The sequence below is a fragment of the Euphorbia lathyris genome, chromosome 6 (genome assembly GCF_963576675.1).
Source record: "Euphorbia lathyris chromosome 6, ddEupLath1.1, whole genome shotgun sequence".
Classification (NCBI taxonomy): domain Eukaryota; kingdom Viridiplantae; phylum Streptophyta; class Magnoliopsida; order Malpighiales; family Euphorbiaceae; genus Euphorbia; species Euphorbia lathyris.
In genome coordinates this window covers 27,887,281-27,959,369 of record NC_088915.1, presented here as the reverse complement: position 1 = coordinate 27,959,369, position 72,089 = coordinate 27,887,281, and the positions used below count along the sequence as shown (strand labels likewise).

At 35.1% G+C, this 72,089-nt stretch overlaps 5 protein-coding genes across 8 annotated transcripts; 2 read left to right on the top strand and 3 right to left on the bottom strand.

Moving 5' to 3' along the window:
- Positions 1-3,140: 3,140 nt before the first annotated feature.
- On the top strand, positions 3,141-8,008 carry LOC136231880 (ferredoxin C 2, chloroplastic). The gene is made up of 7 exons (XM_066020856.1): positions 3,141-3,474; positions 3,879-3,942; positions 5,812-5,900; positions 7,156-7,224; positions 7,435-7,479; positions 7,599-7,673; positions 7,831-8,008. Exons 1-6 carry the CDS (start codon positions 3,232-3,234, stop codon positions 7,641-7,643), a joined length of 555 nt encoding a protein of 184 aa, XP_065876928.1. The 5' UTR covers positions 3,141-3,231; the 3' UTR covers positions 7,644-7,673; positions 7,831-8,008.
- A 5,010-nt stretch (positions 8,009-13,018) lies between these two features.
- Positions 13,019-14,668, bottom strand: LOC136232961 (protein LOL1). 3 transcript variants are annotated; one of them, XM_066022451.1, is made up of 6 exons: positions 14,534-14,668; positions 14,166-14,328; positions 13,977-14,090; positions 13,782-13,895; positions 13,602-13,711; positions 13,019-13,338 (listed from the first exon to the last, which is right to left on the bottom strand). In XM_066022451.1, exons 2-6 carry the CDS (start codon positions 14,215-14,217, stop codon positions 13,300-13,302), a joined length of 429 nt encoding a protein of 142 aa, XP_065878523.1. In that variant the 5' UTR covers positions 14,218-14,328; positions 14,534-14,668; the 3' UTR covers positions 13,019-13,299. The 3 variants fall into 3 exon arrangements, with proteins under 3 accessions (XP_065878523.1, XP_065878525.1, XP_065878524.1); XM_066022453.1 differs by lacking the exon at positions 14,534-14,668 and adding an exon at positions 14,477-14,527; XM_066022452.1 differs by lacking the exon at positions 14,534-14,668 and adding an exon at positions 14,415-14,492.
- Positions 14,669-29,181: 14,513 nt separating this feature from the next.
- On the top strand, positions 29,182-29,788 carry LOC136233130 (uncharacterized). Its single transcript, XM_066022710.1, has one exon. The coding sequence runs from the start codon at positions 29,438-29,440 to the stop codon at positions 29,660-29,662; it is 225 nt and encodes a 74-aa protein (XP_065878782.1). The 5' UTR covers positions 29,182-29,437; the 3' UTR covers positions 29,663-29,788.
- Positions 29,789-32,296: 2,508 nt separating this feature from the next.
- On the bottom strand, positions 32,297-40,176 carry LOC136232611 (eyes absent homolog). Of its 2 annotated transcripts, XM_066021843.1 has the most exons (7): positions 40,040-40,176; positions 39,852-39,936; positions 39,334-39,603; positions 39,032-39,199; positions 38,087-38,180; positions 34,438-34,632; positions 32,297-32,880 (listed from the first exon to the last, which is right to left on the bottom strand). In XM_066021843.1, the coding sequence occupies exons 3-7, from the start codon at positions 39,577-39,579 to the stop codon at positions 32,603-32,605; spliced, it is 981 nt and encodes a 326-aa protein (XP_065877915.1). In that variant the 5' UTR covers positions 39,580-39,603; positions 39,852-39,936; positions 40,040-40,176; the 3' UTR covers positions 32,297-32,602. The 2 variants fall into 2 exon arrangements, with proteins under 2 accessions (XP_065877915.1, XP_065877916.1); XM_066021844.1 differs by lacking the exon at positions 39,852-39,936.
- Positions 40,177-44,198: 4,022 nt separating this feature from the next.
- LOC136233573 (plant intracellular Ras-group-related LRR protein 5-like) lies at positions 44,199-46,579 on the bottom strand. Its single transcript, XM_066023280.1, has 3 exons — positions 45,975-46,579; positions 44,661-45,577; positions 44,199-44,573 (listed from the first exon to the last, which is right to left on the bottom strand). The coding sequence occupies exons 1-3, from the start codon at positions 46,510-46,512 to the stop codon at positions 44,445-44,447; spliced, it is 1,584 nt and encodes a 527-aa protein (XP_065879352.1). The 5' UTR covers positions 46,513-46,579; the 3' UTR covers positions 44,199-44,444.
- Between the last annotated feature and the right edge of the window lie 25,510 nt (positions 46,580-72,089).

The window sequence follows — 72,089 nt, the reverse complement described above, 5'->3', positions numbered from 1 at the left end:
GCCTCTGTGTTTTAGCTCAAACATGAGCTAAACCTCTTTAGGCTAGGATGACAGTGAACTATGTTTGATAAGTATGGATCGTTAAAAATGTTTACATTGTGTTGTAGGAAGAATATTGAGAGAGTTAACTAAACATATTTGCTTACCTCTATTTAAGAAACCTAACCAAGTAATTAGTTAGAGAGGTCGAATTGTGAAACCTAATCAAGTAAACGATTCAACCGAGCAATTTAGCTATTGTTATACCATAACCGGATAGTGCGGCTTCGTGGTCTAGGTTACGGCTTAACCTTAACTTTCATAATAATTAATGCTTCCAAACATACTTACAGATTTTGCCTAATCAAGCATCGACCTAAAGGTGTTTGGAATAGAGTCAATAGTTCTAGGCCAATGTTATTATCTTCCTAAGGAGAGCTACCATCTCGAGTTATCTTGTTACACACAATGTACACATATTAGTCCATAGGAGTTGATAAGTGCAATTTATTCCTGAATATTTAAAGGTACACTCATTTAAGAACCCAGAAAAGCCATATTTTATCCATAATTCTTATAAGTTGCCTTATATGTGCAACTTGTTCCCAGTTGCGTCTGCTTGTTCTCATTTGGAGTCAAGAGCAGTCAAACCATGAGAAAGAGAAGTCACGACATGAACCAGCATGGAGAGCAAAAATCATCTTTTCTAATGATTAATGTAATAAGTTAAAACTGTAGTTATTCACATGTTGCCCTCTTGTGACACATGAAAAGTTGAACAATTATTTATTTGTGAGCAGTCTGTTGTCTGTTTGTGCTTTTTTTGTCTTCATATGGACAGACTATTTTGTTTTATCACTATAGAACAGTTGATTTTTAGATAGTTTTGTTTTACTTATTTTAATATTTTCAGTAATATAGCTCATTTTGAGGATGCTATCTAGATCACTTTTATGATCTATTGTTATCTTTTTATCTATCAAGTTATCTATTATTTCACTGTTTTTTTTTAAGAAATTTACCTTCTATGAAATACATTTGTTAATAGCTATAAACAAATCATCTTGTGGGTTTGGGCCAATTAATTTATATTATACTAATTTTATTTGGAAAGATTTTTGAATCTGTTTATACTCCTTTGATATTTTTAATTTCAACGTAGTTAAACAATTTAATATTCTTTTATCAATTTTATTGTCTATTTATTTTTATAATATAAAATAATAATAAAAATATTTATATATACTTTAAATATAAAATATATTAGAATAAGAATTATAAGAATGTCTCCCTATTGATGAGTTTTTCTCTATAAGATAGTTTCTTCTGTTCTTCTCTTTCTCGTTCGATCATGGATTCCATACATGATCTCTATTAAAAAATAACCCTGGAAGCAGAAGGTGATGCTAATGATGATGTCGAGGTGCAACCAAAACCTCCTAATTGGGGGCTCGTCGACCGATTCCTTACAGATCGGGGAATAAAAATTCCTATGACGAAGAATACTATGGCAGATTTATGGGGCCCATCAAAAAGAATACTATGGAAGATTTATGATGCCTCTACTGATAGTTGGTATTAGCTTGGTGACAGGAGAGGATGATATACGGTGAAGGAATGATACAAAATCCTCTCTGCCCAAACTCATAATAAACAAGCTAATAATTCAGGTTTTTGAAGAAAAATGTGAAAATTAGTTGTTCCTCTAAAGTTAAAGATTTAATTTGGCACTATATGTCTTATTGCCTTCCAACTAGAATAACTCTTAATGCCCGACACGTTCCAGTCTCGGAGGTTTGCCCTCTATGCGGTCTCTTTGATGAAAATGCTTACCATGTTCTTGTCGAGTGTACAATTGCAAAACATGTTTGGAGTTTCTCTAATATTGGATATATCAGCTCACTTTTTACCAATTTCGCTGATATTTGGGCGTATATAATAAATCTATCTCGGACTCTGTTGTTGCGGTGATTATCCATTGGGGTCTAGGACGTAATCAGAATCAACTTGTTTGGAGTAACTCTTCTTCGCGGACTTGGATAATTTAGCGCTGCCACTTTTTTTATTTATCTCGGTGGAACTAATGTCATACTCATCAGCCTATTTCTTCTACTGCCCCTAGCTCAACAGCTCATTAGTTACCCCTTATCCCTGGTTTGATTATTTGGAATGTCGATGTTGTTGTGTTTCTCTTGTCCCACCGTATTGGATATGGTTTCATCTTGAGGAACTCTGCTGGTCTTGTGTTTGCTGGAAATGGTAGGCTTCCTTACACTTATGATGTGTTGATTGCCGAAGGTTTTAGTGTAAGGGAAGCTTTAAACTGGTTGAAGACAGGTGAGTTTCAAGATGTCACGCTTCAATCATATTCTCCACTTTTAGTTCACGTTATCAATGATCATGAGGATTCGATCTATATGTTTGGTTTACTTGTTAATGACGGTAAAGCTCTTGTAAAACTTATCCATAATTGTTATATATGTTCAATTTGTTAGTCAATCTGCGAATCGTGTAGCTTATACTTTAGCTTTGACAACTGATTCTGAATCAGACTGTGGAGCTTGAGGTGTTGTCGCTCCTCATTTTTTTTGTTTCTGTCTTGAGAACTGGTTAATAATATTCTTTTCTCTCTTCTAAAAAAATATAAAATACTGGGTAAATACACTTCAACTTTACATTTACTTTTTATTATAGTTTCTCAACTTTAATATCCAATATTATGCTCATTAACTTTGCAATTTAGAAATGTGATGATCTCTTTTATCATTGAAGAAGTCAAAATTATCAATGAATCAATGATGATCCTAAAATTAAACAAATTTAAGAATTAAAGTTGTTTAGAATTATCTTATTATTGGAATCACCGTTTTAGATTTTCCAAATCAAAATTTGTTGATATTTTTCTCTTGAATCAAATTTTCTCTTCTAACCAAACAACATCTAAATAACTTCAAAATCAAAAAATTCAAAAATTAAAGTTGCTCATAACATCAATTCCATCCGTTGTATAATGGAGAGTTAGCCGTCATACATGACCATATATTCATTTTTGAAGTTCAGGGCCATACTGAAAGTAAGAGCAAAATTGAAGGACTACAGGTATAATGTACCAATGTATAAATAGTTTTTTTCTCTATTTGGCAAGCACCCTCGAGAGGACGGTCAATTTCCAAATGGCACCCTTTATCCATACAACTGAACCAACAAACAGATAGATAGGCCTTCTTCTACTTCTTCTTCTTCTTCATTCAGATGGGCCTTATTATTTGTCCTACCTTCTCCACCTCATCCTACCGGACACCGGCAACTTTTCTTCATATTTTATCTCCTTATCGGACTACTTCCCCAAAATGCCGCTTTAGAATCACTTCCGAACTCCATACGCCTGTGGGAGTCACTAACGGAGCCACTAATTATTCTCAATCCATTCCCATCCATAAAGTTACTGTTCGTGACAGGCAACGGGGAGTTGTTCACGAGTTTTCTGTTCCTGAGGTACTCACCTTTTCTCTTTTTGCTCTTTTTGTTTCCCGCGAAAAACTTTAAGTGTTTATACTTTCGTAGTTCATATTTTGGAACGAAATGTGGTAAATTAATGGATGTAAATTCCATGTTTTTCCGTTGATGTACATCACATTCATCTCTAATCATTTATTTTGAGAAACTTGCTGCCTTTTTTATGCTATGAAAGAACGACGAATTGTTCTAGGTTTTTTTGTTTTCCTGTAAATTTTTGAAACTTTAATGGGATCAATTCTTTATATGCTCGTTTTATTGGTTATAGTGTGCATAAATTTGCTTCACGGAGCGTCAAGTTAGTTGTAGAGTGGATTCAATTTATTCTTTTTCACAACAACTAATTGATTTTCATTTATTTTTTGTTCTTTATGCAAATGCAGGACCAGTATATTCTGCACACTGCTGAAGAACAGAACATTTCACTTCCATTCGCTTGTAGGCATGGTATTATATTCTAAGTCCTCAATTTCCTGAGCTTGATATTGTTGTTTGTTTCACACCATTTTTCATGCCTGATCATATATCTTTATTCATATCTATGGATCCATACCACTGTCTAATGTAGGAGTTTCAGTTTGATATTAGTGTAAATTGAATAAATTTTAGATTCTATAGTTTTGAGATCAATTGATCTGTTATATAAGAAATTTTATATATGGTTTGCAGTGTTAGCTTCAAACATATTGGATAGTGATCATTGAAGTTTAATATTCACCCCAATGATCAAATTGAGTAGTCCAAAAACTTGGTTAGGAAGATTAAGTTTTCTCTTTAGAGAAAGACTAGATTGTCGTGCAACATTTGAGGTGGATTTTCACCTCTTATAGCGACATGTTCAAGTAAGAGGAATGCTCAAGGATGTGGAATTAGGAACAAGATACAAAATTCAGCTTTGCTCTCTCTTTTAGTTATTAAGATGCAAGTGATGTCCATGAACTGCTTCTTCTGCTATCCATCATTTTAGTCGCTCAGTCAACAGGTGTATGGAGTTTCTAAATTCTAATTTGCCAACTATAAACTGTGTCATGAACTATGTCAGTCTAGCATAAGGCTTCACCTTTGGGAAGCAAACTACCGAGGTCAATAGTTTCTGAAGTGCGTGTCTTGCATCTTCTGCTTCGCAACTAAGTGTTTCTTATTGAGCACTGAAATGGCAACCAAGTGCTTTAGGACTTCCCCATATTGTTAGATGTGTTTTCTGGATTGATCCAAGTAACTGCTGAGCTTTTTGTGTCATGATGACATGCTACAGAATAATTGAAAAATGAATGGTTGATCAAGAATTGGCAAGTGGGATGTCACCTACCCTTGCCAAAGACTCCAATTTTGGCCCATTCGGATAAGTAAGCTTGGAGGAAGGACAAAGTGCACTCACACCCTATGTTCTTTCGAGGGTTCATATTAAGCTTTTTGTTTCTTATTGACTTGGAACACTCTGAGCGGAATGAGCAAAAAGTCCATACTGGTGGTCTGTAAGTTATAAATTGGCTTAATTTATGATTCGGTTAAAGTTATGGACATGTAAGGTATCTATAAGATTATATGAAGCCACTTCTCATGGTGCCCCAGGTTGATTGGTTAAAATAGGATTGTGGTCAAATTCCACTGTTTCAATCTGTTTTGCTGTTGTTTTAATTTTTGAGTCATGATCTAAGAGACGGGCTGTTTTATCCAGTTATCTGCTAATTTAGGTTTGGGCTGATTAGAAGTTTCTTGATTTCAATATCATTTTTTATGCATGAGAACTGCAATGATTTTCTCTCATGTGCTTCACCATTTAATGTTTTGTTATCTTTTCTCTATCATTTTACAATAATTATGGTTGCTAGCCCCGGTTCTAGAAGTATGTACTATTCTCTAGTTTTCCATCATCAAATAGTATCATAGGATTCCGAAGATTGTGATTTTAAATTGTGTGCTGATTTTTATTCTATTTTCAGGTTTATTCGGGTGCTAGCCTTACTTTTATGCTAATTAGTGACATCAATTATATTTGTACTTTTTCTTATCCTGCATATTGCATTAATTTTGGATGCACTGAGCCAAATAGAGTACCTTTGGTGCCAGCATGAAATGAACCAGGAACTCTGTGTGCATCTAATTTTTGTTCTGCCTTTAAAAAGTGGCACATTGACATCAGAGAATCATCATTAGAAGGTTACTTTTCATTTAATGTTGCTGATAGGACTTTTGACAAACTATTTTTCCTACTTTATTCTTAATAGACATGCCACCTGATGTGGAACTTGGTTTCTAGTAGGTTTAGCATTTTATGGTTGAAGTTTTTCTTGATGAAAAGTTCTGTACTTGTAGGTTGTTGCACTAGCTGTGCTGTACGTGTAAAATCTGGAGAACTTAGACAGCCAGAAGCACTCGGGATATCTGCTGAATTAAAATCAAAGGCATGAATTCTTACCTTAAATTTACATGCATAAGAGGTAGTTTTCTAAAAACTCTCCTGATATTCATTCTGAACTTGTGAATCAATTGTGTATATGAATTATGAAAAAATGGAAGATTGGTGCATGATTTTCACTGCTGTCAATGGATGAGAAATCTTCTGCAAAGATGGAGAATGTGATATTTTAATAATTCTAGTAGCATTACTCTCGTTGTACGCAGTATGTAGTTTATAGTATAGAGAATTCTTAAGCTTTTAGTTGTCTTTCATCATTGTTCTTGTTTTTGGGCATGGAGTAAGTGAAATGGAATATATGTTGGAATTTTTCTAGTTCTTGATCTTGGACACAGGGTATACACAGTGTCTTTTTTGGAAAAGAAAAGAGATTGCACTGCAGATATCTTGCAAGCTTCAACTCTACCCTTGTGCCAAAGAGAGAACCAGAAAACACAAGGAAAATATAAACAAAAAAGAAAAGAGACTGCAACTGCAGATACCTAGCAAATTTCAATGCCACTCTTGTGCCAAAAAACATGAAAGAAAACAGCCTTTATGAGGAAAAAAAGAGCATTAACATTGGAAGATCAATCGAAGAAGAATTTTTACTTGATAATTATAATTCACAAGATTCTATGTTCATTTTATGAATCTTAAATGATGATTTTGGATGTGTTTTTATATTTTTCTTTTTTACAAGCAGTGCCTCAGTTAGCTCAGGCAAGTCCCTGGCCTGACACCAGGTGACTCAGGCCATATGAGATCTTATGGCCTTAAGGACACCTAGAACCTCAATTACTCTGCCTTTAGTCTTCCATTGTCCCTGACCTATCTTGATCAAGACCGAAAACCTATCTAAAATGGAGCCTAGTTTAATAATATTAACAACCCACTAGTAGGGAAGAGATGTGGATGGAGTGTAGTCGTGTGCAGTAAAGAGAGTTGTAGATTGATAGAGAAGGATACGATTGTTGATCAAGTTAAAAATTTGATGATTATACTGATTTGTCTACTTTTTTTTTTTTTTCTGCTTCATTAATGGGATGTTAAAAGTTGTCAGATATAAGTCATACTACAATGCCATATAATTTGTTTAGATAAAACTGCAAGTTGATGTTATTTTTATTTAAAGAAAAAAAAAGCAAAAAGAATTCTTTTGAAGCTTTTTTCGTTTCTTTCCTTCTTTTTTTGGCTTTGGTGATACCTTCAATCTGGACTTTAGATCATGTGGGAATTATACATGTGATTTTTAAATTCAGGGGTATGCACTTCTTTGTGTGGGTTTCCCATCTTCTGATCTAGAGGTAGAAACACAAGATGAGGATGAGGTAAGTTTTCAAACTCTTAGCCTTTTTCTTTAAGATGGACGAGAGCTATTCAATATTTTTATATGATTTTAAAATAAATGAATCTACATATGTTGTATCAAAAACCCTTGACAACTGAGAGAGGTAGTTATAAAAGAAAAACATGGTGTATCAGACTTTGTGCAATCTTTTTTCTTGCATAAGCAACGATGAAATTTGTGGTGTACACAGGTGTACTGGCTTCAGTTTGGAAGATATTTTGCTCGAGGACCTATCGTAAGTTCTGAATTTCTTAACCATGCAATGTGTACTCTGATATAACTAAGAGAGAAAGAGCAAATGATAACATATTTTCTTTCTGCTTGATCTCACTTCTGAATGGTTCAATATGACAGGAAAGGGATGACTATGCATTGGAGTTGGCTATGGGTGATGAATAGTTAATTTTGCACATCAAGTTAGAACCAAAAGTGAGGATCTTTCTAGTTTAGCATCTTTTTTTCTTTTTACTTCTTTTGTCTCTTCCTTTGGTGGTTCATTCAAGTGTTGATGCAATATCATTCTGGCATATGTAGTTCATCATTGTATGAGTTATGTTCATTACTTATGGGCGTTTCTCTCTGCCAGGTTTGTACACGAATGGGTAATATCATAATGGGTAGATAGTTCTTCAGGTATTTTACAATTAATTGTATTTTATTTTAATTACTTTAGCAAGTAAAAACCTGAGTGCTATTTTGTTTGTAACTTTGTATTGCTTTTCTCAATTAATAAAAGATAGGGCTCATATATCCCTTTTCCACTATTGACAAATTGCAAGGGAACAAACTGTCACATCCGTCCAGATCCCATTTTTATTGCATAACTCGAATTATTGCTGCTCAACACCAAAATTTTCATTAATGTCTGGTCCAGTGTTATTGCTTTTGCATCTCATACGTACACTCACCCAATATATCATAATAGAAGAGGTATATATATATATATATAGTCTTTGCATTAGGACTAATCTTAACAATTTCAATTTAGAAGAAAACTTTAACAATTGTGTGAATATAAAATAGAAATGTTGAAACTATAAGAGATGATTTGGTACATTTTCTTCCATGTTTATGTTTTGGTAACATTTGTTCCATGCCCTAGCCTATCCAAAATGCTTATTTTCGCCACATATCCTATTATTTGGTTACATTTGCTTCCGAGCTATTCAAAGTTAGTGAAATCTCAACCATCCACTTGTTTGAGATTTCACTAACTTTGGATAGCTCGGGGACAAATGTAACCAAATAATAAATAAGGAGGTGAAAATAAGCATTTTAGATAAGTCAGGAGGCAAATGTTACCAAATAATAAGTCACGGGCCAAAAACCAACATTTTGAATATGTCAAAGGGTTTTGATTTACGGTTAAATGCACTGGCTTTTGATAAATAAAATAGGAAGCATAGAAAAAATTATGTGGAAACAAATACAATGTGTCCTATTCAGATTATAATGACTTTATTCATAAATATCAGAAGTGATCATGTGAACAACAGAAACTTAGCTTTGCAATCCCATCCCTATCATGCTTTGATAAAGTTTGAGCATTATTAACCATCTAAACATATTTGTTTTTTCTGATTCTGTTTCTTTCTTCTGCGGTTCTGAATAGCTTTGTTTCATAAATTTATGGGCGGAAAGTGTTATTTAGCTTATAATCTATTCAAAAGTTTGTCATTTGACCATTGATTTATTAATTAGCGACATTTGACTGCTGAACTATTTCAATTGGTGAAATTTTATTCAATTTGGATGGTGACTTGACAAAACCGTTGTCTCTTTGATATGAGGTGATATTTTGACACATGGACTTCACACGTTGCACGTCTTAAAATTTTATTTGTCACGTAGATTTTCTTATTAGAAAATAATTAATTGGATTAAAAAAAACAATAAAAAAAACTGTAAACTAAAATTTATCATGTTTAAGTGTCAAAATATCATAATGTGTCAATAGAATAAGCATAACAGTTTTTTTTTTTTAAGTTTTCATCTAAATTAGTTGAAATTTCACCAATTATAATAGATTAGTGATCAAATATGACTAAATAATATGAGTGGTCAAATGATAAAATTTTGAATAAATCGAGAATCAAACAGTGGTTAACCTAAATTTATTCTAGTGCTTGGCAATTAGTTCATCAAGTTAGTGTTTAAATCTTTCTACACCAACTTTAATGTGTGTTTTCTTAGACTAAATCTTTAATATATGTTTGCTTATTACAAAATTTTTTGGTTCTAACTGTCATCGCGAAACATTTAATTATACGGATGTGGAACTAGCACTGATATTAAAAAGGGAAAAATAAATAAATATGAAAAGTGTCGACATTTTGTTTCTTCAGACTTAATTAAATGGAAATTCAGTGTAGGGCCTGGCCAATGAAGTTGTACAATTCTTTTTCCTCGCCTCATTTTGATTTCTATTTCTAATTAAGAAAAAGATTAATTGTTATTATATATTTTTATAAGTATAGATGCTAAATTGAAAAGGATATTCATGATTCCATCAATTTATCTCTATCGATTTTTATAAAGTACATATATATATTTTTAGAGGGTGTTTATTTTAGCTTTTCGGAAGAGCCTTTGACGTTTTACTCCAAGTCGCAAAAAATATAGCGTTTGGTTATGTTTATATAACTGCAGCGTTTAATATTTTCTCTGAAAACTGAAGTGTTCTGAAGTGTTTCACGAAAAGCTCATATTTGGAGCTTTTCGTAAACAGCTATTTGTAGTTATAGGTTATTGATAAAATTATCTTTCTTATTTCCATAAAATATGTTTATTTTTTAATATTATTTATATTTCTACAACATAATTACCGGAAAAACAAGGTTTTGTTGCGTTCAATAAATTTTTTTATTTTTTATATAGATTATTTTTATTAATTTGTGTAACTCATTTTTTATTTTATAATAGGATAAGATGCAAAGAATACCTCTAATATGGTGCAATTACACTTTTAATATTGGCAGTCAAAAGCAATTTTACCCCTAACATTGACAAGTTGGGTCAATTTGAGAAATAATATATCAAAATTGGCTTTTTAGTTATGAATATTGTCATCTACACTTTACATGTGCACCATTTTATCATCGTTAGTAACAGGTCACTAACATATGATTAGACATGATTTTTTTTAAGAAAATAAAAAAATATATTGCATTTTGTATGAGTTGGACAAAAAAAAATCAAATATTTTGTCAAAATTGTAAATATTAATTTTCAGTTTTATTATTAAATCATAAAAAAATATGAAATCTCTTTTTTTTAGAACTACTGATATGTGTAATTGGTGTAGAATAAGAAATAAAATATATATGTTTTCTAATAATATCTGAAATCGACCTAACTTGCCAATGTTAGGGGTAAAATTGCTTTTAGCTGCCAGTATTATGTCTAAAATTACACAATTTTAGACGTTAAAAGTAAAATTATTCCTAGTTGTAAACGTTATGAGCATTTTTTCACATTTTCCCTTTTATAATTTTATCGTTGATTAATTTAAAATATGTCAATTTTAGACATTTTAAATCCGAACAGCAATAATTCAATATAATTTTATCAAACACTAGTAATTAAACATCTAACAACAACAGCTTATTGCAATCGTAAATAGCTAACAACAACTGCAAGATTTATTAGTTAACAACTTAATCAAACCTACCCTTAATGAAGTACAAAGAAAATAAATGCAGTATATGGGGTGAGTTATTTTTATTTTTTATTTTGTCTTGGGTTGGGGAAAAAACAAAAGAAACAGCCCTTGATGATGAAAGGGCGGACAGAGGTGGAACTATTGTTGATTCTGATGGTTCCACTCCAAAATGAATTTTGCTTCATTATCTCATCCAAAATTATTGTAGGTTGTAGATATGCACGTTTTGGTACGGATCGAAATCGTCTGAAAGTTTTAATCGTAAACTAACAGAGATATTTCTTCTCTAGCTAAACTAGAATGAGTGAATCTCGGATTTTATGGACTAAATCCATAGGAATAAGAAATCCTCATTATTGAAGGTGAAAAACCTTAACAAACCTTCTTAAAGAAGATTATAATTTGATTGATAAAAAGTTAGGGTTTACAAAGGAAAAAGATGAATTTATATCATCTCAAAATCTAACTAACAAATTATAATAAAGGAGAAATCACTTAACTAATTAATTGGATAAAGATAAGGGTAATTTAGGGTAAAGGTAAAGGGGTGGTATGGTTGTAAATAGGGAGTGACATAAATTGTAAATAGGGAGTGACATGATTGTAATTAAGGAGGAAGCTGGAGTAATGAGCGTGACTAATTCCACGCGAAGCGTGCCCAATACAAGCACCGCGTACGTGACCTTCTAGACTTCTCTCCGGAGCATTCCTCATCCACGCGGAGCGTGGATTGGCTGCTGAACTCTTCTCCGGATCAAACCTTCCTTCACGCGGAGCGTGCTTTAATCCACACGGAGCGTGCCTGAGCTGCTGGTGTGTTGTGTGGCACTGTTTTGGCCTCTTTACTCGCTTGTTGCTCGTGCTTGGTTTTTCTTCCGACTTCCTTCGCACGGACCCGATCCCAGAAGGAGATGCCCCGCATCACTTTTTAAAAAATGTTATGTCCCAAATTCGGAGCTCATTCCAGAAATTATTTATAGAAAAACTTTATATTAGAAGAGATTAGTTTGTTAGAGGGTAGTTTCCTTTCCTGGTGAAATCTGGCAAATGTAAATCCATCCAATCCAATCCAAGTGAAATGATATATCGTAAAATTGGGGGAAGTAGGACAAGACATATTAACAAAATTGAGTTGAGAGTCTCAAATTCCAGCTGGCTTGGTTGAGGCCCATTCACGTTCACTTGTTGCTCCCTTTATTTCATGGAACATTACAATACAGACTATCCACTTTTTCAATTTACCAGCAACCAGAATATGCTTCTTTTTTATGTCATATTCCCCTAAATAAATTACTTCCGAAAACGACTTCACTTTATATATACATATATAAATATTTTCTAATTTTGTCTCAATAAATTGGTCATGCCTATTTTTGCTACAGGAAATCTTTCTAGCAGCTTCCACCAAATATTCAATTTTTTTTTTTTTTGGATCAAAGGATATTTTGGATTTTAAATTTGGTTGGAAGTCAATTTGACGCAATACTAACGTCACCTTTCAATTATTATTTTTTTATTATTATTTACACTGTTAATTTAGTAAAAAATTATGGCAAGACAAATTAATTCTACTAAAAGTCAAATTGATCTATCCATTTATTTTGATATACAGTCATAGCTCATTTTCTTTTTTCTATTTTTTTTAATTCAAAATTTGAAATAATATGAACCTAATGTTCCAAATTAAAATGACATTATTTATTTTGTGTCATTTTAGTCCAAAATATAACAATGTCACAGTTGAATTTGTTATGAAAAAAAAAGGAAAAAAACAAATATAAGAAAATTGATGTTAGGCCAAAATTAATTGTTAATAAGATAAAAGCATTAAATGAAGGCGTGACCATTAAAAAAACAGATATAGAATATCTTGCTCAAGATAAGATTTAGATTCTGTAGATTAGTCTTTCAATCAAGTACTATATATATATATATATATATTTATTGAAGCAATTATCAATCAACTAATATCCACAACATTTATTACCAAAAAAAAAAATTCCACAACATTGGTACTTAACCAAGCGCTTGCTGTCAAACAAAATATCTGTTTGGTCCCTTCAATTATGACTTACAAAATTATTTCATTTGTGTTCAGACCATACACAGGATAAAGCAGCAAAATCTGCATTTATTTATTTATACATGTCAAACTAAAATAAAGAAAAAATGAACAAAAATTTCTAAAACATAGAAATCTGATACATTTTTATTTAGCCAAAAACTGCTTTGCTTGTTGATGATTAAATTTAAAAGAACTGGAGCAAACTCTATACATATACTTAATTTCGTCTGGTTTATGCAGAAATACTATAATTATAATAGTATTATGCAAAACTGAAGCTTAGGAATTTGTAATAACCTCACTATTTTTTGTTTACTATATCTTCAGGTTCAGCTGTTGAACTTCTGCTCCGTACTGCTTGCTGACGCCTGCATTGCATTGCATACATCCAAAAATGCATTAAAATACATACATTTTGTATTTACAAATAGTAATAAAAAAAAATTATCACTTTTTTTTGGGGTATTATGTTATCCATTTTTAGAAATTCAACTTTCCACATAGAGATAAAAAATTGTTCCAACAACTATTATTTTTCACCAGACACTGTAGTTTTTTTTACCCGTTGAACCTAACTGAATTATTGGTACTAATGAAAAAAGAGAAGAAAAAAGAAAAGAAGAGAAGAGACCCCAACAGAAGTGACAAAATTGCAAACAGCACATTTGACAGATCTCGCTCCATACTGATACATCAGTAGCATTCTGCAGTTTCCACAATTTACGTGTGCCACTTGATTTGCTGTAATTAATTAATTTGTTTATTAGTACCAATACAATATTAACAATATAATTAATTAAATTGATTATACCTTCCAAAGCAAGATTAACAGTGTGACAACAAGAACATTGGACGCTTGTTGCTCCACGAATGTACATGAGCAAAGTGTGGCAGCCTCCGCATACCAATTGCGCCATTTCTGTACCTGCACTTTCCATATCATATCAAATTTCTGATAATACTTCCTTCCCGGGAGTAATACACCCGACCAATAAATAAAATATACCAGGAGGCGGGACAGCAGTGACAGCATTGCATACAGCACAACATACAGAAGTTGCTCCAACCGGGTAAACTAACAAGTTTCTACATCCAGAACATACAAGCTGCCTCTGGGAACCTACACTTTCAAACACAATTATTAACCAAATCTCATCAATTTTGGATTTAAAAGAAGAATAGAATAGAATAATACCATTAGCAGGAGCAGGAGGAGGTGTTGGATAAGGAGCTAGAGGAACTGGCATTTTTATCTTTCTCTTTTAACTTATATTTTTCTTTTGTTTCTGTATTTCCTAGAAACAAATCTCTGTAGCTATTTCACCCTTTTCTGATCCTGTTCTTGAATCTTGCCATGCCTGTAACAGAACAATTCATATACATCAAATCTGAATTCCAAAAACACACAAGTTCAGAAAATAATGAACATTACAGAATTGGAAACCTTAGTTTATTATTATAATACTTCTTTTTTGTGTTTACAGACAAAAAGGTATGGAAACTCACTGATAAAGGAGCAAACAAATCCAGTTTAACATAAAGTGAAGTGGGGCAAACACATACCTTTAACACCTTGCCAGAGAGTGAGAAGAGAGAGAGGTAATTTAATTTAATAAAACTTCAAAAATAAAAAGACAAACTCTATTATTTGCTATCTATTTTAAATTCAAGATATTAACATTTCATTTTGCATTTGCATTTAATTTCAGTCTATTACTAGTATTTATAGCCCAAATGCATTTTAGAGACATTAATATTTTATAATGTTTTTGGAGTCAATTTTCTTTTTCTTTTGAATTCAGTCCTCAGATTTTTTGGGCTTAATACACCACCAACTCTTTGAACTTGTACAAAATAATAGATTGATTTCCTGAACTTTGCAAGTATCTCACAAACTCCCTAAACTTGCTTATTTCGTATCACCAGCTCCCTAAACTTGTCCATAAAAATATATTAGGTCCCTGAACTTTGCAAATGTCTTACAAACTCCCCAAACTTGTTTATTCTGATACGAAATAAACAAGTTTAACGAGCTGGTGAGACACTTGCAAAGTTCAGGGAGCTAATTTACTATTTTAAACAAGTTCAGGAAGCTGATGTATTAGGCCCAGATTTTTTTTGAATGAGTCTTATAAGTTGTACAAATTTACTTTCCGAGTATGAAAATAACTCGGTTAAATCAAATTTTAAAGGCTTAATACATCCGCTTCTCCCTTAACTTATCTCATTTTATCACTTATCCCACTCTATTTAGTAGTCAGCTTAAAATTGTCATAGATTTAACTCATTTGTGCCTACATGGTATTGAGTACTCCTCCCAAAACATGGTCTGTATCCATTCTAATACACTTTCTGCATTCATCCACTAATTGTTTTTAAAAATACATAAAAATATAAAGAGCACGAAGTGTTACATTTGGTGAACTGGATGGCTAATATGATGCACAATATGAGTTGAGAAGGTTAATCAATGCCATATAGACACATAAAGTAACACGGAAGTGTGATATTTGTTGAGTTGAAGGTCCTAATAGATTAACCACTACATAAATGAGACTAAAGATAAAATAGGACAAATTTAGAGGATGACAAAGGTATTAAGCCAATTTTAAAATTTTATGAGTTGACTTCAAAATATTAAGCGCTCAATAAAAAAAAAAAAAATTAGGGACTCATTTTAAAAAACAACAACAGAAAGACCTATTACAATAATATCATAAAATTCATGGACTTTGTAATGATTCAACTTTGTATATTACTGTTTTATCCTTGTTTTAATTTGGATTAATTTCATAATTAATTACTTAAATTAGGTAATTTCATCAAATATTCTTATTTAAATTTGTAATTATTTGACTAACAGTCAAATTTTTTTATAACATATGAAGTTTCAAGCTAATTTGGTAATTTACTAAATGTTCTGATTGAAATCTGTAATTAGCCAATAAGCTAAATTGAGGTAGTAAAGCTTCACAAGATATAGTGGAGTTTGACCAGAGATAGAAGAGGAGAGCAGTTGGGAAGTAGCTTTACTTTATGGATAGTGGACGAAAACAGTTGGGGAGCATTGTTATTTATACGTGGAAGCATTTTTACTGGGAAGTTATCTACAGAATATTTACAACATAAATACAAAATTTTATAGCAGAACAGATGATAAAAACCAACCAAATCAACTCAAACAAAATCAGACTCAACTCAAGTCTCTGCCAATTTCTTTCGGTTCCTCATTTTTTCAATTCTAGTTCTATAGAATCTTTAGTTTTTTTCTTTCAAGAATTCAATATTTTACAAGCTTCATTTCAATTCCAAGTTCTACAATTTCAATTCCTAAGTTTGTAATTCTTAAATTTCATATTCAATTTCAAGCTTTTATTCTCGATTCGGCATCGTTTATTCTAATTAAATTATCTTTTTTACGGTTTTAATTTTGAACATTTAATCTTTTCATTCTTTTAGCTTTACACAATATTTTGATTAGAAGTTAGATTTCATACTTCTGCAAGTTTGAAACAATTTTAGCACGGTCGGCGGGTCATAAACGATGCCATCACAATAACATAGATGCAATGATGAATCCAAATTTTGTTGTGTCGCAAGATGCAGAAAAAGTGTTTGTTAACACATGACAAGTTTCTCCAGTTAAGGCAATGCCGCACAATGTCATGAATATGACACAAAGGAAATGTGGGGAGGAGGAGTTTATAAACAAGATGTCAGATTTCTTTAAACATAATTTGGATAATATTGATGGAATTAGCTTACGTTTAAAACAGTTTAGATTTGCGTTAGAAGAAAACTAACATCTACTAGTGCTTAACCGATTACAACAAATAAAAAGTATTGGTGAAATTCATAGTAGTTCCTCATTGGAATGCTATCCCACCCCTTTGTCAAAGAATGAACTGGAAAATCTCTTATATGCTCGAAACATTTTAGTGAGGTGTTTTCACACTAAACACACTCCATCTTCATCCTCACTAAACACACCTCATTGGGTGAATGTGTATATTTTGTCCTTAAAGTTAGTCTCTGTATGTTTTGTTTTGATTTGGTAAAGAAAAAACAATCAAATGTAGTAGTAGTAGTAGGTGGAATACAGAAGGGAGTTTTATAATCAAACACACATAAAATAAAATAAAATAAAATGGGAATGAATTATGAATGGTCCAAAAGAGTCCATTTAAGAAGTATGGGGCAGCATAAGGTTTGTAAGTTGAGAACCAAGATCATCTAAAGATATATATGTTATGTTTTTCATTCACAAAAGAAAAACAAACATATGTAAGAAACAGGACAAGGACCACTTTTGTTTCTTTTCCACATACGTACTCCACCTTTTATCCAACTCTATATTCTTTCCCCTTTCTACCATTCCTAATTCCCCTTTATTTCATATAATATATGCTCCAACCTTCTAGTTAACTTTGAAATATATACACCTAATTATTTAATTTCGCATACATTCCGGACAAAATTTATGTCAAGCTATGCAAAATATGTATTAAAATCTTATCTTATATGCTTTAATTATTTTTGTTTTTAAGTGCCAATTGGATTCTCTTTTTGTACATTCTTCTTGAAATATTAAATATAAAGTGCTGGATTAGAACTAAAAAATAATTATTACTAATAACTATTAGGGCTCGTTTGGTTCGCGGAATAGAGGGGGAATAGAATAGCCTATTCCTAAAGAATAGCTATTCCCACATTTGGTTGATTTTTTTTATGGAATGGTTATTCCATGGAATCCCTATTCCTTGATTTCATGGAATAGCTATTCTTCAATTTAGATTAGAAATAGTCTATTCCTGATATTATATTTTTGTAATTTACAAAATTATCCTCCATTAAATCCTCAATCTTCTCTCTAATCACTTTCCCAAATCTTATAAATTTTGGTCAATCCATAATTTATATCATATAAAACGTGAAAAATGGAAAAATGACGAAAACGTTAAAAAATGTAAAAATACGAAAAATATGAAACACGAAAAATGTGAAAATGTTACAAACACGAGAATGTGCAAAAAATAAAATATGCGAAAAACATGAAAACGTGAACAAATGCGAAAAACACGAAGACGCAAAAAAAAAAAGCAAACACACGAAAAACACAAAATAGGAATAGCGCGAAAAAGTGACAAAATACGAAATATTAAAAAACGTGAAAAATAAAAACACGAAAATGCAAAAAAATACGAAAAATGCTAAAATACAAAAACGTGACAATATGTGAAAAACATGAAAATGCGAAAAACGCAAACAAAACATGAAAACGTTAAAAACAAAAAAATATGAAAAAATACGAAAAACATGGAAAAACGTGAATAACACGAAAAAAGTAACAAAATACGAAAAATACAAAAACGCGAAAAAAAAACAAAAAGGGGAAAAACCGAAAAACTAAAACGTGAAAAATCGAAAAAATGCAAAATAAAACACAATAACATGACAAAACGTGAAAAATACGAAAACGTGAACAAACGGAAAAACAAGAAAACTTGGGAAACACGGAAAAACATAAAAAAACGTTACAAACGCATTTTTCGTGTTTTTAACACTTTTTCATGTTTTCGTGTTTTTCGATTTTTTCACGTTTTTCATTTTTTTTCACATTTTCGTGTTTTCCACTTTTTTCATGTTTTTGTGTTTTTTACGGTTTGCACATTTGAACAATATATATTAAATATTTGAACAATTTATAGTAAAAAAATTAAAATTTTAAAATAAATAAGAAATTACATTTGAGGATAATATTGTCTTTTTAATAAAAAAATTATCTATTCCATTCTACCTTATTCCACCAACCAAACATAGGAATAGTAATTCCTAAGAATTTCTATTCCATTCTTTGCTATTCTATTCCTTTGGAATAACTATTCTATTCCATTCCATTCTATTCCGCGAACCAAACGGCACCTTATGATTTAAAAAAAATCAATTAATAATAATATTGTCCAACATTCAGTAAATAACAAAAATTGAACTATTCATGTGCTATATGAATAAATTTAACATAACCAAATAGGTTTGAGTTTTATTTGTGAGAATAACTTAAAAATAATTGGTTTTATTTTGAAAATAAGCTGAGCCTTCCATTTAGATTTTTCAGTTGGATATTATTTAATAATAATAACAAAAAGTTGGGCCTCTAAAGGCCCATGCAATGAAGCATTTTACATCTCTAAGTATCTATGGACTTGTTTTTGATATACTATGTAATGTTGTATAACATGAGATAAAAAAAATTTAAACTTGTTTTTTTTCCATGTGATATTATGGTGATCACACAACACATAAATAAAATGCAGATACCTAGATTTATAAATGGATAGAATGTTTTGTTAATAATAATTGAAATTTAGTCCAATTTACAAATGTTAAAAATTTGCAAACATTAAACATAAAATTACATTATTTTTTTATAATAAAATTACATTATTTTTATTATATATGTGGGGAGTTTTTTTTTTTTTATGCAATCTCTGAATTTGTAATGGAAGCACATGAGATGTGCCCCCAAATATGAGAAATGTAAGAGACCGTGAGATTGATTGAAACGACTTTCTCCTTATCTATTTGATTTTGTTTTCTTATATAATAATAAAAAAAAAAGTAAAGAAAGATTATGAGAAGAGAAGAAAGTATGTTTTTGTTGGGATACATACATACAGATACATACAGGTGACAAAATGTGGTAATTGATTAACCAATCATCTTTGATTACAAGAAAGACAGAAAGCTTAGGTTTGGCATATTCCTCTAACCAATATTTATATTAAAACTTAAGATTAGATTTAAGAGATTAGATAAGGTAGCATACCCAACTTGCATTGCCTGCCATCAACTCTTAATTTTGACAATCCAATTAATTGTTTTCTATCCTATTCTTAACGGCATTGCATCTCTTTCTTTCTTTCTACACAAGAGAAGAGAAGATATTCACATTAATTTGAATTTTCCAAAATACTATAAAGTAAATCTAGATTTTGAACATATACACTCATTAATTTGAATTTTCCAAAATATAAAGTAAATCTAGATTTTGAACATATACACTCACATTGTCTACGTATTGTTGGAAAAAAGTCCAAGTGTGAGAGGGCAACAAAATTCGAGTGGAGACTGTAACTAGTAAAAAGTAGTGGCAAGCCACTAAAATCAAAGGAAAGTATCTACTAATATATTTATGGCTCCAAATTGTATATTCAATGCCATATAACATCAGATATTTACACATCAATCTATTGGCTCCCCAATACAAAAGCTGTGTATTTCTGCACTTTCTTTTTCTTGCCTAATTAAACAAAAACAATTATGAATGGACTTAAATTAGAGAAATTCTACTATGGTCTTGGTCTATTGGACCTTTCCAATAAAAACATGACAATTGTGTACTTTCTTTCCTTGCACCAATCATCTCCCAATGCGGTAACGTGTTTCTCTATTTTCATTGGTTGAGTCCATTGCATTCAGTCCATCGTAGAACTTCTTCTTAAATTAAGAAAGAAGTCAAGAGTGATGCACGGACAGGTTCAAAATAGATATTCTAAAGCTTTTAACTAATAATAATAATAATAATAATAATAAATCTCAAGTTATATTCTAAGGAGAACAACTGGAGTATAAAAACCTATAAAGGATGAACCCTAACTCCTAGTAATTTTAATTTGATGGATGAAAGATTAGTTTACTTATATCAAAGATATAAATTTATACTCAATTAACCTAAGGTTCGCTTGGATGGGGTTTAAGAAAGATTAAATATAGAATGTCAGGGAGGTTTGAACACTTATCCTCCAAATCTAACTAATTTGGTGGGACTTAAAATGAAGGTTTGTACACGGTTTTTAAATATTTGAAATCTCTCTTCTAGGGATGTAAATGGAACGGAAATTCCCGTCCTCATCAGTGAACTGTCGCGCTTGGGACAGATAATCCCCGATAAGGATCCCCATAGGACGGGGATGAGGATTCCCGTCCCCGTTCCGTTAATCCCCGATGAGATTCCCCAATTATTCTCCGTGATAATTGATTTTTTTTGGATGATTTAAGTACATTTTAATTAAGTGATTGGTTGTTTTCAATTTTTATTTTTTTATTTGAAAAATTTGAAAATGGTTGTTAATACTTCATATTATTAGTCACTATTTCTTAAACATTTTTTTCCTTTATTGAGTTTTTGAACATAAACTGTGATCCCCCGTGGTGAATGGGGAATGTAGAATGTGGATAACGTTTTTAGAACATTTGTAAACGGGGAATGAGGATCCCCGTAGGGATAGGGATTCCCTGCGGGACGGGAATGGGGATCAATTTGTCCTCGTTTAGCTCATGGGGATAGTGAATCTCCGACTAGTTGGAAACAGGAATGAAAAATGCATTCCCCATTCCACCCCGTCCCATTTACATCCCTACTCTCTCCCTCCATTTAACATTCATTTCCCAAGCAAATTTAACTAATTAACATCATTTAACCTCAATAGAATCAAACTTTAATGGCAAAAATACATCAATACCAAAATACATAAAAAGCCTAAAATAAGAGAAATAAAAATAAAAGTGCCCATCACATAATAAACTAAAATCTAAGCACATAATTATAATTAACTATAACCTCAATAAACTAATTAAATAAATATGGGTGATAAGAGTAAATTACATATATAGTGTACAATATTTATATCGTATCACACATTGGTTTATAATCTTCAATTTACATACTATAGTGTACATCCTAAAAAATTCCCTCTCAATTCAAAAAAAAAAAAAAATCACATTGAAACTCTCTCTACTTTTTCTCACATTTTCTTTCTCCTAATTTTTATTTCTTTAATTTATTTTTTCTCCTAAAATTTATTCTCTTGCAACTTTTCTCATTCTAAATTTCCCTCTAAAACCTCTCTTTAATTAATGAACGAGATATTATTAATTGGGATTCCTTTACATATTAGGATTAAAAAAATTAATTAATCTCTAGTTAGGATTTATTTATTCTTAAGTTCTTAAATCTTATTAAAGTCTTGGAGATTTTCATTCATCAGTTCTGGATAAATATGTATGAAAAGAATGTCCTATTATTTACAATCCAACCAATGCCAAAACCAAATAAAATAGACGACAATATCTTTTTCTGATTATCTCCGCAACTTTACTTCTGCGTCACTTATGCAACTTTCCATCGAGATTTCAACGTTTCGGGTGACAACAGACATACAATCTTTATTAGTCACGAGCATGTCGAACCAGTCACAAATTCTTCTTGGACAAACATTGGTTTATTCAACAATGACCACCATGTGTTCGATAAATTTACTTACAAACTTGCTCGTTTAGGAATTGATTCAGATTTCAATAAGGATTGGCTTCAGGTGTGATTCAACTAGCCAAAAGTTGTACAAGCGGCGTCACATCGGAAGAACAAAAGGTAATGCGTTCCAGTTTGAATATAGTTTTGGAGAAGAATCATTATTTGATGAAATGGATGTGTTAGCTAGTGTTGAGATGGAATCAATGGTTGAACATAAGGATAAAGTTAATTTATGTGATTTCATTGGACCTTACTTTGGTAATTTAAATAAATTGTTGTTTCGTTCGATATATTTATCTGGTTGCTCTTTAAAAAGATAATGACAGAACAAAACTTATGCTTAAAATCTGATTATGGTTTTTGTTCCTAACATCTGAATTAATTGATTTCACTAGATCCTTGGCATAACACATGATTTTAATCTTCTCTTCGGGACTTATTCACTTATGCTCTTTTAACTACTGAAAAAGTAATTTTTCTGTTTTTTTGTACCATTACGGTGGGTCTACTGCCGTAATGAGACTATTTTTAACTATAAAATTAAAAACATCTCCAAAGGAATTATTTTCCAACCATTACTATGTTGGGAATAATTTCTTTAAATAACCCATTTTTGGGGTTTAACCTTATAGAGTAGTATATTTTAATCTGTAAAATTGAAGTTTGTACGCCAAAATATGAAATAGAGTAAAGATTGTACATCACGTATGTAATTTATCTAGGATGATAAAGAAATTAGTAATTAAATGGGACAATCTTAAACTTTGGCTTAAATACCAAATTAAGTGGACTTTTCTCAAAGGAAGGAAACTCATTTCTATGAGAAAGGAGACGGGTTAATGTTGAGTGTTAATACGCCCAACTAAAAGAAACAAGAGGTCGCCGACGATTAAGTGACGGCAGCGATCTGTCTAGATCGGCGATCGGGACTCCTGAAATATCTTTCGATGCACGTTTTGTTCCCCAACACTTTCAATCGTTCGGCACATCGAGAAAATTTAAATTATATCGTTTAGCACTGTTTTTTTCAGGTTAAATAAAAACATAATGATCTTCAATTCTCCTCTATTACTTCGAGTTGAACCTCTTTAATTTGATTTTTCCCGACTATCCGTTTTAATATTTTTAGTCATCAACTTGATGCTCATTATAGTCCCATCATATTTATATTAGGAGGCTCTTAGAGGGAGAAGGTCTGCCTTCTCTCTAGGATTTACATATCCTTCCCTCAACTCCCACCACCGCCTCCCACCTCTTTCTTCTTTCTTTTTTTCTTTTTTCTTCTTTGCCCCATCCCAACCCACCGATCTTCCATTAGCTCTCTTCCTCTTTGCTGCAGTCTAGTTGAGGAGGATCCTCCCACCGCTTTTATTTTTTTTTGCTTTGTTTTTCGTCTTTATAGTTATTTTTCTTTTTGTTTGTGTTGGTCTTGTTAGTTGGATCCTATATCTTATCAGATCTCTAGATCCGTTGGAATTGCATTTGGTGGCTAAAATCTTTATTTTTGTAACTTTTTCTGTTTTAGCAAGGGCATAAACGGTAGATCTTATCCGTAGATCACTGGATCTACGTGGTTGCAAAAGAAAGGACTTAGATCCGAAGGTTCAGAATGGTTCAAATGTTGAAGATTGGTTGCTTTACGGTGAATTTGGAGCTATGATAAATATATGTTTCAACTGTTGTTTATGTTCGATGTGCTTTTGATGGCCCTTTTTGTTTGTAATAGTCATTTTCTTGCCCCTTATGGACTATGTATTAGGCTTAGCCTACATATATGTGAGTTTTATGCCTTACTGGTCTCATCTTGTACTTGCAATTTTACTACTTAATGAAATATTAGTATTACTAAAAAAAAAAAAACTTGATGCTCTCGTTAAAGAGAATACATTGACATCTTTAATAATTTTATAATGGAAAAGAACTTCCATTTCTAGCTGATGCACCCATTAGAAAAGTCATCTACTTATCCAAATTCAAAAGTGGACATTTCATTCAAGCTTTTCTTTTCCTTTCTTTTCTTGACTTTGCATTCATTTCTACATTAGAATTTTTGGTATTTGTTGACGAAATGAACCAAAGATGTTCCTGTTGGTACATATCCTTAAAAAAAAAATTACATCTATCTTTTTTTTAAGGAAAATTTAGGATTTTTTACGCTATTAACTTCATTTGCATTTGAAATTATTAAAAAATATATTTATTATAGTATTAATTAAGATTTTTACAGTTTTTCTATAATCACATCACACATCCAAAACTATTTTCAAACAGTGAAAAAATATAAATTTCAAATGCAGATACAATGAATAACAGTCTGTTAACCGAATTAGACATTCACAATTTACTAATTTGGTCATCAATAGTTTAATGAGACAAAAATAAATAAATAACCAGGAACTTAATATATCCAAATAAAAGATCAAAGACCTAATAAACCAAAAATTAAAAGATCAAAAACCTAATAATGCTTTTTGCTATAATTATATTATATAAAAAAATAACATAATATATGATTGTATATCGATTTATGTTTAATATACAATTATTAATTAATTTATTTATATAATTAAAATGATTTAAAAACTTTATTAATTAAAACTAAAATAAATGTAAAATTACTATCTTATATTTAAATTATAAAATTTATACAATTATTTATTATTTGATAATGGGTTAGGCTATGCTTACTTTGTTTTTGATAAAGTAAGTCTTACTTTCCACCATTGGATGGTGATAAACTTTGACAAAGTAAGCTCATCCAGGGATGCAAATGAGCCTTCGTAGTTCGTAAACTATTCGAGCTCGGCTCGGTGAAAGCTCGATCAAAGCTCGGCTCGATAGGACTCGACTCGAGTTCGGGATCGGCTCGAGCACTAACAAGCTGAGTCTGAGCTTCCTCAGATTCGGCTCGAAAGCTCGCGAGCAGACTCGATTATTTTTTAATTACTATATATATATATATATATATATATATGTCATTGGTTATTATTAGTTTTCATCACAATTCACAACTCAAATAAGATTTAACCCATACAAAAAAAATGACACAGAAAAAAGCTTAGACATTTGAGTCTTTAGCGAGACAATTAGGTTTTGATAAGGAATAACATACATTACAAAGTTTAATAGGGTTAATACACATATTTGCCCTTATATTTATCCGTTTTAGCATATATACCCTTATATCAAATAAACACATAAATATATCCTTATATTTTTCAAATTACTGCAAAAATACCCTAATCTAAACAGAATGCTTAGTAACACATGTATATTACACATCATTAAAACTAATTTTAAATCCTAATAAAAATTATAACACATGGACATGAAAAAACCCTAAAACTTTCCAGCCGACTCTTACATTTCTCTCTACACCTTTGAGCGATGAAGCAGTCGGAATTGGAAAGATCTTAAGCTCTGTTTGATCGACGATCGACGGGGAACGATTGAGCGAGAGTGGGGAACAACAAAGAGTGCTGGTGATTTCTTCTCTGAGAACGGCATAGAACGACTGTTTCAGTAAGTCACTCTTTCTCTATTTCTCGATCTTTCTCAAAGGGTTTTTTGGTGGATTTGGTTTATTTGAGAATGAAGAAAAAAAACTCTAAAATGGAACAAATCCTTGTTACAAATCCATAGAAATGCTTAAATCTCATTTAATTTTGTTACAAATCCACATCTGTTGAAATCTGGTCTTTTGTTTTATATTATTGTGAGGAGCTCCCTTGTTGGTTTGTCTGCAAAGTGCAGTTCTTTTGAGTATGCCATACAGGTGTTCGATGAAATGGCTGACAGAGATGTCTCGAGTTGGAATGAGAGAGTATCGGTTTGAGAAAGCCATGGGATCATATTGGATAGCTTTATCAGCGGAATGCCTTTTGAGCCCACAAAACCTATGTGGGGATCATTGCTTACTGGCTGTAGGGCTCATAACAACTTGGAGTTTAGTGAATTTGTGGCTAGGAAACTTATTGAATTGGAACCACAGAATAGTGCATATTATGTAATTCTGTCTAACTTGTATTCGGAGATGGGAAAATGGGAAGATGCTGCACAAGTAAGGGAACTAATGATCAGCAAAGGACTAAAGAAGGACTTGGGCTCTAGTTCTGTAGAATCTGAATCAAGAAATAGGATTTTAAATGTATATAATATATATCCATACCCTTTTGTTGGGCATGGATATATGCAAATTTGTGCCTAGAGAGCCTAATCAAGTAAGATCAATTGACAATTAAGGCTTCTATTGACAATTAAGGCTTCTGAAATTGCAAATTAGATGCAATATCTTCAATGTCGATTTTACTGATGAAGATTGCATCTTATCACCTAAAGATAACCCCCCTACTACATATCCTGTTTCAGGTCTCTGATATTCTACGTCATATCATCATCCCAAGTTCGTCCGAGGTAAATTATCTCTAACAGTTCTTAACTTATTTGATGAATATCAATTTAGGTTTGTTGAATGAATATATATAAACTTTTAATGCTATACATATATATACATTATATCTCGAAGTGAAAACTTAAAGGCATGAATTTTATAGTTCTGGCCATAATATCTAGGTTGCTTATCTGGAGACTTTTCAAATTGTAGAAATTGAACCATGATCATGGATAAACTATCTCAAAGCTGAAGGAAGTTGTAAAATTAATGAAAAGGAAAAGGCAATTTTACCAGATATGTTTGGTAAAACCCTTGATTTTCCTTGCCAAAAACTTAACTCATCAATATCCACTAGTGACATTGAGTGATTTGTGCACTGAATTGGCAGGTATATAAGAATATCTATAGCTTTATCAATTTTGCACTTGTAGACTCGCAATTACTGAAGAGTATCAGTTTAGAGTACTTGATCAAAGTTTGATTTTTTTTTCTATTTTTCCTGCTTCAAACAGTATGTTATCCTAATGACTTGACAGAACTTGCTAGGCATGGAAAACTAGATCCTGTTATAGGTAGAGATGATGAAATTCGATGGTGTGTCCAAATTTTATCAAGGGGAACAAAAGAACAATCCAGATTTATTATTGGTGAGCCTGGTGTAGGAAAAACTGCAGTTGCGTGTAATTACTTATAAAGCATCTGCTCTCTCCTTAATTATTTAAGTCTACATTTAATCAATTAGCCAATATGCAAGTTTTGTTTGTTTTGTAGGTTGGCCCAAAGGATTGTGTTTGTACTCATTTTCTGGTCTGCTGATGTGCAGCTAGAGTTAACATTGAAAGGTCAAATTTTTTTTATGGACTCGCCTATAATTTAGATAAATTTGGTTCATGACATTTGTGATTTACTGTCAATGTGCAGCTAATTTCCCTAGACATGTGTTCATTGGTTGCTGGAGCCAAATATCATGGAGATTTTGAGGAAAGGTTAAAAGTTGTACTGAAGGAAGTTACAACTTCAACTAGAGCATCTCATTTTGTTAATATACTATATAGCATATGGACAAGAGAATTTATCATTTGCTGAAACAAATCAACATAATGGTCAGGAGCTACAAGTGGAGCAATATCTTCTTCATGGTGTTAAAATATCAACTACATTGAAGACACAATATCCATTCTTCGTGGTCTTCGTGAGCGGTATGAGCTACATCATGGTGTTAAAATATCAGACAGTGCTCTTGTTTCAGCTGCAGTTCCTGTAATTTTAGAAATAACACTTGTAATATATCCTTTTGGATCCATTTATAACATTTAATAAATTTAGAAATTTATCAAATTTTGATATTATATGCTCTTTATCAAATGATTTGAAAGTTTTTTGATTTAATTGAAGTAATTGGTCAATTATTATTATTAGGTATAAAATTTATCTATAAAATATAATATAAAAATAAATAAATTACTAATAGAGACACTTAAAATTGTCAATACAACTAAAGCGGTAAATTTAGAATGACTATAGAGGACGAATTTCGTCGCTAATTTGTAGGTATGGTCTCATTTAGCGACAAATTTAGAGAGATTGATGTGTAAAATTTCATCGCGTAAAATAATTGTCGCGCAAACTTTTGCCGCAAAATTTTTTTGTCGTTAAAAATATAATGTGACATTTTTTAGTTGACGTGGCAGGTGATGTGGAGGCTGACGTGTTGCACCGTTAGTGCCACATCATTAGTCTGTTAGGTTAGGGTATTTTTGCAGTAATTTGAAAAATATAAGGATATATTTATGTGTTTATTTGATATAGGGGTATATATGCTAAAACGGACAAATATAGGGGCAAATATGTATATTAACCCAAGTTTAATATATGTCATTGTTTGAAATTTTTCTCCGAACTTGTGTTTTCCGATCACAAATACCATATACTGTTCTGGAATCTCGACAATAACATGATTGTTTTTCTTTATAAATATTTTAAACTCATATGGAGTATGTTATAAGGATTTTCTAGTTTTTATGCTACTTATTTTATGCATGTATGATGAATTTGATTAAAGCTCGATAAAAGCTTGGCTCTGGCAAAATTCGACCAGATTTGGTCAAAACTCGGCTTGGTCAAAGCTCGATTCGAGAAGCTCAGCTTGAGAAGGTAAATAAAATAAAATAAAATTTACTTTATAAAAAACAAAGTACTATTTTTGATAATATAGTTTTATAATTGGTACATGCAAACTTTTGACAAAAGATAAAATAAACTATTAGTTTCCGACAATATTATAAAAATAAATAAATTATTGTTAAAAGATAAAAAAAAATAAAAAAAAAAACTTCGTTTAACTATAAAATTAAGTTGATATATGTAATTTCCTCTGAAAAAAACAGAAAAGGTTATTTTTTTTTTTTTTTTTATAGGACAGAAAAGGTTATTAAAGCACGTAAAGAAATCTATAAATAAAAGAAGATGGGAAATGGATAAGAGTGATAACACGAAAAGAAGAGCAGAAGAGGCAACATGTGTCAATTATCCTTTAAGAATGAGGCACGTGTATAGGTAACTAACCCAGGTAGATGACACGTGCCCTGGAAGTGCTACAATGGAGTTTCTGAAGGTCTGCTATAAGAAGGAGAGATATTCGGAGTCCAAAGATGGGAGATAAGAGATGTGGTATCTGCTATACTTGTTATACTTAACCGTTGAAGCAGTTTTTGTGGGCGTTTTCCTATTGCGATCAGTTGTTCATTTTCATAAATAGAAGATGGCCGGAATTCCGATATGCGTAGAATGTGGGAACACAAGCAACCCATGCCGGTGCAAGGTGGTGGGTCCAACAGTTGGGTTCCTGGCGTTTGCGGTGGCTGCGGTGGTGGAATGGCCGATCGGGGCGTTTGTTTACCTCTTTAAACATAGAAAAGGGCGGAGGATAATGGGGCATCCGGCTACTGTTGTTTACCCTTCTGTTACCAATGCTATCCCTATTTAGATTACTATCATCTTTTCTGTATTTCTTTCTTGTTATATGTATATTTAAATGTACTGTTTAATTCATGTGTGTGTGTGCTTGGCAATCTTAATTAGCTTTGAAAAGATCAAAAGTTTTTTTTTTTTTTTTTTTTGAAGAAGAAGAAGAAGAAGAAGAAGATCAAAAGTATTTAAAAACATAATTTTTGCAATTGGTTAATGATCTTATTAGATCTACAAACAATTAGTTCGCGAAATCAGGTCGCTCTAGCGTAAGCGCAGTTCCAACCATTCTTTCCAATGTAAGTAATGCTTCCAACTGCTCTTTCAGTACCCAAATGATTGATGATGTGCACCCAAATGAAACTACTTCCACTTGAGAAAGCAAGAAGACGACTTCAACTATGTGGACCACGTTCACAATAACGCATCAAGATCTAGCACGCACTCACATTGCACCAACAGCAGATCTAGCACGCAGTCACCTAACCCTCCTTCTTAGCCTTAGCCTTTGCCTTTGCCTTTGTTCGACGTTCCCAAAGTTTCATGTGACTTGTTATTAGATCTAAAGAAAATAAATTTCTTATAAAATAAAATAAAAAAGTTCATGAAATTTTTATTTCATTAAAAGCATATAATAAATTTTATTATAAGATTTAAAAAATAAAATAATCTTTATTTTTATTTTCTAGCATTATAATGTAAAACAACTTAGTTTTTGTGAAAAATTAAAGTTTCAAAACTATATAAGTTTCAGGATTGTTTAGGCATTTCCCTTAGCAGGGAAATCCGGCCTTAGGCTCGTCTGTTGTTTTTGTTTTAGCTCATTGGGCTTGAAGCCCTCATTCTTCCAAAAAAAAATAATAATAAATAAATATAATTAATGAGTTGTTTGTGAACGAAGTTCATAAACTGAATTAACGAACTGTTCGCAAATAAAATTCGTGAACAAGCTCGTAAACAGAATATTAAACTCGATGTTAAACTCGAGGTCGGGTTCGAATTCGTCAATTTTCTCATACATAAAATTAAACGGTATAAAATCTAAATTCTATTAAAAAATTATTTAAAATAGTTTCACATATACAATATTATTATCGGTAATTATTATAGGAATGAGTATTTAATTTTAATGAATTTTTTTTGTAGGAAAAAAAGAACTTCATTAGAATAGGGAATCCTTATAAAGAGTAGAGCCTAACTGGGAATGGAAAAAGGAAACAAAAGCACTAATATTGGAAAGAGGTTAACACGACAATATTAGAAAGAGATTATATGCCACTATGTGAATGGTAGCGATATTTTGTAAATATTATTAATTTCAACCATGTATGGTTTGGGTGCAAACGTGTCAAAAAAATTAACTTTCCATTAATATGGTCAGTTATATTTATGGATTATGTCCACGAAAACCGAAATTCTAAACGAAGCGATTAGCGATGAATTAAGGATTAAAAAAAGTTTCTCTTGTATTCTTAGTGCCTTTGCTGGATAATTTATAACTACTGCAGGTTTTTTTTTTTTTTTGAAACAATAACTACTGCAGGTTAAATAAAGGAAATTTAAATGCGAAATTGAGATGGGGATTTAATGGAAAAAATATATTTTATTAATGTAAAATAATTTGATTACAAGTACTAAAATGAAAGGAAGAAATTACAATTGAAATTGTTTTTATGTAAAATATAGTAGTATAAGCAAATTAACAATGGAGATAGAATTGAAATAACAATAACAAAGTCAGATTTGAAAATAAAAAACTTGAAAGTAAAAAAAAAAAATTGGTTATTTTGACGAGACCTTGAGTTGCAATCGGTTTCAGATTCACAAGCGATTCACGAGTAAAAACGAACGACTTGAACTATTGGTGAAAAGCAGAGTTTGCAAAGATGGAAAAGGGATTGAATTGCTTTAATACATAAAGGAAATATGAGAAGAGGTTGTATTTTTATTGAATGAAGAAAATAATATAAATAGGAGTATAATCCTAGAATATATAGAGATAAGCTAGTAGCTGTAACAGCTAGCAACTATATAAGATATTTACGAAGCCAAAACTATTCCTTATCATCAACAATGAAGATCAGAAAAAGAAAATAGAGGAAGCCGCCCAAACAAGATCAGATGTATCAGAGGTTGAAATCAACAATGGAGGAGAAGCTTCAGATACAGATGGAGGAGAAAAGAATTGCATTTACAATAGCAATATGTGCCCGAAGAGTTTTCGGGCTGCAAAATTGTTGAAATTGAGGAGGCAAAGCCTCGATGAACAAAGTTTGATTTCTATTTGAACTTGAAGGACTCTCAGCCGAATCAATATTATGATACGGGACACAATACTACCATTAATATTAATATTAAAAATAAAATACAGCAATTAATTCGAAGCAAAATTAGCCAAACCGAGTCTGGCCCTAATCCTAAAACTTCAATTCTTCTTACCGGATAAACTAAACTTGAATTTGATAAAAAGAAAACCGAATGAATTTGCATCAATAGGGCAGGGAACATCTGAATTTATACATCCAAGAAAGAGAGATTTATGCAGGAGAGTTTCAGGAGGAAATAATTGATTCTTCAATTAAGTATTGCAACACAAGGAATATATCATTTCACTAATTAGCATTGATCTTAAGGTCTAAAAAGAGACTCGCAGTTTACTTGTTTCGTCTATTATCTTATTTCAAAATGATAAACTTAATGTAAATATATGTACATATTACAGAATGCTAACATAGGCAGATACAGGGACTAAAACTAATTATGAAACAGTAGAGATGAAGGTATTCTTTTAGATTAAAACTAGGAGATGTGGTTGCAGCTGAGTCATAAAAGAAAAAAGAGAGAGGGAGAGAGAGAGAGACCTCTACTTCAACTCAATGCCCATATATGTATTAATCATGATTCCATATGCTGGTCCTGAAGCTGTACAGAGAATATCACCCAAAAAGATGGTAGTGTATTATAGATCAGATGATGACTTGCCTTCATCATTTTCAGCATCAGAGCTACCATAAACAACTGCAAGATAGTACCCTAAAGTTCTAAGCGTGAGACCAGGAAATCTGTGACTGCTGCCAGGACGGGGATCGATCTGTACAAAAGGCCATCGCATGGCCTGAGCAGCTTCACACTCTTCCCATCCATCCCCAATTACACAAAAGTGAACATTTGAATTGTTGAAACGATCCTTGATCCACTGAAAACATTTAAGTTTCCCCACTTCCCATGAACTGTAGACTGAAGAAATCACAACATCTTAATTAGGTCCCAGATAAAGTACAACTTGATGTCTATGAAGGTTAAAAATATCATAAAAATTAAATTTCTAATGATGAGAGTTGTACTACTATCAAAATCATGAAACTACATGAACAAATCAAAAGCCATAAGTTGCAGATAACCACAGACTGCACATTACTTTTTTAGTACAATTTAAAGCACCTTCCTCAATAATTCTCAAGCATGACTAACGAGGTTCGCATTCTAGGTTCTCTGCAATTAAACCTGTTGCTGTGGTTCCAGGAAGCTGCAAATGAAACGCCAGCCAGCAAAGGTGATTGCTCACCATAAATTTGCAAACCAGCTCGATGAAAATTGAGGTTCAAATGACAAAAGCATTTCATACTACTGAAAGAATGTCAAAATATTGCTGCAGATTTGTAATAACAGAATTATCAACTGAAGAAACACATTGATTACATGCTTCAATAGTTCAACTAATTTTGTGAGTCCTATTACATTGCTCCACACTAAACATAACAATTTTTATTTGAATAACAAAAATATAGATTCACTAGAATTATAAAACATATTCATTACCCAATTAAAATACATTCTTTGTCAGTATCACTTCCTTCCGCATCTTCAAAATTTAATTCAATTTCCTCAACCTTATCATAAATCCATAACCCGTTTTCTGTCTTGTTCTTACTGGAAATTCATTGAACTGGGGATTCTCATGGTTTGCAGTGAAGATGGGTAGGCTTTCGTTTCATATTTTGATAAGGAAATAAAAGGAACTATCTTGTTCTACCTTGTGTGTTCCAAGATTGCTTTATCATATATCCACTTTACGTCTTAAAAAACAAAATGTACAATGAAAAGTTTTTTGAAGAAAACGTTGAGAATGTCTTCAAACTGGTGTCTTCCAATGATATAGGTGTGGTGTTTGAGAAAAACCTTAATATACAAATTGAAGCAATTTGGTGAATATTTTATAGTTGAAGACATTACACTTAAAATGCAAGTTGTTAATAAAAGTAAACTGAAAAACAGAATAAAAAAAAAAAAGGGCGGCCCGGTCGCACTACGCGTCCCCGCTGAGCGAGGGTCCGGGGAGGGGTCCCACCACAAGAGTGTACTGGGGGGCAAGCCTTCCCCTGCCAATTTATTTGGCAAGAGGCCGCTCCTAAGACTCGAACCCGTGACCTCTTGGTCACACGACAACAACGTTTACCGTTGCGCCAAGGCTTGCCCTCAAACTGAAAAACAGAATGATATTTTAAAATTATCTATGGAAATCAAGAATGTCACTTTACCTCTACCTGTCATATAACCACTTCAATAGCATGTACAGTAGGTGATTTACATTCCATATGATTATGAGCACACACATTCAATATGATCAGAAACTAAAAAATTATAAGCAATGACAACAAAAACAAGAGATTATTGAAATAAGCTGGCTTATAATAAATATTAATATTCAAATATTAAAAGAAGTACGACAAACACTAGTAAAAGTCTAAAAGATAAATCAATAAAAAATTTAATAAGACAAAGGGAAGGACTAACCATTTCCATGTGTTATCAAATTGTCAAGTCGAAAGAGTAAACACTTCACAAGGCTGGGTATTAAGGATCCTGAAGTCACCAACACATTTATATCCTCAGATGTGGTATCATTGTGGTTGCCTATCCCATCCGAAGAGGTGAGAGAAACTTTCAGGTCTTCCTCCCTACTTGAGCATTGCCCCAAGAAAGCCCGTGCTAGATTGATGATAAAGATTTACAATGAATAAACTACTAACATGGAAAAAGAAAGGAAAAGACCATAATGCACTTCATCTCACTGATAACCAAAAGTCAAAACACCTAGTTCGGAAAGGGATCATCAAAGAACAGTAATAAATTGTCTAAAAGAAAATATTCAACAAGACAGGGGACCAGCCACAAGTTAATCTATGTAAACACTAGGGCGAAATGTGAATAACGGTTTGAATGTCAGCATAAAGGGTATACTGAGGTTGGTAGGATACAAAAAGTAAGGCTTCACTCTTATAGCCTTTTGGAGTAAAAAGATTTCTTAATGGTATTCTTAGTTTTGTGTGATGGCTACCAAGAACACTAGTCATTAGTTACACTTGAGAAAAAGTAATAGCGCTGGTTAGCATTAGAAATTGAAAAAAAGTGTATGAGATCATTTGTGAAACTCCTTACGATACAACAACAACAACAACAACAACAACAAAGCCTTAGTCCCGAAATGATTCGGGGTCGGCTAACATGAACCATCATATAAAACCGTGAAAATCAAGTCGTGTCAGCGACACAGATTCGCTCCCTCCACTCCGTCCTATCCACTACCATATTTTCCTCAATTCCCAATAAACTCATATCACTCTCGATCACCCTCCTCCAAGTTTGCTTAGGTCTTCCCCTACCCCTCACCACTACATCCCTTTGCCACTCTTCGGTTCTCCTAACCGGCGCATCAAGCGCTCTACGTCTCACATGGCCAAACCACCTTAGTCGGTTTTCTCTCATTTTATTCTCAATAGATGTGACCCCTACTTTTATCCTAATTATTTCATTACGCACCCGGTCCTTTCTCGTGTGACCACACATCCATCTCAACATACGCATCTCCGCCACCGACATCTTATGGATGTGGCAGTGTTTCACTGCCCAACACTCCGTACCATATAACAATGCTGGTCTAATTGCCGTCCGGTAGAATTTTCCCTTCAATCTATTAGGCATGCCGGGATCACAAAGGAAACCCGTAGCACTCTTCCACTTCGACCAACCAGCTTTAATCCTATGAGCAACATCTCCATCTACTTCTCCATCCGTTTGGATAATAGATCCTATAGTCCAAACTCCTTACGATACATGCTTAAAAAATCCTATAGGAATCACCACTGCAAAAAGAAACTGCATTACACAGTTCAGCTCAAAGCAAACAAATAGCTGGAAATTTTATTTAAAAGCATTATTATAGGTTCTAATTAATTGTCAACCTATAAGAAACTTCTGCTCGTATTAACCTAAAGAACATTGACTTCTTAAACTATTGAGAATACCAAGAAAACTTCAATATAAAAACAAAAACTCCAAAAAGACTGAGAGTACTTTTCAACGGAGTCAAAAGTCATCAAACTAAAATACCCCTTAGCCTAGAAAACCATACCAAGTTGCCAACCAACAACTAACTGATTGAAATAAACATAATTGATATTTCTTGAGCTCCTTTGTCTGCATCACAATAATACCAATAAGCAAGAACTCCATATCAAATTTCACTCCATAACATGCTCCTGACACACTTTCCCAGGATGCAACATAAACATATGCAAGTGACCTTAAAAAACCATGTCTTGTCCCATATTAGCCAGGGCTGGCTACAATAAACAAATCTTTTTCATTCTGCTATTCTTAGAATCTGCAGCATTACCAAGCAGTCCAAATTTCTAAGCTGTATAGGCCAAATAACAGCAGGAAAAGAAAACATGGTTACCAAAACCATATTTGAGATTCCAAACCACAAGCTTACAAGATAGCAAGCATTGGTTTCATACATTACATGAAACCTGATATTTGCATGGCTGATCGGACAGTGTCCCCGCTTATAAACCTGATTGCACCTGTAATTGATTTGGATAGCAAATAATCGCAATAAGCTTGTTTGTTTTTTCTCTCTTTTTTTACTCATAAAACTTACTTTTAATCAATTTCTGTTTAAATAATACCTCTCTGCGCATAAAACAATGTTATATACATAGCTATATGTGGGTGGAGATTGTGGGCGTGTTATTGCATGTGCACATATCTCCTGTTTCATCTTCATGTTTTTTTTTTTTGGCTCCTCCAATTGTTAATAGCATACAATACTTGAATAGCTTTGTGTCAGCTATTAATATGAAGTGGACCTTCGACTATCAACTTGAGCTTTTAGTTCAAACGCTTCCATGACATGGTATCAGAGCCAGACCAAGTGGTCCAGGGTTCGATTCCTGGCAGCCCCATTTGTTGAGTTATTTGCAGGACATGAGGCCTGTGTTGTCACGCTTCAAGCCCAAGAGTGCTTACGCGTGTGGGGGCTTAAACTTAATTCACAACTATGAATTCTATTCTCAGTGTTCAATAAATTATTATGAACCAAAATTTAATGTGCATATAAAATATGGTCTTTGCCATTTTTTAGAATAAAATATCACATTAATGAAACATAGTTATATGATATGCTATTTTTTATTTTATCTCAGTACAACAAAGCCTTAGTCCCGAAATGATTCGGGGTCAGCTAACATGAACCGTCAAAATCAGTAAAAGAAAAAAATATCCGATAGAATATTATATTTTTTTTGTCTATTTAATTACTTCTAGCTCAACCAGTGAAGCATGGTCCAAGAAACTAATTCCCTGATCAAAATCAGGTCAAGTTTAATAAATATGGTAGTTGTCCAGGGGTCTGGGATATTATATATAACCATCAAACTTCGTAGCTAAATATCATGCATCTATGCGGAAGATAAAGATTTTTGTGGAGTAAATCGAAGTTCAGTTATGGTCTTTCTATTCATAGTCAATTAAAATGCCAATCTCCAGTTTTTCTGTATCAATGGCATTGTCTTAAGAGAGTGTGGACAATTCAAGTACACATTCTATCAGGACCTATACAACTATATGGAACATGGTATTCGAGTAGCCATTGAACATTGCATCAGAGATGAATTAAAAGTGTAATCTCCAATTATCCAAAAAACTCAGATGCATTTAATGACTCAAAATACTTATGGAAAAGGGGAAAAGAAAAGAGAAGAGAAGCCCGACTCAGACAAAAGTAATGCTAGACATGCTCCATGCATCCAGCATACACTAAAGATGTCACATGAGGGTGAGGTAGAAAATATAATTGAATATGAGCTTAGATATTCAGTATGGCAACAAAACCAATGCAAGTTAAGCCACAAAATCAACCACTAACCTATATGTTTTCAAGATTGTGATTTACTAAATCCAATTATGTAAATTTGTGGCACACAGTTCTGCAAATAACACCCCCTTTCCTTAGTGGTCACAACAAGTTTTTGCTTTTTTTACACATTCCCCCAATAAGCATCAATAAGCAATAAGCATGGCTCTCAATTTAAACTACATTAACATTAAAATGGCATAACTGAATTGGTGCCGACCTGCATTATGATGAGATTCAGCATACCTGAGGAAAGCCATCTATCTGTATATTCATCAGTCAAATCATACAATTCATTCCAATGTTTCATTGTCTCTTGATCAAGAAGAGCAGGTAAACCCTGCAATTAATAGAGCCAACTATGTCGACCAGTTGATTTTCAATTTCCAGAAAGTCCAGATAAACTTGAGGATTTTAGACATGTTTATTTAAAGAGATACCAGATTATATGTAGTCATGGAACAGATATGGGGAAAAAATTGCACAATTTTTACAAATAATGCAGCATATCTCAAGCACAAGAGCTGGGAAGCTACTTTGGTATTCCTGGAGCTTTTTATATGCATGGCATTCATCATTGCCTTGTCAATGCAATTTTCTAAGATGCAGAGCATGAATATTCAACCATTCATTTCAAAGACTTAGACCACCTAATGAAAGGTAGAGGCAAGGGAGATCACTAGATCATTTACCATGGTTAAATATATGCATTTGGTAAAAAATACTACTATTGTCCTAAAGTATTGAGTTCCAACGGTGCTTATCAATTATTTATCTCTCCAAGCATAACTTTTTTAGTTTTCTGATAAGCAACTCAGTTTTATTGCAAGAAAATCAACTTGGGATACCATCTTTCAGAAGAGAGTGGCAAGCACATAAAATTTACATATTTACTAAAACATCAGTGCCATATAAAACTTCCACTACTTAGATACAATCTGATAACTATCATATTGGAATTGATGTTTTGAAGAAAACCAAATAGCTAGAACAATAAGCAAAACTCATCAACTATTCACACAGAAAAAAAATCCACCTTTAACAAATATTCTTCAAGTGACCTGTCACTCCAGTGAACATAAAATGATTCTGGAATACCATTTTGGGGATTTCCAGTTCAACATTTGTGATCATTGATGGCACGGCAGAGAAAATACCAGGTTATCCTAGATACTTATAAGTCAAGAATACCTGCATGTACTTATTGGCTATGACTCGGTGCCTGTATGCAAGTTTCCTCTTATTTTCTTCATCATGAGGAGATTTGAATCCATCTTGGTCGAAATCATAGTCAGCTAGATCTCGCCTATCATCATATCGGCTCAAGGCATCAAGAAAAGGCATATTGTAGTTTTCAATCTGCATTACCAAACTTCAACCATTGTTAACAGGTTTGTCAAGCAGACATGAAGTTGATTCATCCACATACAAATTTACACCAGGAACACAAATCTATTTTGAAAATGCAAGATCTAGAGATAAGACAGACTTACATCCTCGTAAAAGAATGATCTGTCGCATAGTTCAAGAATGTGTTTCTCCCACATCGTCCCAATCTCTACACCCTTAGGAACATCCTTTAAACCATTGAAAGCCTCAGCATAAGCTCCATTCAACAAAGATTTCAACAGGATAAGGGTCTCATCCATATCCCAAACATAAACATTTCTGACTCGTCCTACAACTTCCATATTGGAATCTTCTATAGTTTGATCAGAAAGAGCTGAACTGCCATCCATAATTCTATTGCTTCTATCGCAACACTACAACAAATAAGAAAATCACTGAGCAGCAAATAGTACAGAAAAGACCTAAATCCAACGAACAAAAACTAGTAAACTTTACAGCTCTTGGTCAAAATTTAAGCTAGCAGTTCTCAATCTAAGCATGCTCTTTCCAAACCGCCATTAACTCAAAAACAGAACAACCAATAACATGATTATCCAAAAATAAGAGGAGAAATAGCAGCACTTAAATTTGGAAATCGCATTACAAGACACCAATAACATACCAAAATCTCTGAAAACCTTAGAAGCTATGGGAAATGATGAGAACCGTCTCTGCTCTCAATGACTCAGAATTAATCAACGAAATTTCTAATCGGACAAGAAAAACAGACAAACACATTAAATTAAGAATTGAACAGAAGAAATTCGTCAAAAAGAAGAGGAAGAGGGAGGTGAAAAAATTATAACTTACCTGCTACATAGTATGGATTAAGACATTCAGTTCAGAAATGGGGAAAAGGAGCGAGAAGGTAGATTACAAAGGCCTTTAGAGCGAGACAGACTCAGAGAATGGAAGAAGCTAACCAAGACGGAAAGAATACTGGAACAAACCACTAGGCAAAAAACAATTTCAATCCCTCAACTTTATACGATTGTGCTATTTAACCCTCAACTTTACTTTTGTTTTTTTTTTTTTGAAAGCTACTTTTGTTTCATTAGTTAAGCTTTTCAACTTCATCATGGTTGTCAAAACAAAGAACCGGAAAAGATAGGGGATCAAGAATTAAAGGTTTAATCTAGGTTTAACCGGTGTTCAGAAAATCATGTTAAAATTATGTTTTTATTCACATTTAACTTTATACATTGATATGGTTGAATCTTGTAAATCCACTTGTAAACTTACTATTGGACAGAAACAAAGTCAAAAAAGAGTCGTTGTCGGTTAACCAGCTCCGATGTCTTAGTTAGTTTGAGAAAAGACTTGAGAATCAAAAAAACAGTAAATCAAAGTTAAGATATAATGTTATGAGCGAGACGTGCTAACATGTCACCATTTGATAGGTGAACATGCGCCTGAATATCGGGGCCTGATATGACCTATAGGTCCATAATTTACGGGATCGAGCATGATTGATATAAGGGTGGATCTTTGACGGGGTCTTTTTTTAGACTTCCCGAGTTAAGGCCTTCAAGACAAAGTCGTATTGAGCAGCTTTGTTATGGGGACGCCACATATTCCTTTTTTCCAGGTGATGGTCCAAATTTCATAAATGCCACGTGGCGAGTTTATATTCATCTTATTCTTCGATTTCTTCTTCTAGTTCGATTTCTGGTTCTGCATTTTCTTATTCGATTAGTTCTTCATCTTCTTTGATTTCTTCTGATGTTTCTTCTTCGATTTTATCTTGTTCGATTTCTTCTCATGTTTCTTCTTCGTCTTCTTCATCTACTTCAATTTCTTCTTCCTTGATTTCTACTTTGTTTTCTTCTGCTTCCTCATTTTCTTCTTCTTCCTCGATTTGGTTATGGTACTTCTAATTCTTCTTCTTCATTTCCTTATTCTCCATCTATTGTTCTTCTTTTTCTTTGTTGTGCTTGAGACCAATTTCATCACAACGTATCATGGCATTAGTCCTACTTTCCAATGCTTTGTTGCTACTCTCACCACCAATTCCGATCCCATCTTCTACAAAGAAGTTGCCAAACACTCACACTAGGTTGCAACTATAAACCTTGAACTGGATATCTTGGAATGTAACGATACTTGGGAAGTCACCACTCTGCCACCTCAAAAAACTTCTGTTGGAAGCAAATGGTTGTTCAAAACCAAGTACAACCCTGATGGCACTATTGAACAACATAAAACAAGATTAGTTATACTTGGTTGCCGCTAAAAGTATGGTGAATACTATATAGAAATTTTTGCCCTTATTTCCAAACTGACAACTGTGGAGAACCTTGTCAGTTGTTGCTACATTGAACAATTGGCATGTCTTTCAAATGGATGTCACCAATGCTTTTCTCCATAGAGATTTGGTTGAACATGTTTACATGATTATGCCTCCATGTTATACTCATCTTGGTTGTAGGATTTCTGTTCACACTTGTTCATCCCCAACTGCTTATCCTAAATCTCCACATATCTGCAAACTGAAGAAATCATTATATAGGCTTAAACAAGCCCTAAGACAGTGGTTCTCCAAGTTATCTAACACTCTTTATCATTGGGCTTCATTCAATCCAAATCTGATTATAGCCTGTTCATATTGCATACTGCTCACATCATTACTATGGTCGTAATATTATGTTGATGATTTATTAATCACATGTAATGATATCTCCTCTATTGATCATCTTAATCATATGTTATGACAGACATTTTAAATGAAGGATTTGGGGTCATCGAGGTACTTTATGGGTTTTGAAGTTGATATAACAGATGTTGGTTTCTTCATTTCTCAACGCAAATATGCTCAAGTTGTCCTCTCTGAGTTTGATATGACACACTGAAAGCCTTTGAAAATTCCCATGAAAGGCAATTTACATCTTACCCCTGATAAAGGAACTCCTCTGTCAGACCCTTCTTCTTATCGACGCCTCTTAGGTAAACTTATCTATTTTGACAATTACTAGACCTGACATTGCCTTCCCTATGCAAATCCTTACCCAATTTCTTCATCAACCTACTTCAGTTCATATGCAGGCTGCAAAACGCATCCTCAGATATCTTGCAGGCACTCTTTCTCAGGGCATTCTCTTAACTTCTTCTTTTGATATTCTCCTCACAACCTACAATAGTTGGGCTAGCTGTCCCAACACTAGAAGATCAACTACAGATTTTTTTACATCTTTTTTGGTGATTCTCTTGTTTCTTGGAAGGCTAAAAAGCAATATGTTGTGGCTAAGTCCTCTGTTGAAGTTGAATACATGGCTATCACCCTCACCATTTGTGAGATTACTTGGTTCATAGCTCTTTTGAAAGATTTGGGCATCAAGAATTTGCCTCCCACGGTTTATACGTGTGACAACCAGACAGCTCTGACCATTGTAGCAAACTCGGTGCTTCATGAACACACAAAGCACATTAAGATCGATTATCACTATGTGCGTGATCAAATTTAAGGCTGACACTGTCACTCCTATCTATGTCTCATCTGTCAATCAAGTTGCTGATTTATTTACTAAGGTTCTTTCTGTCAAGCAACACAATTATCATTTGTCCAAGATGGGAGCAACTTCTTCATCTTCCTCTCCTCAGCTCGAGGGGGGTGTTAATGGACCTCATAGTTATTTTTACCTATTTAACTGTATTTATTTGCTTTTATCCACTTTGAACCGTTAGAATCTTTTCTCTTGGCTAATGTGTGTTGTTTGTCTGCTAGTGAGTTTATTTGCTTTATCTTTTAATCTCGTGTATTGATGGAATAATAATTTTCTGATATTTCTCTATATTGAATTGCCGGTATTTTTTTTTAAATAAAGGCAGGAAGTTGGTAAAGCAAGCGAAGTTCGGACATTCCAACTAGGTGAACCCCGAAACTAAACCGCAAAGTCGGATCCAATTTATTAAGAGAAAGAAAAATACAAGAAAACGAAAAAAAAGAGTTTACATTACAAAACGAAATTGTTCAACATGACTATGATTTCGGTAACAATTTTTTTAGTTTACCAATCAAAGAAAAATCACTCCACTACGTGGAATTAACAATATCTCACAAAAATTATTCGAGTAGGTTGTAATTCAAGAGAATATTTGTTCTTGTTTTCTAAACAATTCACAACCGGCAACTAAGTAAATAAGTGTAATTAAGAGAAACTGAAAGACATATTAAGGGAAGGGATAGTGCCAGTGAGGGTGTTTTTTAAATGGAAAAATTGAGATTAAAGTGAAGATCTGCAAATATTTGAGAGGCACGATGAGAAGAAGATATGATGGTTGGTAGAAAGAAATGGGAGTTTTAATACACAAGACAAGAGTTTTGGTATTTTAGTAATATTAAAAAATATATTTTAAGAATGTTGATTCTATTTTTTAAATAATTAGTGTGCTTTGATATTTTAGAATTTTTTTTTTTCTTTTTTTTTTTTGTGTTTGATTCAATTCCCCTAAAAGTTAAAACTAACCCATCATTCATCAATATATATAACTAACAGGATCTTTCATTGTAAAAAATAAAATACTAATATAAAATAACCCGATATTTTCATTATACCTCCTTGTCATAATCGAAATAATACTTCAAAGTATTTAATTGTGTCACTACATACGTTTTATCTTTAATAATAGTATCTCACAATGCAAGTCATAGTCTTTTGTAAGAACAATAATTTTTTTAATTATATGGTGATTAATGTTCGTTATTACCAATAAACGAACTAATACTATTAAAATGCTAATTACACTTTCATTCGTACTAATCCAAGTTGACCATATTAATTATATTGAACAGTGTTATATTGATTGATCCAATGCTTCTTATTTCTTAGTTTAGTTATACATATATAACCTGTGTAAAATTAATTACAAAAAGATTAGCCCTGATATATCCATAAAAATTACTTTAAGAGGGAAAAAAAGTACAAAATGTGATAAAAAAAAATTAAATAAAAAAAGGATGACTCCATAAACAGAAGGTCAGAAATCATAGTATGCTGATGCATAGTATTTCATATCCACAATGTTGCAGAAATTAGTAGATACATAGTTTTGCTGATGTACACTTAACATTAATTACAGTTTAACTGAGGAAAACCAGACATACAATATATTTTGAGATCTTAAGGAATGACATGTACCAAAATTCTTTGGGGATAAAGCAAATAATTCAAACTTGTATACACAACAAATTTAGATTAATTATGGATGATGATGATGATTACTGAGAATTTCTGTTGAATGGCCACAAAATTAAGCAGATTCTGCTCCAGAAACCTTTCTTCTTCTTTGCTGGTTGGGGTTTTTCATATTTCTTAGCAACAAATTCAGCCATGAACTCAACAACAGCCTGATCAACAAAAGATACTAGTGTCTCAAACTGGAAAATCAAACCAAAAATCAAATATAAAGTTAAAAACAAATAAAATTTTATTACCTGAGCACCTAATTTAGCTACTTGTCTTGGTGGAACTTCTAAAGGAGTCTCATCTGCTCGGAGAACTCGTAATTTCGACAGTAACCGGAAAGATTCAGGCAGTACTCTTATTTGATCATCACTTATATCCAACTCTTCAAGCATCTCAAGGTTTCCAATTGAACGCGGAAGTTCTCTCAAGTCGGCAAAGTTGTTCCCCACATTCAATTTCCTTAGACTAACAGCAAAACACAGGTTTTCGGGTATGAACTCAAGCTCGTTGAAGCTAACATCAAGTTCACTCAAATTGGAAAGGTTACCTATTGTTGTTGGCAACCCTCTAATTCTGTTATAATGAGTAGTGAGAATCTCCAAGTTTCCGAGTTTTCCTATTGCCTCTGGAAGAGCTCTAAGTTGATTGAAATCGAGTCTCAGTTCGGTAAGAGCCGAGCAGTTTCCAATTGTGTATGGAAGCTCATCTAGTTCATTTGTTCCTGCATCCAATACTTTCAAACTAGTCAACTCGCCTATAGTTTCTGGCAAATTAGTGAAGTTGTTGGAGCTTAGATCAAGAAGTACAAGGCTTCCCAACTTTCCGAAAGACAATGGCAGGGATTTCAACCTATTCGCGTGGAGATCTAGATCGGTCAGATTGATTAGATCCCCAAACGAGTCAGGAAGGTTAATGAGCTGATTGGAGTGGATATCAAGCTTTGTTAAGGCTTTCAGGGTAGTAATAACAGGTGGAATTGCCATAATTCGGTTTTCGGACAAGTATAACTCAGTAACAGAAGATAATTTCCCAATTGAGAGAGGCAGCCATTCAATTTGATCCATCAATTTGCCTTTAAGATCAAGAACTAAAGCTTGAGTTTTTGCTGAATTTTCTATCAGAGCTGCAACCTTCATTAGACTCAATTTCTCAGGTTGACCTTCACCTATTCAGACACCAAAATCACATCTAAATAAATTCTGATTACTCAAGAAACTACAAAAGTCTCCTATATGTATATCATAGATTAAACTAAAGATACCAAAATGATTAGGCATAAAATCTACCATATCAGACCCTGAAGAAACTTCAATCAAGAAATTAACAAAAACTGCAAATCAAAAGGTCATATAACATAATAAGAATCTCTAATTCAACAATTCAACAATCTTTTCTATAATTACATCAAGAAAGGGCAACAATTTTGGATTACTGACCTTTGCTTTCCCATTTTAACTTGATAAAACATTTGAAGAGTATTGCAATTTCTAAATTAACTACCAACAAAGATCTCATAATCTCCAATTGGAACAAAGATAAACATAAAGAATCCATTTTGTTACCTGAAATGAAAGCTCCCTTGGTGGAAGAACTCTTCCCCAAACCCATAAAACCTTGTTTTTCAAATTCTCCATCTTCCCTTTTACTGTTGAAACTCTGGTCAATAATGGCACTTCCTTTTCCAAAATCGACAACTGAGTCATCAAAAGGAACCAATTTATCCTTCTGGGTTTCTCCTGAAACCAAAATTGAGGCTTTTTGAATGAAGCCAGCAAAGATTTGAAACATGTTGTCAAATTCAACCAGGTGAAGAGCCTCTTTCCTCTGCTCATGGCTTCGAAACAAAACCATGTTTTTTCTTACCTGTTGAAGGATAGAGAAGAGCTCATCGGGGACATCTGGAGGACATATTTGGTTTGAGAATTCCTCAAGTTTTAACTGCTCTTCAGCGTTGACAGTTTCAATCACAATCTTGGCAGCTTCAACCTCTTCAATGGAGGGCCTTGGAGGCAACGATCGGTAAAGTCTCATAATTTCCTCGACTGTTTGAACAAAAGCAGGCGACGGGTCTTCATTGCTGGAGCTGGATTTTACAGCCATGGCTACGGAGGAAACACAAAGCTTAGCTGGGATTGTATTTCTATGGTCTCCCTATCTGTCTTTGTCACTTACTTATGGATTGCTCCTAAGGATTTGAATTTTCTTATTATTAATTATTACAAAATCATATTTCATTTTTTTTCCTATATAAGTTTTATTTTCTTAGCGTTTGTTCACAGTTTGGAAGTTAATACAGGCGAGAGTCAATAGAGTTAATGAAAAAGAAAGGGATGAAATAGAAAAGAAAGTTAAAAATTAACTTGTTCGGGAGTTTATAGGATGGAAATAAGTTAAATGTTTAACTTTGTTTGAGAGTTTAAATATGGAAGGGACGTAAAGTTAAATTTACGTGAAATTTTAAAAAACTTTACGTTACTCTCATTAACCCCTAATTTGGGGGTTAGAATTTGAAGGTTGGAGGAAGTAAACATTTAATCTCATTAACCTCCATTTACTCTCAAAAAAAAATCTCAAACAAATTTAACTTAATACTTAACCTTTCATTACTCTCATTTACTTCTATTAACCTCGGGCTTAATTGTGCATGTTTGAATTTATTGTAAATACAAATTGGATTTCTTATTTTCTTTTATAAAATGCTACTACTACTTTTCTAGAAGCATGAAACCAGATAGTGTATTCAATCTTTTTATGGTGCGAGTGCGAGAAAATTGTCAATCTTTTTGTGTTTCAAATAGTAAGAGATTTGAATGTAACTTTGTGTTGAATAAAAGTTAGACCACATTAAATGTATTTTTTGCATACTAAATTTATTATTTTTTAATATTATCATCTATTTTTCTAAATATTATACGTTCAAATATATAATTTTTTAGCCAAACACGTAATTAAACTTTTAAACAATATATTTTTTAAGTTAAACATTCGTCATTTTTTAACTTTAAAAGTTTTAAGAATTTAACTTATTTTTTCACATTAAATTCTTCAATTTTAATTTTCACACACATTGAACTTCTCACTAACAACTCTATTAGCTAGTCTTTAATGAAAAACTTAGTATATGTGAAAATTTAAAGATTGAGAGCTTAATTCTTAAAATATTAAAAATTCACGAGTTCAATTATATGTGTTTTGGCATTTGGAACTGAATGGTATGATAAACATTCTGGGAGGTTTGTCTTTTGTTCAACCACAAAAATGCTTTCCTTTCTACAAAGTCATAAATAAAAGCAAGGAGTTCAAGTGGACCGAAGCCAAAAGTCCTTCAACAAAATTAAGACCTTATTGTCATCACAACCTCTGATTAGCTGCCTGGAGAAAGGTGAAATCCTATAGTTATATATAGCAGCTATTGACGACCTGGTGTGTTCGGTCTTGGTAATAGAAGTTGAGGGGAAGCAACATCCGATATATTATACCAACTGGGTACTAAAGGATGCATAAACCAAGCACCCTAAGATTGAGAAGATGGTCTTAGCTATGCCTGATTGCGACACTAATTTCAAGCACACACTATTGTAGTCCAAACAACATTCCCCTTATGTAAAGTATTACTATGACCTGAGACATTTGGTAGACTAGTTGACTGGGAAGTCAAACCAGGTGGGTTCGACATCAGGTATGACCCTCACACGACCATTACAACTAAGTTTTATCTGAGTTCACATGAAAAATAGTTGAGGATCTAGATGCGGTGGGAGGATGGGAAATTTTATAGATGACGACTCTTCATTTGAATGGGCTGGTGTAGGCATCTGGATTCGAGGACTAGTTGGAATATGCATATCTTATGCTATAAAGTTTTCTTTCCCTACGAGAAACAATGTAGACGAATACGAAGTCATCATTAGAGGAATGCACATCCTTGAAGAAATTAGGGCAAAGAAAATTCAGATACTTAGTGATTCTAGGCTAATTGCAGGGGCGTATACAGGGGGGCCCAGGCCCCTCCAGCCGCCAGAAATACCATAGTCACGAGTAGTTTCGGCCCCCTAATATTAGTCTATATAGAAACTATGTAGTAATATTTCATTGGTTAAAACACTTGTTTCTTTTTAAAAGGTCCTAGGTTCAATTCTCCACAACCTCAATTTATTTTAGAAAATGTTTGTTTATTTAAATTTTATTTTTCAATAATTATAAAACTATGTTACCATTATTAAAAAAAATTACTTTATTTATTTTCATAACACTTTTGAACTCTCTTTTTTTATGAAAGATTAATAAATATATTAAGCCTGTAGGCTAATTTGATCATTACAAACTAAGCTCCATACATTCGTCGGGCAATCCTCCATCAAAACAATTTTGGAGTTGAAGTCCTTTGCCCAACTAGGAAGAGCGTGAGCTACTTTATTGCCTTCCCGATGAATAAATTGAAACTGACAAGATGAAAAAGCTGATCTAAGGGATAGAACATCAGCATATAAAAAAGCAAGAAGTGATTGTGGGATAGCTCCACTTTGCAATCAATTGATAACACTTTCCGCATCCGACTCAATACAACTGGATTTAGACAGCAATCTTGTGCAAATTGAACACATTCTAAAATACCGACCAACTCTGCTTCTTCCGCTGAATGACAGTCCGCAACTAGAAGACCAGCAGATGCAAGAATATAACCCTGCGCATCACGTGCAATAATACCCACACGAGTCCTTCCCGTTAGCGCATCCCAGGAAGCATCACAATTGATTTTATAAATTCCAATAGGTGGTGCAGCCCAACGAACACTCCCTCTATCAGTACCAAGCGGAACAGCTGATGTTTGATGGAAGAAAACCGGCAGACGATCAAGACAGGTAGTCCATTCAAGTTGCAATTCATCAACACTCTTCAATACCACCAAATTTGGTATATCCTCACCTGCATATAACCATCGATTCCGCTTATACCAACACCACCACAAAGCCATAATTCCATGTATTTGTTCCTGCATAGAAAAATTCCGCAGCATAAAAATAAAAACTTCCCACATATCAGTAGCGTAAATCTTGTCCAAACGGGCTGGTAACGCTATAATTTGCCATAATTCTTTAACACTTGGACATTTGAGAAGAGCATGATGAATATCCTCCAGCATTTGACCACATCGAGTACAAGTGATATCGACATTCAGACTCCGTTTCTGCAGATTTAATAAACTAGGGAGTTTATTTTTTAAGGTTTTCCATAGGAAGTGTTGAATCTTAGGTGGTATATTAAGTTTCCAAATAGCCTTCCAATGATCCGAACATGTTATTAAAGATGAAGCTCGACTTTCCAACTTATATCTCACCTCTTCGGCCAAATAGTAACATGAACGCACAGTAAACATACCTGTTTTATCCAAACCCCAGTATGTATCGTCCGAAGGTTTTCTAAAACTAAGTTTGATTTTCAAAATCTCTCGAGCCTCCTCTTCCCCAAAAACTTCACAAACCCGACTTCTTCTCCACGAACATCCATCAGAATCAATTAGTTCACTAACCATATTTGGTCTCGGGGTTACCAACGAAACCAATGGTTTTTTTCAATTAAGTCCAGGGATCCAATTTTCATTCCATATATGAATTCGATTACCATTACCAACTCTCCACATTAAACCTTCAGTAAATACTTTCCTTGCCTCACATATCCCTCGCCAGAAGAAGCTTGGGTTATTACCTAACATAGCCGTAAGAAAATTGCCGTTATTGTAATATTTGGCTTTAATCACCCGAGAGCATAGTGAATCGGGATCCTTATAGAGCTTCCAACATTGTTTAGCAAGCATAGCAATGTTGAAAGACCGAAGCCACCGAAATCCCAACCCACCCCTGAATTTGGATTTACACAATGCCTCCCATGCTAACCAATAAATAGGGCGTTTTTCCTCAGTACCTCCCCACCAGAATTTGCTAATAATATTTTGAATATCCCTGCAAAAATATTCCGGTAATAGAAAGCATGACATAATATAACCAAGGATTGACTGGAGAACCGCTTTTATAAGAGCCTCACGACCCCCAACCGACAAAAATTTTGACTCCCAGGATTTAACTTTTTTCATAATGCGTTCTTTAATAGATGCAAAAACTTTCTTTTTTGAGCCCCCAATTATTGTTGGCAACCCAAGATACTTAGGGAATTCACCAGTGACCTTAACATTCAGAAGTTGGGCAAGCATAACCTTATTTTCCATAGGAACAGCCGAACTGAAAAAAATTTCAGATTTCTCAAAATTAACAGTTTGACCTGAAACCTGTTCATATTTAGAAAGAAGTGTCTGAATGGTAGTAATATTCCCCGCCGTAGCTTTCCCAAAAATCATAGAATCATCTACAAAAAATAAATGTGAAATTATAGGCCCATGACTACTAACCTTAAATCCATGTAACGATTGGTTGACAACAGCTTTTCTGATATTAGCAGAGAAGGCTTCAGCACATAATAGGAATAAATAGGGGGATATCGGATCTCCTTGATGAATCCCTCTGTCAGGTTTAACAAAACCACTAGGTTGGCCATTTATCAGAAAGGACATAGTAACCGACGATACACACATCATAATAAGCTGCACAAAATGGGAAGGGAATTGCATCTTTATTAAAACATTCCTAAGAAACTCCCATTCAATTCGATCATAAGCCTTACTCATATCCAATTTCAGAGCAAAGAACCCAGACCGATCCTTCATTCTAGTTTTCATACTATGGAAAGCTTCAAATGCGATAATAGCATTATCAGTAATCTGACGACCAGGAACAAAAGCCGCCTGAGTATCATAAATCAAACAATGTAAAACACGTTTTAATCTGTTAGCAATCACCTTCGAGATAATTTTATAGAGAACATTGCATAACGCAATAGGTCGTAAATGTTGCACCATAGTTGGATTTTTTAATTTTGGAATGAGTGCAATGTAGGTGTGATTCAAATTTTGAGGCATAATTCCTGTTTTAAGACAATCCATCACAGTAGCTATAATATCATCACTTATAATGCTCTAGAAAGACTGGTAAAAGCATGCTGACATTCCATCCGGTCTAGGAGATTTTGATGGGTTCATCTGGTTTATTGCAGCCACAATCTCCTCCCTAGTGAAATCGGCTACCAATTCGGCTTGCTGATCAGAAGTTACAGAAGTGTCAATAGCAGACACAAACTCAGAGCAATCCTGCACCTCACCTGACGTAAAGAGATTGGAATAATACGAAGTGATCAGATCAGATAATTCATTCGCACCCTCCTTCCAATTCCCAGATCCATCATGGAGTTTTTTCAGAAAATTATTATGTCGATTTAGGCCCATCAATCCCTCAGTTACAAGTAGAATAGGACAATGATCAGAAGACACCCGCGCCAAGTTCCTGACTGCAGCAAACGGGAACGCAGTACTCCACTCGTCCGAGGCTAAAAATCTATCCAATCTCTCCCATATAGCTGCAGAACCAGAACGGCGATTGAACCAAGTATACTGTGGTCTAGAGCATCCCAAATCACTCAATTGACAATCCTCAATACAATCTTGAAATTTTTGCATCTCCGTATTATCCCTGAACCTCCCACCAATCTTCTCCGAACTCCATAATATTTCATTAAAATCACCAAAAATAATTATTGGGTAAGGGTCCATATGATAATATTCCTTTATGAGTTCCCATGTATATTTTTTGTTTTGAGATTCCGGCCATCCATAAATACCCAAACCCCTCCAAACAGTAGCCTCTTCATTCCTTACAATAAAATATACACTGTGAGCCGAATATCGTGTTATTTCAACTTTCAGATCCTTTCTCCAACCAAATATTAGTCCCCCACTCCTACCAATAGCATCAATTATAAAGAAATTATACTCCGGAAAACAAAAATAAAATCGATCACTTTTGAACTCATTTTTATTATGTCTTTTCCATTAAAAAAAATTAATTTCTTATTTTTGAGACTCAAACAACTTAATTTCTAAATTAAATTTTAAAATTTTAAAACTAAACATTAAAAAATGTAAAAATGTTATAATTTTTTTAAAAAACTAGTATTGAACTAATAAATAAAATTAAATATATCTCATTACGGTGTTAGACTTGTCCAAACTTCAAAATTTCAATATTTTGGACCTATTAGACACTCTCTAAATCCAAATTTCTAATTTTTTTAGGCCCCTTACGTTGAAACACCTTTCTACATGATTTTCATTTGACAAAATTATTTAAGTAATGATAAAAATATTCTAACACATTAAATTTAAATGCTTTGATTTATTACACTAATGTGTTTGTTCAATGTTGAGTTTAATTGTTTATAACACATTAAGATTAAAAAGCCCAAAGGCCCATAAAGTGGAAGTCAAGCCCAAATCAACACATCAAGACCATTCGGCCCAAGAGTTCAAAACGAAGCCGTATCAACTAAAACGATGACTCAGCAAGAGAAGGATCGAGAAGCCTTCGTGGCAAAAGCTTCAAGTAGAAGTTGCTGAGTTGGACGACAAAGCAGTCTGGACAGCGGAAGACAATGTTCAACTTCTAGACAAAGTATTTCTACTTTGGGAAAAGTTCAGAAGGCGCAGCTGTCTCGTGGACTTTTCCTTAAATGTCGAAACATTCTGCCGAAGACTGACGAAGACAGAAGATGCGTGAATCCTATTGGCCAACGACGCTGAGCATGCCCAGAGTGACAACGACAGGAAGCCGTTTCCCTCCAACGGTTATTTCGAAATTCGAAATGACCAGGTGCCTCAAGTGTCACTATATAAAGGCCATCCATTTGCTTCAATCGATGCAGATCTTCAACTAGTCGAAACACTGACCAAATTCATACTTGAAGTTTCTGTGAGAAAAGCAAAGCAAATACCTTACACCAATTCTTAATCTTTGTGTAAAAGTCTAGAGTGATTTCCAATCATCTAAAATGTCTTAGCAACCGTTGTTTAGGACAAACACTTTATCATTTCTAGAAGAATAGAAAGGAGAGGCTGAGTACTCGGTTATAGTACTCAGCGTAGACATAGGAGTGAGTAGAGGTATAGAGGAAGGTACTCTTGTTATACTCAGCTTCTATCTGTAAAAGGTTTCGTGCTCTACCTTTAAAGAGCTCAGTAGAGAATTCAAAAAGCTCGGAACGAGTTACGGGGACTGGACGTAGGCGGAGAGACCGAACCAGGATAAGTCTGCTGAGTAACATCTTTCTAACCCTTAAACTCCTTTAATATATATTGCTTGCTATAAAACTGACTAAGTAAAGAACTCACGCTGAGTTAAGTTTACTAAGAAGCTGAGTTCAGGAATAGACTCTAAGTGATATTTCCTGACTCAAGTAAAGAAGAAGACTTAGTCACGAGTTGACTAAGCTTGTGTCTTGAATCTACTTAGTGACGCTGTGTAAACCTTTTCATAAGAAAAGAAGTCAGCCTCAACGGACAATTTTTTTAAATAGTTCCTATCCCCCCCCTTGGAACTAACTTGTCACGTTATAAGGGACCAACAAGTGGTATCAGAGCTTCAAGCTCACTGTGCAAGGTTTAACTACCTTGAGCTGATCCCCACTATGGCTGAGAACAGCACTCGGTTTCTCCCAGGAAATCTGACAACTCAGATTTTGCCTGAGGGTCTGTCCATAACTCGGCCTCCTCTATTCTGTTGGTCCTGTGTGATTAGTTCAAGGGGGGGTTAGGAACTAATATAACTTTTTTCTTTTAATTAATATGTTGACTTAGTAATTTGTCGAGTTTGTCAACTCAGCTTTTGGTCAGCTTGGCCAGATATGTTATAAGACAGCTTTGGCCGGATATTGACTAAGGCTGTTGTTAGACAAGGTGCCGAACGGCCTCGCCCGGGCGGACCGGGGGGTGGACACCTCATGGCGACGTAAGCGGTGATTGGCGCCGAAAGCAACCAATCATGGAATCAAGCTGCTCGGCAGGACCGGAGCTCGGAGTATGGAAGAGTCGCCACCCACGAATGGGAAAATGAACACCGATCCCTTGTGGGAGACCGGTGAGGGTTCGAGAAACTTAGGTACGAGCCGAGAAGGCTAGCTCCTTTCTAGAGAAAGGCTACTAGGCACCCCGACATCGCCCGGTCATGAACCACCGGCCTCCTACTCAGCGTGTTAGGCGATAACGGACTAATCGCATATTTCTTTAAGTTTAAAATTCATTTGAAACCTTTTCTTTCTCGCTTTGAAAACCATTTTGAGCATGTCAGTGAAAGCCATTTTAGTAAAGAATCACCCATTTTGCATAATTTAAAATATATAGGAGAGAGGGGGGGATAGAAGAAAGAATTGATTTATTTACAATGTGATTTATGCCTTGAACTATACACCAACTCTAAGCTAATCTCATTCCCAAAACGAGTTTATTTACATGGTTCGTACCTTAATCGTCGTTGGAACGATTTAGGAGCGTTTCAAAACCCCATTAATTTACATGATGTTCACTCGAATCGCCGTTGGAACGACTCGAGCGTTTGAAAACGTTGAACAAAAAAAGTTTTAACCAAAAAAACGTGATTACTCATACAAGTCCATTTATTTTTGTACAAAACCATTTAATTGGGAAAACGATTCAAAACTCTATTATTTATAAGGAAAACGATTTTAATTACAAGGCTCGCTTAATCCGTCGTTGGAACAAATTAAGGTTTTAAAACGTGATATTTTGGAAACGGTTTAAAATGACAAAAAAAACCTTATTTACACTTTAGGAATATCTAGAAAAGCTTTAATTTAAACAAATAACTTGAAATCTCTTTTTGTCTTTTATTTTCCCTTTTTCACTCAATTATCCTTCATTTGAATATAATGACAACCATTAATAAATTAAATTCAAATTCACCCAACCCAAAACATTTGAAATATATACATATAGATGTCAAAAGGAAAAGAATGAATATATACATATATATACATTTTTAGCAAAAATGGTAATTATACCTATAGATTAAGAACGAGGTAAAGAGAAGATATATCTATTATGATTATTAATAGGTAAAAATAGTAATGAAAATAATACTAGATATAATACACTTTTATTTTAATAAAACAAATATAAAAAAAAGAATGAACAAGGTTCATAAATAAGAAAATAACATTTAACCCCAAAATAGTTTTTTACATAATAACTATATGGAAATTAACCCACCAAATGTACATCCCAATATCAATACCCAAAATAATATCTAATAACCCAAAAGCATTTATTAATTATCCCAAATGGACCAAGCAAATAATCCACAAAAATACTAATTAGATATAACTTAAATGAGCCTAAAGAAAACCTATATATATATATATATATATATATATATATATATATATATATATATATATATATATATATATATATATTTACAAAGTTAGAATAATATAAATAATACCCAAACACAAAATGAGTAAATATATAATAAATAATTATTAGTTGTATACCCCAAAATAATTTTAATAAAATAATTACATAATTATATATATATATATATATATATATATATATATATATATATATATATATATTTATATATAAGGGACCAAATATCCAAAAGTTAAGAAAATGGGTTTAAAAGAGCATTTTTTAAAATTCCAGCAGATTTACCGACGGAAAATCCGTCGGTAAACTGCAGTTACTGACAGAAACCGAAGAATTACAGAACAGCTCCTATATTTTCCAGATTTGAGGAAAATCCTTAGATCTACTCTATTTCATCATTTTAGCCCCCAAACTACCCCAAATCGGGTCATGGTTTGTAACGGAGGATTCTAAAACGACGTTTTCTTGAAAATAACGGTTCAAAATGTTTATAGAACAACGGATCTACGACGTTTGGATCCCGAACTACCCTTGAATCGGGTCACGGTTCGTATTGGGATCCAAACGAAGTTTTTATTTCAAAACCAAAACCAAATACTTGTTCAAATGCAAAACGAAAAATTAACTTAACAAATCTAAACAATAAAAGTGTAAAAAACAAGTAAATAACTAGATCTAAACAATAAAAATGCAATAAAGAATTAAATGGGTCTAGTTCCTCGGATTATTACCTCTTCAATCGGTAATGGGGATCCAAATCAAGTCGATTGATTGTGTTTTGAGTCGGTTTTTTGTGTTTTTGGGAGAATTCGGGTCTCATTGAATTTTTCCAGGGGTTCGGGTCCAATTTTCTTCTTCCCCTATGCCTTGGGCTCCATTCTATTTATAGGCAAATGGAGCCCCAAAAAGGTAATTTTCCTTTGCTTGGAGCCAAGATAGACTCTAAGCAAAGGTTGGCGGCTTACCCTTGCCTTGGAGCCAAGGGTAAGCTGCAAACATTTTAATTTGCTTTTAATTAATTTTTTTTTATTTATTTATAAAATAGTGAAATTTGCACTTAGCTTCGGCCAAGTGCAGCAAAAATGCACTTGGCTGAAGCTAAGTGCCATTGGGCTGGGCCTGAGCGGCCCAACCCCCGTCACGGGCCGTCCAACGGCCCGTGACGAAAATAGCGGCTCTCGACGGGACCGCATTTATATAAAAATAAATAACTAAATAAATAAAATACACTTAAAATAACCAAAACTAAAAAAATGATTTTTATCAAAAATATTTTTACCCAAAACCGATTTTATAAAATTAGCTTTTATAAAATTGGTCTTTTTACAAAACTCTCTTTTTATTTTTCGAGTTTTAAAACAAAACCCTTATTGACCCGAAATTTTATTAATAAGAAAATGACACGAAATACTCCGAACTCAGCGAGACGATTTAAGATTTCATTCGCGGAACCGATTCGCCCGTCGCTTGATTTAATTTCCGAATTCAATCAAGCCGGCCTCCACGGTTCCTTTGAACAACGTTTTTACTTAATATTTTTATTGACTCCTAGTTTACTTTAATCGACTGATTTGGATCCTTTTTTGTAATTTTTCTTCATCGGTTCTCCGACCCCGGTGTCTACAGTTGCCCCTACTTTCTATTTTTGGCAGTGACGTGTGTGCTTTTTCGAAAACCTCTTTTCGTGAATTCAACACATGCAATGCGAAATATATTAAAGTAAAAGACACCTATAGAGTGGGAGGAGAAATACCTGATCTCCATGTCGCAAGTTCCTATCTTGTCTTCAATCTTCACTTTGGCTGTCCTGTCCTTGCCTCTGAATCGGCTGCCGGCGAACGCTCCTTCTGGGGCCCCTAGTCTCTAAATCGACCACAGGTAAAATGGCTCTTTCTAGCAACCCTAGTCTAAATCGACCGCAGGTAAATGGCTTTTTCTAGCGACCCTAGTCTAAATCGACCGCAGGTAAATAGCTTTTTCTAGCGACCCTAGTCTAAATCGACCGCAGGTAAATGGCTTTTTCTAGCGACCCTAGTCTTTATCTCGACCGCAGGTAAAGTTGCTTTTTCTAGCGACCCTAGTCTTTATCTCGACCGCAGGTACTCTTTCGTTTTGAAATTAATCATTCAACCCTAATCTCCACATCGATCGCAGGCGTCCTTTCGTTTGCGTATCTCCACATCCATCGTTCGACCCTAATCTCTACATCGATCGCAGGCATTTTCATGTATTGCAGACCTCCAAATCGAACATCTGACCCTAATCTATACATCGATCGCAGGCGTCCTTTCGTTTGCATATCTCCAAATCCATCGTTCGACCCTAATCTCTACATCGATCGCAGGCGTTTCCTTGTATTGCAGATCTCCAAATCGAACATCTGACCCTAATCTATACATCGATCGCAGGCGTTTGCTTGTTTCGCATATCTCCAAATTAACCGTTCGACCTTAATCTCTACATCGATCGCAGGTGCTCTTCGTTGATGATAGCTGGGCTTTATCACTCGTCCGAGAGTTGGAATTGAGACCTCGTCCAAGAGGTTTTGACCGCAGTCGCTTTGATATTTGGGCTTTATCACTCGTCCGAGAGTTTGTGACTGCAGTCGCTTCATGCCGTAGACTGGAGTCCGTAGCGGGGCCTGTGCCCATTGATAATGTCGTAGACCGCAGTCCGTAGCGGGGCCTGTGCCCATTGATAATGCCATAGACCGCAGTCCGTAGCGGGGCCTGTGCTCATTGATAATGCCGTAGACCGCAGTCCGTAGCAGGGCCTGTGCCCATTGATGATGCCATAGACCGCAGTCCGTAGCGGGGCTTGTGCCCATTGATAATGCCGTAGACCGCAGTCCATAGCGGGGCCTATGCCCATAGATCGAATCCTAATTTGCCTATCGAAGCCTGCCTAGACCTGCACAAATTTCGTGGAGCTATCCAAGTATTCCTGCGCGCGGCTTGACTTAAGTCATGCCCATCATCTGGTGAGTATTGTATAACCTAGTGTAGTGATATGTATGCACATGATTATGAATGAATGTATATATATTTTCTCTTTTTTTTTCCTTCTCCTTTTTTACATTGCTTCCCTCCTATTTTTCTTTACAGGGAGGCCTCCATTCTATGGGTCGAAGATTACAGGAGGGCGTGGCGGCCGGGCGAGGAGAGTCACTACGGAATGATGACGCTCAGATCATACATCGTTATCGAGAGATGGAGGATGAGTGCTCCAGCTGGGAGGAGCGAGGCCGGGCAACTGAGGAGAGGAGCTGTGTGGATATAGAGGTCCAGCGAGCTACTGAGGAGAGTTTACGGATTGCGGTAAAGGGTCATCGGGTTGCCGAGGAGGCCTTAGCCGAGGAGTGGGCACCTTACTTCAGAGGCTTTGATTCGCTTGAGGGCTTTTGGGACTTTGGGGTTCCTCCTCCTTGATAGTCCCGTCGTTGTTTTGGTTTACGGCTTTATTAGTACTACCATGATGTATAGTGGGTATATGTGAAAAAGATGTTTGTGTAGGCTTTTTATTTGGTGGTGGGGGAAAAGAAATGTATAACTCATGACTTGTAATACCATGCATTCAGTCGATCATAATCATTTCAAACATTCTATTCGAATATATTCATGCCTTTATTTATTTACAAGCAACAGAAATACTTAGCCACTTACACATTATTTCCATAATTGCTCAAGATATAACTACTGTTACCAGGACCCGCCTTTTTTCGGTTTTCAGGTCCCAACGATTTTTCAACTCTCCTTTTATTATCCGAAATTTTCAAATGAGCGCCCTCTTGGGTTTTCACTCATTGGGATGTCCCTTATTGTTGCATAGATCGCCCTTTGCAGGTTTTCAACCTATCGGGAATTTTTATTTCTTTTTTCTTTTTTTTTTTACGAAAAGTATTTCTTAAGCCTATCCAGATTGGTAGGTTCGGAGAACTCAATACCGTCCATCGTGGTTAGTTTCACCGCCCCTTTGCTTAGGATCTTCTTCACGAGAAACGGTCCTTCCCAATTTGGCCTAAACTTGCCCCTAGGGTCGGTGCGCGTCATTCGGATCTATTTCAGCACCATGTCTCCTTCTTTGATAGGACTGACCTTAACCATTTCGTTGAAAGCCCGGGCCATCCTCCTTTGATATAGCTGTATGTGGTAAAGGGCCTCCATCCCCTTCTCGTCTACCAATGCCAGCTGTTCATAACGCTTCTTCACCCATTCCGCTTTAGGAATCTCTACTTCTACCGTGATCCTCAGCGATCGCTTCTCAACCTCAATAGGCAGGACCGCTTCTGCCCCATATACTAAGGAGAACGGCGTTGCCCCAGTTGACGCTCTAACCATCGTGCGATAAGCCCATAAAGCGATCGGAAGCTACTCGTGCCAATTCCGATGCGATGCTACTGTCTTTACGAGAATCCTCTTAAGGTTCTTATTGGCCGCTTATACTGCCCCGTTAGCTTGTGGGCGATATGGAGACGATCTATGATGCTCAATACTAGGGGTGCACATGGTCGGTTAACCAGTCCATTAACAAAAACCATTAACCAGTCCATTTAATTCGGTTAACCATATTTCGGTTAATATAAACTTCGGTCGGTTAACCTATATTTCGATCGGTTAACCATTAGTGACTTTTCATAGCAAATATCACTTTACATCTTTAATTATTCACTTTAAAATAAATATATAATTACTTAAATATTAAATAAAAATATGTAACTCCAAATTTAATTAACAAAATTACCAAAACAAATAAGTTTTAAATTATTTTGATATTTTTAACTTAAAAATTAAATATAAATATGTATATTTATAGACTGATAATTAAATTTCTACACATATTTATACTAGTTTTATGTGTATTAATACATAATCGGTTTATTTTTCGGTTTCGGTTAACCATCGGTTTTTAAAATAAAAACCATAAACTAGTCCATTGGTTACGGTTAACCTATTTTTCGGTTTGGTTTCGGTTTCGAAAATCGGTTTTTCGATTTTCCGGTTAGTTTTGTGCAGCCCTACTCAATACCGTACTCTTGGAAGAGACTTTTCACTTCCCCTTGAAACTGGATCCCATTATCCGTGATCATGTGGTGAGGCACCCTGAACCTGGTGATTAGATGCTTTTCAATAAACTTCCTCATCTGCTTTGATCCCAGCTTACTAAACGATTCTGCCTCTACCCACTTGGTGCGGTAATTAATGGCAACTGCGATGAACTTGTGTCCATTAGATGCATTAAGCCTTACCTCGCTGACGATATCGATGCCCCAAGCTGCAAACGGCCAAACGGATGCCGACATGTGTAGTTCCATAGCTGGAAGGTGGTTATAATCCCCGTTGATTTGACAACCATGGCATTTCTTCATATATTCGTTTCAATCTCTTTCCATGGTGAGCCAATAGAAGCATTGCCTTACGATTTTCTTTGCTAATACTGCTCCTCCCATATTGGCTCCACAAATTCCTGAGTGTACCGACTCCATTGCCTCACGGGCTTCTCCCTCGTCCAAGCATCTCAATTGTAATCCATCAGTGTGCCTTTTGTAAACCAAATCATTGTGGATGACGAACTGATGAGCTAACCTCCTGATCACAGCCTGATCCCTAAGTTCTGATTCTGCTGGATAAGTCCCGTTTTTCATGAAATTCACAATGTCGAAGTACCAAGGCTTCTCGTCTACTCCTAACAACATTACATCTTCATAGCACGGTTTGTGGGACCTTTTTAACACCAAAGGCTTTGAGGCAAGATTCCGTGGATTATCCCACACCGACACCAAGGTGGCCAAAGCATCCGCTGCTTGGTTCTGTGCTCAGGGAATGTGATAAAAGCGGCACTCGCTGAATCTCTGTGCCAACCCCTCCAGCTGGTCTAGGTATGGGCGCAACCTTTCTTCCCTTACTTCCCAGTTTCCTTGTGCTTGTTTGATAATCAGCTTTGAGTCGCCCCAGATTTCAACGTACAATGCTCCCAATGCTGCTAAAGACTCTAACCCGTAGACGCACGCTTCATACTCGGCCGTATTATTAGTGAGAGGGAACGATAACTTCTTTGCCATTGGGATCCTTTCTCCTTCTGGCGAAATAAGTAACATTCCTACCCTTGCTCCACTTAAATTAACTGCGAGTCTGCGACGTCGAAGAACATTTTCCACGGTATAACCTCTATGGCGCTCAAGTGCTCATCGGGGAAATCATAATTTATCTCCTCCTCTTCTGCGTTCAGAGGCTGATTGGCCAGAAATTCTACTACGGCTCTCCCCTTAATAACCTTCTTCGTCATATATTCGATGTCGAACTCTGATAATAACAACAACCATCGGGCCAGCTTCCCGGTTAAGGATGGAGTTCGGTACAGATACTTCACGGGATCCATCCGGGAAATAATGATCACTTTGTAAGACTGAAAATAGTGTCGCAGCTTCTTCGTTAGCCATACTACTGTCACGCACATCTTTTCGATCATATTATACTTAAGCTCGTATTCCAGGAACCTCTTACTCAGATAATACATTGCATGCTCTACACTAGTGTCCCCTTCCTGGGCCAACATTGCTCCAATGGATCGCTCCTCGATCGCTACATATAGGAGAAGTGGTTTTCTGAGTTTGGGTGGTCTCAAAACTAGTGGATTAGCCAAATAGGTCTGGACGCTTTCCAATGCTTGCTGGCACTCATCGTTCCAAACCGTGGGTTGATCTTTCCGTAACAGCTTAAATATTGGTTCGCAGATTATGGTGAGTCGTGCTATGAACCGACTGATATACTGAACCTGCCCCAGGAATCCTCTTACTTCTTTCTCATTTTTCGGTGCTGGCATTTCCTGTATGGCCTTCACTTTATCGGGATCCACTTCTATCCCCTTGTTACTGATCACATAGCCTAGGGTTTTCCCCGATGAAACACCAAAGAAGCATTTCTTCGGGTTCAACCTTAGCTTGAATTCCTCAATTTGGGCCAAAAATTTCTCATGTGTCACGAAATGCCTTTCTCTTGTATCTGACTTGACCATTATATCATCCACATAGGCCTCCATCTCTTTGTGTATCATATCGTGGAACAGTACCGTAGCCATTCATTGATAAGTTGCCCCGGCGTTTTTCAAACCAAACGGCCTAACTCTATAACAGTACGTCCCCCACTCAGTAGTGAACGAGGTTTCGCTTTATGCTTCTCCGCCATCTGAACCTGCATGTCCCCCATGAAACCATCCACATTAGTGTGCAGGACGCTGGATGCCGCACTGTCAATCAATACATCGATGTGAGGCAACGCGAATTCATCTTTGGGGCAAGCCTTGTTGAGATCTCTGTAATCGACGCACATTCTCACTTTACCGTCTTTCTTTGCGATTGGCACTACATTTGCCACCCAAGGAGGATAGTCAATTACTTCGATAAAGCTTGCCTCTAACTGATTCTTCACCTCCTCTCTGATCTTATCTGCCCATTCTGGCCTCATGCATCGGAGCTTTTGCTTTACGGGATTAGCATCGGGGTATGTTGGAATACGGTGAGCTACGATGGATTTATCAATTCCTGGCATGTCTTCGTACGTCCAAGCAAACACTATTTTGTATTTTTAATTATTCTCTCAAATTCTTTCCTCTCTTCAATAGTTAATTCTTGAGCAATTTGTATAAGTTTAGGATTTTCATCCGTGCCAAGATTTAAAGTTGACATTTCTATTGCATTGATTTCAAATGTAGGCATGTTATATGAATGAGAATGCATGGAATGATCAGAATCAACATTAAGCAAGTAAGCAAAATCAGAATTCATTTCATTGATAGTATTGGTGAGTACATCATCAGATTCAAACAAAGCGGTAATCTAGTTGTCGTCATCGAGGTTCTTTGGGTTCTTATGAAACTTGGAGGTTCTTAGTTCATCCACGGCTCCCACGGTTGCCTCAGTAGTAATGGCTTGCTCCTCAGCATTCAGGTCAAGCATCATGATCTCCTCTATGAATCAGTTTGCCTTTCCTTTGCCCCAGTCGGTAACATCATTGAAGATCTCGAAGCCTGGCATAATCTTTCCCTCAGCGACTCGGCCCGACTTCGTCATTACAGCAATTTCCATCTCATCATCGGAATTTTCCCAGACATTGATTGGAACTCTTTGATTGATACCTTCCTCGTCCAGGGAACTTCCCCAAATATCTACGACCATCAGATCCATCACGTGAGGGACGTTCGGATTTACGTAGGAAGGGTTCGATGATCCATACCGAGCCCAGCCTACAAGCTCGTCATAATCCTTCAAGAACACCCTGCTCAACCTCTTTGCCACAAGCGGGATAGCACCCTTTTGAATGCACATAAGTTGCTCTTGATCGCTCAGAGTGACCTGACATGAAGCATACTTGAACCTCCACCTTCTTGCGTAATCCACGAATGCTTCCTCGGGAAACTGCTTGATCATTTCTAAATCTTCCAACGACCCCATCCACAGAATGTATGTCTCATATTTCCGCACAAAGGCTTCCATGAGGGATCCCCAATCCCCTTTTGTCTTCCCTAAGAGCATTCGATGCCACATCAAAGCTTCCCCTGTGAGTGTCTTTGGGAAATGCTGAATCAACTTACTTCGATAGAGTCCTGCATCATACATATGAGCACGGAAATGGTTTATGTGATTAATGGGGTTCTTATTTCCCTTGTACTTAGCCATAGTTAATACCGCCTCAGGTGTCTCCTCCTCGGGTGACTCAGGAACTTCCTCTGGATGTCCCCATGCGGTGTATTTCTTGATGAACCTCTTAGTCATTTCAACCCAATTCACCTTAACATTCATCGAAAGAGATATATACCACACCAGTGACCCTCCTGCCAACGAGTTGCAAAACAAACTCGTAATTTCTTCCTCTTTGAAGCCGAGGGGACCCATAGCGGACAGATAAAAACGTAGGTGCTCCATTGGGTCCTTATCTTCACTATACTTGCTGACAGCTGGAAACACGCGTTTGATAGGCCCAATTTGCATCGCGCTATGTTTCACCACCTGTGCTTTGGTCTTTCTATACTTCATCAAAAACAAGCTTGCCATCAGCGACCAATCATGCTTAGTCGATTCAAGTAGCAACTGAAACCACCTCAAAGGTTCACCCACTAGCGATAGATAGAACCACGGAGCGACATCTTCTACCTCATATGGCTCTCTAAACATAGCACACACATACCCGAACAAATGGGCTTCGGGATCTTCTACCCCACTAAACAAACTCAACACGGGCCTGGCCCTCTGAGATGACACCTCTTCGGATTTTCCTTCATCATTTATCACTTCCTCTGTTATTCCCTCTTTTAAGACAGATACATGCAATCCATTTCCCACATTTAACTTGTCTTCGGAACTCAAAAGCTCTTCCTTAAATTCATAGAATGATTCCACCACAAAGCTCTCCTCCATCCCAGATCCGATTGCGCTCACCCCATGACTAGGCGATGGATTGCGCTTAGGGGGAGGGCTTGCTAATGATGGGTCGACTATTTTCTTTTTATCAATCAGATCCTGGATCTCATGCTTTAGCCTCTCACAATTTTCAATGGTGTGCCCGTAGTTACTATGGAACTCGCAATACCCCCTGGTTATCATCCGTGGTGTGGGTCCTGTCTTGTTCTTGGGAGTAAGGGCTTTCAGCAACTCCTTTTTCTGCAATCGCTCGAAAACTTTTGCATAGGTCAGATCAAATTGGGCGAACTGCCTTTTCCCGATAGCGTTAAGTTCAAGCACTTTCACTGCGGTAGGTTCTATATTAGCACTTGGCCCTCCGGTACTATACCCCAACTTCGTCCATTTAGTATAAGCTCTTTTCATCTCTCCATCCCCCCCAACTGTCAAAGCGTAGCCATACATCTGATTAAAATCGGTGAAAGGCATACACCGTAGCTCATTCCTAACATACGACAAAGTATTACCGATTACCACCCGGATCTGATCCTGCTCCGACGGCTTCTGTTTCATAATTGTCGCCTTAGCTCTCCACCTACTCACAAAGTCGGACAAAGACTCCCCAGCCTGCTGCTTGGTGCTCTCTAGCTCCCTCAAAGTAACCTCAAACATAGTGTTGAAGCTATATTGGGCGATGAATGACTTTGCTAACTCCTTCCAATCCCTCTTTGTCACCAGCGGCAACGCATGAAACCACACGAGGGCACCCCCCTCCAGATAAGCACTGAACAGCCCTAAGATCTGTTCCTCAGTCAGAATTGTGTGCTTCATTGCTGCCACATATTGGTTCATATGGGCGGTAGGATCCCCAGTTCCATCAAACTTCTTCATAACAGGAAGCCGGAACTTCAAAGGCAAAGCAGTTGCCGATGAATAGTTCTTCAGATTATAAAAGTCTTGACCTCCAGAGCTTACCCCACGTAGATCATGCACTTCGTGAGTGATGTGCTGCTTCCATTCCTCTTCCCTTTGCTTTCTCTTCCCCAAACTGCTTGTTACGCAATCCTGATAGTTATCTCCAAAATGGGGACCCGTGCTCACAATGTTCTCAGCTGGTTTACTGCTACTCCTGTCACTCTTAATTGCAAGCCCATCCAGCTGGACTAAAATTGTGGTTAACTGATCGTTGATGTTGTTTACCACTCTTTCTAACCCTGATATTCTCTCATCTGGCGTAGACATACTGACCGAAGACTGAGCTGATTTGGACAATGATGGTTCGGACGCCACAACTGCTGATTCGGAACTGACGATCTGTAACCGATCAAACTGCCTGACTAGCCGGCTACTCTTGCGGTACCAAGATTTCTTAATGGTGACGTCTGCGTAAGCAACCCTCATTTCAGTATGTATGCATGATTTATATGCATGAGTCGTGGTGTGTGCGTTTATTATTTTCGGATATATAAGATAAGACAAACAAACGTTAGTCTAAATACACGTATCACATCATCTCTCTTCCACCCTTATTCCTCCACACACTCGATGGTCCAAGCCTCTTTCTTAGGATTTTGGTTTGGGGCTCATATTGCGGTCCAGGGGACGCATGACGCCGTCGATTATTGCGGAAAAGTAAATCATCCATCAGACAATACAGTTCGTTTTGACATATCAACGTTCAGTGACTAAGATATCGACCAAATGGATTGTTCTTTCGAATAACTCGTCTTTTGTTATTTCGCGAGACGCATTCGTTCGGGTTTTGATTCCCTTTCGAGCGTATCTCGGATTTAGACGCGGTACGAGTTATTCTTCTAGTTCAATCGTTCGTTATTGACAATGACTTATTCCCTTTATTCGCGTGGGTTCGTGTCTCGATTTTTGGATTACAACGAGATCTTTTTGGATCTATCGAGAGACGTAACCACGTGTTTATTTAGTGATGTAAGCACTTTTTATTTTAAGGAACGGACTCATCGCGTAACGTGTTTGTTTTTAGCGTTAAGAATCCGTTTGCTCGTTTTGGCTACGTAAAAAGACGGCGAGTCTTATTTGAGCGCACGGTAATCCTTCGGCTATTAACAAGTTTTTATTCCTTCCAATCTACGGGATATATCGCCCTAGCGTGGTTATAGAAAATCAACTTTTCGTTGAATCGCATGCTTATTCGAAGCAGGGATATTATCGTTCTTTTTCAGTTAGGCACGAGTCAAGCAAACATGCAGATCGAGCCATACTTCTTGTAGTTTTGGTAACGTTCGAAATGATCGAGCCATTAATCAAACCCACAGTCTCGTCCATATGGCACAATTATACGGTTTTAGCTTAATTCGGCTTTACGATTTTAAACGGCGTATATAGCGGCTCGAGGCATGTATTTAACGGCATTGGTTCATTTTCTTTAACTACTCTCGGGATGGATATATATCGTAGATACGGAATGATTTTGGTCGTTTGTTTATTTTTGCTTTTCTTTTATTTTCTTAGCCACTTTTTGCGGATACGTCCAGTTCTCTTTAGAACAACGCAAGGCATAAATTAAGAGTTCATTTTTTTATTCGGAAGGGATGGGCCATGTTTGCAAAAACTCTTTACGTTACAACGGGGTCGTTCAAAACAGAAATGTTCTTCGTTTTCGTTTCGTCAAAATCTCGTTTCATCCCAACGTATTTAAAGAATGTGAATAACGGCTACTGTTAATATAGTCTTTTGAATCGAGATATAACTATCCTTAATACCAAAACCGATTCGTATTAATACGTGCTTACGTCACAACGTATTTCCTGAACATGTGCCTTCTTCGGGACACGAAAAGGGACCAGGCGGGTCGCACAAGTTCATTCATACGAGATGACTAAGTCGTCTTTAATTCGAATCATTTCGATGTTTTGGGGTAGTTTGTATATCGGTTTAAGAGTATATATTAACGTATCGTTTTATTTTCTTTATATATTTTAGGATTTAGACACGTATCATGGCAATTTGAAAACACGAACTGATTCATTCATCACACCAAAAATAGTAACGGGTAATCCTATGACAACTTCTAAGGCTACTATATGCTGACACGGCTGATCGCGGGACCTCACAGGACCGCACAAATTTGCCCCTAACGAATGCATGGGGACCCTTTGGCGCCTTACTATAAGGGGGAACTTACACTAGCCTCTTTCGAGCAACGAATGGACTCTCGCTAGAGGTTTCGCGGAAATTACCCAAAAGGTTTGCAATAATGCTTATGAATGCATACGAAAAGAAATAATACGATCCGTCCCCGTTAAGGGCTTAATACACGCCTTCCGGAATCAAATTTCTCGCTTCCCCAGCAGAGTCGCCACTTGTTAGACAAGGTGCCGAACGGCCTCGCCCGGGCGGACCAGAGGGTGGACACCTCATGACGACGTAAGCGGTGATTGGCGCCGAAAGCAACCAATCGTGGAATCAAGCTGCTCGGCAGGATCGGAGCTCGGAGTATGGAAGAGTCGCCACCCACGAATGGAAAAATGAACACCGATCCCTTGCGGGAGACCGGTGAGGGTTCGGAAAACTTAGGTACGAGCCGAGAAGGCTAGCTCCTTTTCGGAGAAAGGCTACTAGGCATCCCGACATCGCCCGGTCATGAACCACCGGCCTCCTACTCAGCGTGTTAGGCGATAACAGACTAATCGCATATTTCTTTAAGTTTAAAATTCATTTGAAACCTTTTCTTTCTCGCTTTGAAAACCATTTTGAGCATGTCAGTGAAAGCCATTTTAGTAAAGAATCACCCATTTTGCATAATTTAAAATATATAGGAGAGAGGGGGGGATAGAAGAAAGAATTGATTTATTTACAATGTGATTTATGCCTTGAACTATACACTAACTCTAAGCTAATCTCATTCCCAAAACGAGTTTATTTACATGGTTCGTACCTTAATCGTCGTTGGAACGATTTAGGAGCGTTTCAAAACCCCGTTAATTTACATGATGTTCACTCGAATCGCCGTTGGAACGACTCGAGCGTTTGAAAACGTTGAACAAAAAAAGTTTTAACCAAAAAAACGTGATTACTCATACAAGTCCATTTATTTTTGTACAAAACCGTTTAATTGGGAAAACGATTCAAAACTCTATTATTTATAAGGAAAACGATTTTAATTACAAGGCTCGCTTAATCCGTCGTTGGAACAAATTAAGGTTTTAAAACGTGATATTTTGGAAACGGTTTAAAATGACAAAAAAAAAACCTTATTTACACTTTTAGGAATATCTAGAAAAGCTTTAATTTAAACAAATAACTTGAAATCTCTTTTTGTCTTTTATTTTCCCTTTTTCACTCAATTATCCTTCATTTGAATATAATGACAACCATTAATAAATTAAATCCAAATTCACCCAACCCAAAACATTTGAAATATATACATATAGATGTCAAAAGGAAAAGAATGAATATATACATATATATACATTTTTAGCAAAAATGGTAATTATACCTATAAATTAAGAACGAGGTAAAGAGAAGATATATCTATTATGATTATTAATAGGTAAAAATAGTAATGAAAATAATACTAGATATAATACACTTTTATTTTAATAAAACAAATATAAAAAAAAGAATGAACAAGGTTCATAAATAAGAAAATAACATTTAACCCCAAAATAGTTTTTTACATAATAACTATATGGAAATTAACCCACCCAAATGTACATCCCAATATCAATACCAAAAATAATATCAATACCCAAAATAATATCCAATCCTTTTCCTCTGATTTCTTCAGATGCCAGGTCAAACTTGTCTTTTTGTGCCAGTTGTCCTTTACCAATAATCCATTGACCCATACATCTCGGAATGTGTCTTTTACGTAATTCAAAGGTTTCAATTATTGGTGCAGAGGGTCGGCAATCTTTGTCGTCTTGCGAGCAACTCTTTCATGTTGTCCTGAGGATTCACTCAGCTTTGTTCATTGTCTTTGGCAACTTCTATGCTGAGTTATGTTTTAGTTAGCTCTTCTTCGTAAGACAGTTGTTAAGACGGCTTCTCATGCTGAGTTCTATCTCACTTAGCTCTGTTTGATTTTAAGCCTCAATCTTTTGATGCTGGGTTCGTTTCCACTCAGCTTGATCATGAGACTTCTATACTGAGTATTATTCCGCTTAGCTTGTTCTGTCATCTCATGCTGACTTTATCCTGTTTTACTTTTATATCTATATTTATATTTATACTCAACATTGAACAAACGGATTAGTACAATTAAAATAAAGCACTTAAATTTAATTGTCTCTTAATCATAGATGATTTTGTCAAATCAAAATCTTGTGGAAATGTGTTTCAACAAACTCCCCCATTTTGATGTTGGCTAAATGCATAATTATGGAACTCAGTTTTGAAATTCCCATGATTGATTTATTTTACATATTTCTGAAATTGCTCCCCCGTAAGGGTTGCATCTATTAACTTAACTCTAAATTTTCCAAGAAAAGATGCTTGTACTGACTAGGTTCAATCCTAGACCTTCTGAGATCTACTAGGTCAGTTTTTTCAGAAATGATCATTTTTAGAAACATTTTATTACTTCAGTTTACTTATGTGTGAAGATGTATACTGAGTATGTTTCATTATGATTTGTTTGTTCAATTTGGACAGATCAGTATATCTACTAAGCATGGTATTTAAGACAGGTTGGATAAAGTGATGCTTGCCATAAATGTACTTGATATGAGACACAAATAATTAAGCACAAATTTTAAACTAGACTAAGCACAAATTTTAAACTAGACTACTTCTTCTTCTTCAGACTGGCCTCAACATACTTGCCTTTTCCTTTGTCTTTACTTCCTGATGAACCACCGGCGTGTTGAGTTCCATCTTGGCTTTTCTCCCCCGTTTTGCCATCATCGGAGGGAGGAGGAATGAACGTATCATTTCTAGCAGCTCCAGACAGAGCGTTTGAATAACGCTTCAACCTTCTTGTACTCTCACTTAAGCCATCAATAACTGGAACACAGTCATCTTGAACAGTTTGAGGGACCCGTAAGGAGCTGCTCAGCATGCTGATGATACATTCATGAGATTTGCTGATCCAAGAGATGGATGCAGTGAGCTGAGCAAAGGATTGATGGTACATCTTGAGCAGAGCTGAGTCGTAGAATTGTCGTTCAGCATTTGTGTAGCGTACTGAGCGAAGGATGGTTTGTGAGAAGCTCAGAAGGGTTTCATGAGTGATGGGGTCAACATCCATCTGTGCTTTGTTTACGTTGAGTAGACTTACCGCTTCACTCAGTTGGTCAATTGTACACTGAGAAGAAGAAGAAACTAACTCACGTGTACAAGTAAGATCAGCAGTCAGCTTGGCAAAGCATTGTTGTAACTCAGCAGATGTGGCAGATTCAGGATTTTTCGTAGACCGTAGATGGGTCAGCTCTGCAGTCAGCTTAGCAAAGTGTTGGGCTAACTCAGCTGGAGTGACATATCCTGGATTGACCACAGAGAGAGTGTTGATTTTTCCTTCAAGTGAATCCATGTGATTGACCATGAGAAGTAGCAGCTCGGTCAGCTTCACAATTTGGTCTTGCTTGGGTTGCTGTGTTTGAACCGATGTCATAACACTTATAAGGTCCTTGAGCCCCTTGATTTCATTAAGAAGTTGAGCGATGGATGAGATGTTAGATGACTCAGGATGAGCAGACCTAGCAGCATCAGAAGTGGTGAACTCCTGGAGAAGGGATTGAGCAGTTTCTACGATGCGACGGCCAGATTGAGTTGCACTAAGATAGGCAAATTGACCAGTTGGATTTGTCTCAGAAGCAAGTATGGAAGTTGAGCTGGATGGTGGTGGAGTTGGCTGCTTGTCAGCTTAAGTTGAGTGATCAACAGTTGGTCCTTGAGGTAATTCAGTACCAGGAGCTGAGTGTTCTTCATGAGGTGGAATTTGAGCAGGTGGATTTATGGTTTGGTCTCCTTTTTTAGTAGCTG

Bases quoted from the DNA above. Each gene is read 5' to 3' on its own strand.
- LOC136231880 (XM_066020856.1), top strand. From the start codon at position 3,232: ATGGGCCTTATTATTTGTCCTACCTTCTCCACCTCATCCTACCGGACA. The intron at 3,475-3,878 runs GTACTCACCTTT...ATGCAAATGCAG, and splicing joins ACGAGTTTTCTGTTCCTGAG to GACCAGTATATTCTGCACAC. The intron at 7,225-7,434 runs GTAAGTTTTCAA...TGGTGTACACAG, and splicing joins AAACACAAGATGAGGATGAG to GTGTACTGGCTTCAGTTTGG.
- LOC136232961 (XM_066022451.1), bottom strand. From the start codon at position 14,217: ATGCCAGTTCCTCTAGCTCCTTATCCAACACCTCCTCCTGCTCCTGCT. The intron at 14,091-14,165 runs GTATTATTCTAT...TTGAAAGTGTAG, and splicing joins TCCTCCTGCTCCTGCTAATG to GTTCCCAGAGGCAGCTTGTA. The intron at 13,896-13,976 runs GTATATTTTATT...TGGAAAGTGCAG, and splicing joins CACTGCTGTCCCGCCTCCTG to GTACAGAAATGGCGCAATTG.
- LOC136233130 (XM_066022710.1), top strand. From the start codon at position 29,438: ATGGCCGGAATTCCGATATGCGTAGAATGTGGGAACACAAGCAACCCA.
- LOC136232611 (XM_066021843.1), bottom strand. From the start codon at position 39,579: ATGGATGGCAGTTCAGCTCTTTCTGATCAAACTATAGAAGATTCCAAT. The intron at 38,181-39,031 runs GTATTCTTGACT...TATTAATTGCAG, and splicing joins TAGCCAATAAGTACATGCAG to GGTTTACCTGCTCTTCTTGA. The intron at 32,881-34,437 runs GTTAGTCCTTCC...TGATTTCTTCAG, and splicing joins TTTGATAACACATGGAAATG to TCTACAGTTCATGGGAAGTG.
- LOC136233573 (XM_066023280.1), bottom strand. From the start codon at position 46,512: ATGGCTGTAAAATCCAGCTCCAGCAATGAAGACCCGTCGCCTGCTTTT. The intron at 45,578-45,974 runs GTAACAAAATGG...GTGTCTGAATAG, and splicing joins CAAGGGAGCTTTCATTTCAG to GTGAAGGTCAACCTGAGAAA. The intron at 44,574-44,660 runs GTAATAAAATTT...TTTGTTGATCAG, and splicing joins TAGCTAAATTAGGTGCTCAG to GCTGTTGTTGAGTTCATGGC.